The 72,089-nt window shown below is 34.2% G+C and overlaps 5 protein-coding genes across 5 annotated transcripts; 3 read left to right on the top strand and 2 right to left on the bottom strand.

Moving 5' to 3' along the window:
- The first annotated feature begins 17,916 nt into the window (after window positions 1–17,916).
- Window positions 17,917–26,868, top strand: LOC136273990 (uncharacterized). Its single transcript, XM_066079891.1, has 5 exons — window positions 17,917–18,023; window positions 23,526–23,918; window positions 24,674–24,880; window positions 25,561–25,711; window positions 26,431–26,868. The coding sequence occupies exons 1-5, from the start codon at window positions 17,937–17,939 to the stop codon at window positions 26,700–26,702; spliced, it is 1,110 nt and encodes a 369-aa protein (XP_065935963.1). The 5' UTR covers window positions 17,917–17,936; the 3' UTR covers window positions 26,703–26,868.
- An 8,782-nt stretch (window positions 26,869–35,650) lies between these two features.
- LOC136272928 (uncharacterized) lies at window positions 35,651–37,766 on the bottom strand. Its single transcript, XM_066076131.1, has 2 exons — window positions 37,578–37,766; window positions 35,651–37,457 (listed from the first exon to the last, which is right to left on the bottom strand). The coding sequence occupies exon 2, from the start codon at window positions 36,797–36,799 to the stop codon at window positions 35,651–35,653; it is 1,149 nt and encodes a 382-aa protein (XP_065932203.1). The 5' UTR covers window positions 36,800–37,457; window positions 37,578–37,766.
- Window positions 37,767–55,190: 17,424 nt separating this feature from the next.
- LOC136276090 (threonine-rich protein-like) lies at window positions 55,191–57,316 on the top strand. The gene is made up of 3 exons (XM_066086999.1): window positions 55,191–55,449; window positions 56,303–56,731; window positions 57,273–57,316. The coding sequence occupies exons 1-3, from the start codon at window positions 55,191–55,193 to the stop codon at window positions 57,314–57,316; spliced, it is 732 nt and encodes a 243-aa protein (XP_065943071.1).
- Window positions 57,317–61,943: 4,627 nt separating this feature from the next.
- LOC117688648 (uncharacterized) lies at window positions 61,944–64,137 on the top strand. Its single transcript, XM_066086997.1, has 2 exons — window positions 61,944–63,588; window positions 63,974–64,137. Exons 1-2 carry the CDS (start codon window positions 61,944–61,946, stop codon window positions 64,135–64,137), a joined length of 1,809 nt encoding a protein of 602 aa, XP_065943069.1.
- Window positions 64,138–66,779: 2,642 nt separating this feature from the next.
- On the bottom strand, window positions 66,780–68,096 carry LOC105336739 (uncharacterized protein F54H12.2-like). The gene has a single exon (XM_011441171.3). It carries the CDS (start codon window positions 68,094–68,096, stop codon window positions 66,780–66,782), a length of 1,317 nt encoding a protein of 438 aa, XP_011439473.3.
- Window positions 68,097–72,089: the final 3,993 nt, after the last annotated feature.

The following is a 72,089-nucleotide window of genomic DNA, read 5'->3' as shown; positions in this document are numbered from 1 at the left end:
CCCCCGGGGGTCATGATTTTCACAATTTTGTATCTGTACTACCTGAGGATGCTTCCATACAAGTGTCAGCTTTCCTGGCTGATCAGTTTATGTGAAGAAGATATATTTCTATGTAAAACTTCGACCACCCATTGTGGCCCCACCCTACCCCTGGGGGTTATGATTTTCACAACATTGAATCTACACTACCTGAGGAGGATTTCACACTAGTTTCAGCTTTTCTGGCCGATTTGTTTCTGAGAAGAAGATTTTTATAGAATTACTCTTTATATTCCTTTGTAAAACTTTGACCCCCCATTGTGGCCCCACCCTACCCCCGGGGGTCATGAATTTCACAATTTTGTATCTGCACTACCTGAGGATGCTTTCACACAAGTTTTAGCTTTCCTGGTCTTATGGTTCATAAGAAGATTTTTGAAAATTTCTCGAAAATTTTCATAAATTCCTAATTATCTCCCTTTGCAAAATTTTCACACTTTGAATTCCCTGAGGCTAAGGATGCTTTGGGCCAAGTTTGGTTGAAATTGGGACAGTGGTTCTTGAGAAGATGTTGAAAATGTGAAAAGTTTACAGACAGACGGGGACAGACAGACAGACGGACGACAGACAAAATGTGATCAGAATAGCTCACTTGAGCTTTCAGCTCGAATGCGCGAATGCAGAGTTCCCGAAACCAGTCCAAAATCTGTCGGACAATTGTCCTCTAAATATTCAAAATTTACAGGACATTTGTAAAATTTACTGGACATTAAAACTAATGCAAAAATATGCAATCTAAAATAAAAAGAGTTGTTTAAAAATGTTTCAGACTAATTTATTCAATTTCTTACTCAAATCATTCAAACTCCCTTTCAATTTCAAGAACAATTTCGTGTATCAAATAGTTATTTAATTCTTCTGGCTGCTCAATGTCACTTTCACTCTCTAAAGACTCATAGTCATATTGTCATCTTCTTTCCCTCTTCTTTTCTTGTTCACCATGTTGCTCTTTCTAGTCTACTTCTTCTACATTAACTTTTCTTTTCGCAGTACTCTTTGTTGCCCCCGGTGTCCATTTAATCGGCCACATTTTTTCGAGATCATGATCAAATAGGTTATTGACTACCATGTGTAAAAGAAAAAATACGTAAATCCGGATTAACAACAACGCACGTTTTAATATTTTTTATTGCATTTTATTGAAATACTCAACTTATAAATTATCTCTGAAATAAAATAATCAACAGTTTTAGACTTTCTGTCTCGTAAATTGTTTTTTATACAGTGCTGGTCTGTAAAATTTATCGGACATTATGACCGATTAAATTTAGATTTTACCGGACCCATTCAAATTTTATCGGGGATCCCCGGTGGACAGGTGCGTTTCGGGAACTCTGCGAATGCACTTTTCGCTACAGTATTCGCACCAACCTTCAGTTGAAAAATTGTAATCTCGAGAAAATTGTCAACAGGTCAAAGTCAACTTACACCTGAACAAGTCATTCAAGCTGTGGTGAATGGCAAGTTATTTGGTATTTGACCATATAGAATAATCGTTTGGATTCCAGTCATGTTTGTTATCACAAGGATACAAATATCTTCATGTATTAACAGTTAAGTAGAAATAAAATGAAAATAAAAGATTATAACTGGGTTTGTGTACTCAAAGTAGTATCAACAACTTAAAAGAATAGAACAGTTTTATTTATAGATCATGAACAGTGAAAAGGGTAAAATCCGCCCATAGGCCCCATATTTTTTGCAAATCAGGATGCGAATCTAAATATTAATTATATATGGCCTTAATTTAACACCCATATAACTGTTCTTGCAGTATATAGACACAGTTTTTGTCAGAGATCCATAAATTCCATTAAATAAACATACATGCATTTCATTCTAGTACACAGACATACTTACATCACCTTATAGCCAGAGGAGAAAAATCACATTACAGTTCGTGCAGGGTTCAAGAAAGGTTGTAAGCTCTGGGGGAAATGCGCAACTTTTGACAGGAATACAATGTACAATTTTATTAAAAGCTTACAGGAGAAGAAAACACAACATGCACTCCTCACCATCAAAAGAAAATTGTAGCAAATCTTAAAGAAGATTTAAGGATCAGGCCTTTAAAGGATATAGAACATCGTTTTTATGTTCAGTTTCCAGAGGTTAATGACCATAGAAACCACCTGAAAGGAGAGGTAAGCCAACAAATTGGTACTTTTATTTGGAATGCATATTTAAGGAGGCTGGGTTAACAAATAAACCATCAGATCTTCTTTAAGTCTTAAGATATGATTTGTTTAGCTATAAACTATCATTTGCTTAAGAAACTTTCTAAATAATTTATCTGTTAAAATCAATATCCTCTATCTTTGTATAGAGCTCTTCTATGTTAATATTAAGGAGATTAAAATATTCCAAAAATGGCAGCGTCCATGGAGCCCTCTTAAGAGCATTGAGTATCAACAATTCGTTTTTTTTTGAGTGATTGTTAAAGCTTAACTGTAAAATTTCTATCTATATACATGTACTATTGTGACTATTAAAAATAATAAAATATATCCCTGCTATGGCTTTTATTCTGCATTTAAGTTTTTCATGTGAATTAAAGATCTAATTTGTGCCCAACTTTTTTTTAATTAATGGCCCGACTTCTGAAATTTTGATTTTTAAAAAAAATAATCCTCTGCCCTAATTTTATTAACCAGGCATCCAGTATCCTCCAGCCAATGGATTAACGGCTTTCCGATTACATAAAGAAAGTTGTAACTGAACATGGGGTTACTAGTACCTTAAAAATGAAATTGCTCTTGGAGGTTTTTTTAAGACAGTACATTTTTCACAATGCTCCTATGCCACCATGATGAGGCTTACTTTACCGCCGAAACACTCTACAACTACCATTATAACTACATGTATTTCTTCAATATTATCATGAAAGTGTAAATAACAAAAGATTTATATTCAAATTTAATGTTGTAAAACCTTCAAGAAACAAGTCTTCTTTCTGTATCTGTTTACCAATGTTTACAGACTTCAGAAAATGTACATTCTATTCCTTGACGGACCTTTTAAGTTTATCCTAAGCATTCGGACTTCACATGCATAAACGCGTATGTCCTGAATGTTGGACGCTAACGTCGGTCCGATCATCTGCACACATCGATGGTCCCGACTGGCAAGTTCTCGCGGCCAGCAATACTGACACGGTAAGCTGGACATCGGCACAAGCTTCAGAATAACCATATATTAAGTTTTTTTTAGTAGCATTGTCAACATGTCCACTCTCGGCTTTCTCATTGTAACTCTTAGCACGTGACCTTATTTAGGGTGTTTTCATCAGCAACTGGACCTTTAAACTTTTTATTAACTCATACCATGTTCTTTTTGTATCTCATTAATCTTTTTTGTCTCATTTACTAATTGTTTTGAATTCATAAATTCCAAAATTAAAGGTGGAAATTCCAAGATTAAAGTTTGAAACTCCAACTATAAAGTTGGAATTTAAAATATATATATATATATATATATATATATATATATATATATATATATATATTGGCACTAATACGCTTCCGTAGCCAGTGGTTTACAGTCATAGATAAATCTGGACAGGACCCTAAGTTTTAATGGTACTAAAAAGCACATATTCTTATTACATTGTTTTAATAAATTTGTTGTACGACCATGAGAATGTTGCTCAAGGTGACTATGTTATCTTGCAACGTTTTACTATCAATGCAAGATTCATCGGTTCCAGTTTACATGCTTTGCCACTAGTATGTAGTGTATTATTTTCGCCACGTAATATTTTTGCTTGTACTTATAGTTTTGCCTTGTCTTCAATTCGCTCCAACAATGTGTGGTAAAAGAAAGATAAAATGAGACATTAGAATTTGTCAAGTGCTAACAATTCGCTAACTGACAAAAGGAGCGAAATGAGCGGAAAACAAGAGGCCCATGGGCCACATCGCTCACCTGAGGAACAATAGGTATGATAAAATCAGCTTAATGGAGTCATAATACAAACTATCTAGATAATGTACAATACATGTAGATCCTGTATAAATAAAATACATTTTCCCCTAGATATCCTTATGTTTATAAACAAGTCCCATTTCTAACAGGATGATTTTATAGTCATATCATATGTTGAGTATTGCAGTTCTCAAAAAAATCCTTCACAATAGTTTATATATGGGATATAAACCTACATCAAACTCTGAACCTTCTTGTGAGGCCAAAGAATTGTCCTGGGGCCAAAGTCTTAACAATTATAAAGAATAATCTGGCTGATTAGTTTCTGAGAAGAAGATTTTTAAAGATTTACTTTATATATTCATATCTTAAACTTCGACCCCACATTGTGGCCCCACCCTCCACCCCAGGGGCATGATTTTCACAACTTTGAATCTACATTACTTGAGGATGCTTTCACACAAATGTCACCTTTCATTGCTGAATAGTTTCTGAGAAGAAGATTTTTTAAGATTTACTCTATATTCATATGTTAAACTTCGAGCCCCCATTGTGGCCCAAACCTACCCCCGGGGTCATGATTTTCACAACATTGTATCTACACTACCTGAGGATGCTTTCACACAAGTTTCAGTTTTCCTGGCTGATTAGTTTCTGAGAAGAAGATTTTTAAAGATTTACTCTATATTCATATGTTAAACTTCGACCCCCCATTGTGGCCCAAACCTAACCCCGGGGGTTATGATTTTCACAACATTGAATCTACACTACCTGAGGAGGATTTCACACTAGTTTCAGCTTTTCTGGCCGATTTGTTTCTGAGAAGAAGATTTTTATAGAATTACTCTTTATATTCCTTTGTAAAACTTTGACCCCCCATTGTGGCCCCACCCTACCCCCGGGGGTCATGAATTTCACAATTTTGTATCTGCACTACCTGAGGATGCTTTCACACAAGTTTTAGCTTTCCTGGTCTTATGGTTCATAAGAAGATTTTTGAAAATTTCTCGAAAATTTTCATAAATTCCTAATTATCTCCCTTTGCAAAATTTTCACACTTTGAATTCCCTGAGGCTAAGGATGCTTTGGGCCAAGTTTGGTTGAAATTGGGACAGTGGTTCTTGAGAAGATGTTGAAAATGTGAAAAGTTTACAGACAGACGGGGACAGACAGACAGACGGACGACAGACAAAATGTGATCAGAATAGCTCACTTGAGCTTTCAGCTCGAATGCGCGAATGCAGAGTTCCCGAAACCAGTCCAAAATCTGTCGGACAATTGTCCTCTAAATATTCAAAATTTACAGGACATTTGTAAAATTTACTGGACATTAAAACTAATGCAAAAATATGCAATCTAAAATAAAAAGAGTTGTTTAAAAATGTTTCAGACTAATTTATTCAATTTCTTACTCAAATCATTCAAACTCCCTTTCAATTTCAAGAACAATTTCGTGTATCAAATAGTTATTTAATTCTTCTGGCTGCTCAATGTCACTTTCACTCTCTAAAGACTCATAGTCATATTGTCATCTTCTTTCCCTCTTCTTTTCTTGTTCACCATGTTGCTCTTTCTAGTCTACTTCTTCTACATTAACTTTTCTTTTCGCAGTACTCTTTGTTGCCCCCGGTGTCCATTTAATCGGCCACATTTTTTCGAGATCATGATCAAATAGGTTATTGACTACCATGTGTAAAAGAAAAAATACGTAAATCCGGATTAACAACAACGCACGTTTTAATATTTTTTATTGCATTTTATTGAAATACTCAACTTATAAATTATCTCTGAAATAAAATAATCAACAGTTTTAGACTTTCTGTCTCGTAAATTGTTTTTTATACAGTGCTGGTCTGTAAAATTTATCGGACATTATGACCGATTAAATTTAGATTTTACCGGACCCATTCAAATTTTATCGGGGATCCCCGGTGGACAGGTGCGTTTCGGGAACTCTGCGAATGCACTTTTCGCTACAGTATTCGCACCAACCTTCAGTTGAAAAATTGTAATCTCGAGAAAATTGTCAACAGGTCAAAGTCAACTTACACCTGAACAAGTCATTCAAGCTGTGGTGAATGGCAAGTTATTTGGTATTTGACCATATAGAATAATCGTTTGGATTCCAGTCATGTTTGTTATCACAAGGATACAAATATCTTCATGTATTAACAGTTAAGTAGAAATAAAATGAAAATAAAAGATTATAACTGGGTTTGTGTACTCAAAGTAGTATCAACAACTTAAAAGAATAGAACAGTTTTATTTATAGATCATGAACAGTGAAAAGGGTAAAATCCGCCCATAGGCCCCATATTTTTTGCAAATCAGGATGCGAATCTAAATATTAATTATATATGGCCTTAATTTAACACCCATATAACTGTTCTTGCAGTATATAGACACAGTTTTTGTCAGAGATCCATAAATTCCATTAAATAAACATACATGCATTTCATTCTAGTACACAGACATACTTACATCACCTTATAGCCAGAGGAGAAAAATCACATTACAGTTCGTGCAGGGTTCAAGAAAGTTTGTAAGCTCTGGGGGAAATGCGCAACTTTTGACAGGAATACAATGTACAATTTTATTAAAAGCTTACAGGAGAAGAAAACACAACATGCACTCCTCACCATCAAAAGAAAATTGTAGCAAATCTTAAAGAAGATTTAAGGATCAGGCCTTTAAAGGATATAGAACATCGTTTTTATGTTCAGTTTCCAGAGGTTAATGACCATAGAAACCACCTGAAAGGAGAGGTAAGCCAACAAATTGGTACTTTTATTTGGAATGCATATTTAAGGAGGCTGGGTTAACAAATAAACCATCAGATCTTCTTTAAGTCTTAAGATATGATTTGTTTAGCTATAAACTATCATTTGCTTAAGAAACTTTCTAAATAATTTATCTGTTAAAATCAATATCCTCTATCTTTGTATAGAGCTCTTCTATGTTAATATTAAGGAGATTAAAATATTCCAAAAATGGCAGCGTCCATGGAGCCCTCTTAAGAGCATTGAGTATCAACAATTCGTTTTTTTTTGAGTGATTGTTAAAGCTTAACTGTAAAATTTCTATCTATATACATGTACTATTGTGACTATTAAAAATAATAAAATATATCCCTGCTATGGCTTTTATTCTGCATTTAAGTTTTTCATGTGAATTAAAGATCTAATTTGTGCCCAACTTTTTTTTAATTAATGGCCCGACTTCTGAAATTTTGATTTTTAAAAAAAATAATCCTCTGCCCTAATTTTATTAACCAGGCATCCAGTATCCTCCAGCCAATGGATTAACGGCTTTCCGATTACATAAAGAAAGTTGTAACTGAACATGGGGTTACTAGTACCTTAAAAATGAAATTGCTCTTGGAGGTTTTTTTAAGACAGTACATTTTTCACAATGCTCCTATGCCACCATGATGAGGCTTACTTTACCGCCGAAACACTCTACAACTACCATTATAACTACATGTATTTCTTCAATATTATCATGATGCAACAATCAGGTGTTGTTTAGAGTGTCGGGTCCTAATAATTCAATATCAAGTCTGGTTGATTGATGTTGTTTATTTTAAACTCTTGCTTATTTGTAATTACCTCCTGCTAATTTGTAAACAAACAGGTGTCATGTGGTGACCATATATATATATATATATATATATATATATATATATATATATATATATATATATATATATATATTCCATTCTTCTTTGCAAAGGCAGTCAATAGGATATAATTGTAACATAGTTTGTAGTTGACCTAATATGGTTTATCTGTGCATTGTTACTTGTAAGTAAATTCCCTATGGGCTCGATCTAATAATTTCATTAAATTTCATCTGTCGGTCATTAAATCCTTACGAGTATTTCTGATGAACATCTTACTTTCTTAAAACTAAATGTATATGTCTACATAAAGGTAAAGATGTTAAATTACATGCAGTTCATTAGGATTAATGTGATTTTTTTTATGAATAGACTGAACAGTCCAAGAAGGTGTCAGCATTTTGTGCGAATGGCCAAGAAAGGATCTTCCCATCAGCAAGGGAACAGGAAACATACTAGGCCACAATATAGCAACCTTGGTAATTAATTAATCGCATAACCTTGGCAATGACGGTGTAATGTGCAAATATCTGGATAAACATACACAAGTGCACGCCCGCACACACACACATGCACACACACACAAAAGCTCAGCAGTCAAGACAATGTTTAAAAGAGACTGCAAGTTCTATAACTTACTTTTTCAATGCAGACAGATTTTCAGAAAAAAAAGATTTCATATATCTTTATATTATGTTATTCAATGTAATTTTTAACAGTTTTCAACACACATCAAAGCTAAGCTGAAGGAAATAATGAAATTAGAGGAAGGTGACAAGAGGTAATCAAATGATAAACAATAAAAGAAGCCAAAATAATGTCATCTCCATATCATTTTTATGGCAATGAAATAAAATATCATATGATGTTTTTTATAATGTAACCCTAACTGTTTCAATAATATGATTTCAAAATTTTAGATTAATTAGACTTCTTATATTACAGGTGTTATAAGCCACACTGGAGACATATGCGGTGGATTGACAGAAATGATCTCACAGACCACAACATTATGAATAACTCTTTTAAAGGAATGGAAGGAAGAATTAAACTTTTATCTAAAAAGGTAGCTTACACACAAACACATATAAATATATATTTATATATACAATTAAACACACAGTGTATTTTACTAAGTTTTGACTGCATTTACATAAATTCAAGTTCAATAATAGAGAATGTTTTAATGCATGACTTTCTGTCCATATGAGGCATCTGGCAAATTTAACTATGTGTGCATGCATTAATTGCACCTTAGGTTACTGAAAGTACAATTTGCATACTATGAAAAAGTTTTCCAGAATACATGTACATGTGTAGCAATTATTGCTAACATGTACATGTATTCTGGAAATCCACAAAATGTTGGGATATATCCAATAGATCATGTTTATTGCATGTACCGTAATGCTTTCGCATTACACTTAGAGAGCTTGCCAATGATATATTACATGCTAATCATTCCTTTAGAAGGAATAGTTGTTAGTTCTGTATTGAAGTTTTTTTTATATACATGCATGTACATTACAATAAAAAAAATAAATTACTTTATTTTTCCTTACCATAGAGTTTTACAGAAATGAGTGCCCTTGTTTTGGAAGATTTTGCCTTGTTTAAACCAAAAACAGTCATGTAAGTATTTGTTGCAATTTAATTTGCATTGTAAATGAGCTTACCATAAGATATTTAATCATCCCGGCCTGAACTTTACAAAATTTGAAATCTTTAAGTTCACCTTGATTTTATTCAAACTCTCTTAATTTAGTCATGTTTACTTTGATTTATATATTTTATTTCCTTAAGACATTTAAGTAATATGAAAACATTTAAATATACGACTGCTTAATAAAAGAGAGTGGTGAAGGCCTCCATTTAATAGATGTTGCCTTCATAAATGTACATAGTGGTTCTTTTCTTTTTATTTAAGTGGTCTCCCGAGTCCCCCAGGATATTACCTGAGCGTGAAAAATTGCAGGAATGAGAAGTTAATGGCAACACTTGAGGATGGGTATGATAGTTTATACTCGCCTATTATATAAAAAACAAGAGGCCCATGGGGCCACATCGCTCACCTGAGCAACAATGGGCGTTCAAAAAGTATTGTGCCTCGGTAGAATAACAAAAAATATATATTGTAAAATATTCGAATTTTACACTTATTTTTGCATACACGTAATATTTGACATTGTACCTTCATGAAATATTATTTTTTACCAGAATAAGAAAATCCTACGAAGGATAAAAAACTAACCATTTGGTAGGGGTACACTGTTAAGTTGTTAACTTCCAATTTCTACTTACTAGTTATTGTATTTAAAAAAAAATATAATAGTTATTGTTTTCTATTTTAAAAATCCTACATGTATAGATGTGAAAAAGAAAATTGCACCTCAATGTGCTCAATTCCTCAAATTAAAAACATTCAAAAATTTAATTTGTCTTCTCCATTATAATTAAATGCCTGTTATTTACCTCGCGTACAAACCAGGATAATTTTCCGTTGTGATATTTTATTAGGAATATGAGGCATGGATATTAAAGTCCCCTAAATGGTTGGAACATAACTGATAAATTCCTCTTAATGGTTTGGGCATGACTGTTAAATCTCTTAAAAGATATGAATGCAGCAGTCCCTAAATTGCGGGTTAGTTATAAAGTTATTTGTATATTATATGCGACAAACCAGGTTTGTAAATCAACTAATGTTTAGGCTGTGACATACATGTTAGAGTTCTTATAATGTGTGATCTGTAGTTTCACAGGAAAATTCCTCTATAAGCAGGAATATATGATATCAGAGTAGTTTTGATATGCATCGCCATATTAATTGCCATTAGTGATACAAGTAATCAGTTAAATGTTTGTATTTGTTTATCTATTGCAACATTAATATTTGCAGTTGCAGAAAGAAAAAAATTATACACTGAAAACAAATTCCTTTTCAGTTTTGTCATACCGTGCTTATAATGATTGCAATCGAATACATTGGTGTGTACGTACTGAATTTTAGATGAATGTCCAATCTGGTGGAAGTCGTCGGAGGGGCAGGAGATCAAAGCGTTGCAGCTGGATCAGCAGAACAGGCGGCGCAAAATCAGGCCAAGACGATTCAACCCCCGCTGGTAGCAGTAGTAACGAAGAACGTACTGCAATCATTGAGGGAAGAGAGGACAGTCGCCAAAGAGGCTGTAAGCAGAAAAGGGACAGTGTACGATCAGTCTTATCAAGTACATGTACCACTTCGTGTAAAAGTGATTTTGGCTTAGACAGCCCAGATTCCAGTGAATGTGATTCGGTAGATTCGGACGATGAGCAGCAATTGTTATCAACTCATATTGCGGCACAAAATGACGTCAAGATATGGCAAACTATGTACATAGAATTTAAAAAACTATTGCCCAATGAAGAGTTAGGTTTTGAGAACATGTCAGTGCATCTACAAAGCTCAGTGAAATCTGATTTCTAATTGGTTAAGTAAAAAAACAGGAGCATCATAAAATAAACTGATCAATGGATATTTGCTTTCCTGAAAATTTTACGATATATTCAGAGAAATTTCCAAAATTGGTTTCAGCGTGTAAACATGATGAAATTGTCAGGGCCCTATCATGTAGCATGTCATGGTATGTGTATGTCAGATAAGATAATGAGGCCATGCAGAGCCACACCATGCGGAAAGATACACTATGGAGATATACTAAGTCTCAAGGTAATGTTTCATCATTAAAAAATGTCATGGATTACTTTATTGTCCCTGTACCTCGTCATATTAATCATATATATCATTATCAAATGCTAATAACGTTTTGTGATAGAATCAATCCTTATTTACCTGATCTTGAAGAAATGTATGCACTTTGTATCTTGATTAAACACATGAGGCTAATGTCACTTGTTTTTGTTTTCTTAGTTTGAATAGATATTTAAAGAAAATCAGCAACAGCATTCATAAGTAATCCTTGATTAGTGTGACGCCGCTATGGAGGATTAAAGTTTTACATTAAAAAAAACATGACCCCAGGGTCAGGGGTTCAGATCATAGGGTGGGACCAATATCGTCACAAAGTCAAAATGTATTAAAACTTAAAAATCTTCCTTCCCATTTACTATACATTGAATGTATGTATAACTTAACATAAACACACGGCTACTAATAAGTCTGTAAATTTTGCCGTTTTCAAATGTTAGTTTTTTCATGTTTTTTTTTCTTTCATAAAATGGGGTTTGGTGAAGTTGGTAAACACCCATCGTAATATTTCTTGTTAAGACAAAGATGGAAAGTCACAGTTTATTTTAAATCTACGAGTGGAAACGTGCTTCTTTTTTTTGAGAAAGTTTCCTGGTGCCAGCAACTTGAGTAGTTGATATGGTTGTTAAGCTTCATTTAATATTTCATTTAACAATCCTTCTCGGTGAAAAAAATGGTGGTGAGAAAGTGGCAATAACGCTTGTGGAAAAAAATGTGCAGCAGATAATTGCGATATGTAAATGGAAATATATTTATTTCATCGTTTTCGGAGAAGTACAGACTTCAGAACCTGTACAGATAATGATGTACTTCCAAAGCTTACTTTTACAATGATATCACTAAGGCCTAACAAAAAAAGTTGTGTGTTTCGGGTAACCCGACCTAACCTACAAAAATGGCCCGATCCTACCATTTTTAGACTGTTTTCCCAGGCCGATTTTGCATGGCGGTACCGCCATTGAAGATCCCCCGCCATGCATCACACAGTGCCGCCATGCTTCCCGCTATGCATGTTTATTTCAAAGCAAAATTCTTTTTCCGATTATTACACATCTTACCTGTAATTAGTAGATATAAAGTTATCGTTTATCCGCTCAAACTTTAGAAAAACACTTGCACCCGCAGTGAGCGCAGTTAATTTCGACATCGATCTCAGCAATGGGGCACACGTGGTTTACGGTTTAAGGACTTAGCTTATGATTAAGATATATTTAAACTGAGTTTATTAATTGGTGATTAATGCATAAATACGGACGTGATTACTTCTTGTTTTAATATAATATGCTTTTTTCGACATCTCCGCCATTATCGAATGTTGTGGATTTTCCAAGATCTAAAAATAGCACAATGTTCACTCGATGGTGTTAGCTTGGATTCTATATGCTTGAACTCTTTATTTGCCGCAAGGATATTGGAAACTTGAAAAAATGTACACAATAAAGAAAAAAAACGACAGTTATTTGCAGAAATGCACGGAAGCGATGTCACATGACTAGAAACATATATTGTATGCCTATTAAAATGATTGACTGTGTACATACATGTAAACGGGGAAGGGGACTGGTGTCAAGATATCACAGAAACTTTCATATGAACCCCCAATTTAAGCAAGAAATATTAACTGCCCAGAATAAGTTGAATCAAGTTTGATGTAATTGTATGGACTTGTTCTGCCTATTTCTTGTTCAACACCCCCCTAAAAAATCTCTTCTATAAGGAGTGGGAGTGGAGTGGGACAGAAGCTGATGTTGAACTGCCATGTGAATCTATATTTCTTGTGTTTTGTGAAAACTTGTGAGGACCAACCTCTTAAAAAACTGATTTTGAAAAAAAAATGTTATTAGTTTTGCAAGAAAAACCCCCAGAAAAATTGTATATTAAATATACACAGATATTAAAATATAATTATGAATTGAAATGATACTTGTTGATGTAGATTTCATGAAAATGCATCGATTATAGTACATATCATGTAGTACGTTTCATCAAATGGTTATATTATTACGCACAGTGATTTTGCCGGCTTAAGCGCTTTAATGCCGCACCGCGCACTTACTCTGACAAACTTCCCCCCCATGCTTCAAAATTTTCTGGGGAAATACTGTTAGATGTCTGATTTTATCCGATTGTGAATTTTATCTTATTTCCAATAAAAATTACGTTTTTAAATATAAAACAAAGAAACATTCTTATGATTCATACAAAAAAAATATGATAAAATTAAAAAAAATCCCTACCTTCCTAACCTAATTTTTTCATCAGTGTTACCCTAAACACACAATTTATTTTTTTAGGCCTAACGATTCTATGACTCTAGATGGACACATATCTATATAGCTATAATTTCATTATCAATTCTTTAAAAAAATAGGAAAAGGAGGGATGTCATGTTAAAAGTTGAAAAACATATTTCATAAGAGTATTTTTTCTCTTTTTTCAAAGATTTCGTTGATGATGTGAGTGAACGGTTCGGTCTTTTGTCCCATTGTTAGAAAAGCAGCATTGTAGGAGTGAGTTCATAATGAGATCTCAAGTCGTGAATGAACTATAATTAAATTGTTTACTTCAAAAATGTTGTTTACTTTATAAACTGACCAAATAAGCATCTTGTAACACTACACATTTCAAAATTAAAAGTGAACAGCTTATAATTTCCTCTTTTAGAGGGTGGTCAATTAAGTTTGCTGGTAGGATAGAATTTCGTTTAAAAGTGTTATATTGTGTTCCAATTTTTTTAGCAAACATATTTAAAATAAAATAATTTTAATCAAAATGTTCAGCGACAGTTCATGTATGTATACTATAAAAAGGTGGTACATTCTTTCAATCTTTATTTACGATTTAATGCGTATGATTCATATTTAATTATCAAATGTCAGATGTGTAAACAGATAGCCATGCTATGACCTTGAATTGCTAGTATTACATAATGGTCACTATGATATTTATGTGTACCTAGATGCTGCGCACTGAATGGTGTTAATGATAATTGACAGAATGAACTCTGTGACTCTTGTAGCAATGCGTAGTATTCCTAAATGATGTTATGAAACCAGGTGCATAATACGGGCATAATAATATCCAAATTGAGAGTTTAACAACAAGTGACATATTTGGCGACTCTGTGTCTGCAACGATAGCTTTAGTACTCTATATTGACTCATGTATTGTGTATTCTATATATTAACCTTTGTAACCTTTTATGCCGTGTATGAATGAACGTATTGTGAGTAAGTGATGCCTCATACTAGGTGGGGGACTCCGAGACCCAGGACTCGGAGACTCACATCCTGCATCCAGACTCTTTGATTGGCAGTTTTGACAGTTTTCTTACTTTATTTAGAAATAAAATATTAATCTTAATTTTGAACACTAAATGTTCACTCATGATCGCCGTAAATGGGCCGAACTAGTCAGAACTGTCCATCATAAGTAAAATGTTATATATACCCATGTAAAATGATGTTGAACAGATTAAGAGAGATTGAGATTTAGAGAGATTCCGCTTATAGATAGATACTGAGACTCCTGATTTGGGCTGCTATTAGCTGATGTAATTGTAACTATACGATCACGCTTAATAAAACCGCTTGAGAAAGAAATACTGGACTTGTCATCTATAAGCTTGAGCTGACCCTCAATTGGATCCGTAAGACGGAAGGCTTACACAAACCTGATTTACATTTATCAAAATGAATATGTTTTTTCCTCTTAATTAATGAAATAGGTGTAATTTCAATCGAAACTGCTGTAAAATTAATCGGATATTATATCATAATTGCGGGTTTCATGCTTATTTCAATTACAAAACAAAGCAACAAATTAAACGAATATATATGTTTAATTATATTTATCAATTAATATGCTAATAAATACATACAATACAAATAGTTTTCATTTTTATTTCTTGGTTTAGTCTTTAATTTAATTGTCAATGATTTAACGTGTCCATATGAATAATCCACCCATTCCACTGTATAAGTTTACGACAAACGATGGTGGTTGGAGCCTAATATTGAAGGTTTCATTTTTATTTCTTGGTTTAGTCTTTAATTTAATTATCAGTGATCTTAAAGTGTCCATATGAATAACCTTCAATACCATTAGGCTTCAACTACCACCGTTTATCGTCAAAGGAAGACAGGGACATTTTGTTGATAGCTTTAAGAAACAGATTATGATTTTCACTCCGTATAGAGTTCATTGTATGTCTTTCTAATTTACAGTTTAATAGACAGTCCACGTAATTTTGATATGCTAATTCTTTGTTAACAACAGATTTGGCGATTCCCTTTGCTTTTTTCACTTGGGTTTTTTCCTCATTGTAAACAATGAATGAATACATTTTTGGTCGTAATTCAACACATTTCATTACTGGCTGAGATGCAGTTTCATCTTTCATCTTACCAACAACCTTCTTGTTTATTTCACTAAACAGAAAATGATCTCTAGGATAGTTTGATGTATCGAACAAATCAATATGTTTACTCATCTCTTTATACATATCTTTAACTTCAAACCTACAAAACAAGAAATAAAATAAGATGTATAAAACAATATTGACTCTTAATAAATAACAAAATGCACCAATAAGTCCGAGTATGACATACCTGTAAAACAGGGAATCTGTATCTGTCATCAGCAACTTTGCATTCCCACCATATTGTGTAGATGGGTTTGTTAAGCAAAAGTTTGACCTTTTTGTTTTTTACTCCAACGAGATCTTTATTGAAGATAGTAAAGCTCTCAAAACTCGCTTTACTAACCAGCTTTTGAAGGGGTTTTTTTGTATGAACTAGGTTAAAATTTAATATGTTTCTTATATTTTCCATGGTTTTTCTGAAATGACATTTAAAAAAAACATATATTACAATGGTACTCTAGTTTTATTTTATCAACCATCTATATTTTCATGATAATTTTCTCAAACACTTACCCGAAAACGATATTGTTGTATGATTTATAAAGGGAGATGTCAAAGTCATTCTGTGCCTGCTGTCTCATTTTAGTGTTATATTCGATGTATGGCTTAAGCCAATCCTCCTGCTCAAAGCTTATAACACGATGTATTTTTGTCAGAATGAGTCCTTGCTGAAGGTAGAATTGTAAGTTTCTATAGTGAACAACGTATTTTTCCTTTGTTCGAAGTGTAGGAACGAGTTTTTTCGAAATTTCCCCCTCAGTTTTCCCTTTATGAAGACTTTTATACAGTTCATGGCAGTAAGGAGAGAGATCTTCCATTTTGATAGATAACGACTCTGGTGCTAATGGGAGATCATTATGCAAATCATGCAAATGACTTGGATACTCAATTGTTACCTCTAAGATATATCCTGTTTTAGCATTTTTGTCTATATTCCTGATATCAAATTGTGATATTTCCTCTGCACTAGGCTTGCATTTTATAAAACGTTTCAATCTTTTTTAAATACACATTTAATTTATAAGAATTTTTTATAAGACATGAGGTTATCCCTGTTTTATGCAGATACAAGGTTACTATTTAGAGTTTTTGGACATTCTGGAATTATCTTGAAATTTTAAAAATACAGTTGTTACTAATAATTTTCATATTTTTTTTAACACCTTATATATATTGCAGTTCTTTACATCTTATGCCGGGCATTTATTTTTCGTCATTGTTAATATAATGAGGATGGAATTCAAAGTTTTTTTCACTTCTATATATTAATTGTTTTTCTAGGGGTTTTTTTACATTCGGACAGTTTCGTAGTTTTACATTATCATTTGGAAAACACCAGTTCGAGCTAAATTACATTTTACTTAAATCCGGTGGTTGACGTGGAATCTTCTCTAAGGTTCGAGTCAACTCACTCCCCTGGGTAGATAGGTGGGCCCCAGTCTTCGTTTCCTGTCTCGTTCATCGTTTCGTTTATAGTCTCGTTTATAGCTCGATTCTCCCTTCCGTTTCTTTTGTTCTAAATTTAACTTGGGAAACCTGTTAGGCTAGTTGTGTATTTCATTCAGTCCGTGCGGGGTGGTACTTATAATTTGTTCGGGTTTCTTGGATTTAATATTAACAATAAGGTAGGCTTAGTAATTTATTGCAGCCCGGAGGACCGGGCTGCTCTATACATATAAGTTTAAGTTTTGGTGTATGGGATTGAGGAGGGAGAAGTTATTCAGAATTGAAAGTTAACTATACATTAAATAGATTGTACATTAGAAGGTTCTTTCTCTTAAAAAATTACAAGATAAGATCTATTTTTACTTCCATAAAGTGCATCATTTAAAATATAAACCTTTTTATATGGAATATATAAAATTGCTTATTATTTACTAGGGACAAAGCCACAGGTCCCTATTTTTAGAAAAATAAATTTTAGTAATCGCATAAAAACGTACGATACACACATTTTTGTGTTTTATATACATGATGTCAAATATATTTTTGATTATAGATGATACACATATGTGATTTTAAACTTATTTTATGCAGTAAACAGTTACTTGAGGAATCAATAAAGTATAAAACGTTATCGTTTTTGTTCGATTTCCATCCAAATAGAAGTATTCCGTAAATCTTCTCGACTAGTCTCGATCATTCAGATGCATGACTTTATCACACCAAATCGAAGCTGTTTAATGACCAAGACTACTTTCCATTGTTTTCGGAAGAATTTGGCGGCAAATCGAGTTGGTGGGAACTGTCAGATCGGCGCAGACAAAATGGTAAGACACGTAATGGGTAGAATTCATCAAGGAATTGAAAAGTTTTGTCCTTTCAATGGACTTCAAAGTACAGCTATTGCATTTTTAGCTCTTGTAGTCTTAACTGGCATGTCGAGGGATCGCCCACAAACATGGGTAAATACGGGGTGTTTCGGGATATCTTACACACAATGATTTACCAAGGTCTCTACGAGATTGGATGCCGCATAGCATGCACTCTCCTGATTATGAAATTCAAACCGATATCGGTAGGGTAGGTGGCAATAATGAATTTGAATTCGGACAAAATACTCTTGAAAATTCCATGTATCAGGCGTCAATCATAAGTCCTTACTTAATGTTTACAGCTAGGGGATTGACTATTTCAGTCATATGTGATCTTGAAAATGACAGGTATGCTATTTTTGATTCACATCAAAGAAATGAAGATGGTTTGTTGGATGAATCTGGAAATGCAATTTTGCTTTACTTTGACAGTATTCACAGCATACTTGATTTTTTAAACCGTGATTATGGTGGATTTTCATATGAATTAAGCCCAGTTATTTTTAATTATGAAGTACATCAGCAACCTGAGCCTCACTTTTTCCATTCATATGCAAAACAGACAGAAACAAGTTTTAAGTTGAAAAAAAGCACCATTCGTAAAAGAAAACGCACATCTCAAGATGAAATGTTTGTAAGTACATGTGCAGAAACATTTCCAATTATTTCTGATCATGCCGATGTTGCAAATGAAAACAACACAATTAATGGGTTTAATATGACTAATGTAGGTTACACTTGTACAGTAGAAACATTAGAACCATCAGTGGAATTCTTAAATTGTGATTTTCACAATTCAGAATATGAACTTCATATTCGACAGAAGCCATCAAGTTATTGCAGGTGATGTGATAGAATTTTATTTCCTGATCAGATAGTTAACCTGAAACAAATTACAGCTACTGCAGAAATGTTAAACTTGTCATATGATGATGTTCTCTGTCGTTATTGTCATGGTAGAATAAAACAAAATAAAATGTGTCCGTTGAGTACTAAGCTTAACAACCTTGATAATGGTCGTGTACCAACAGAACTGAGAAAACTATCATTACTAGAGAAACGCATGATTTCCTTAATTCAAGTTTTTTTGTCAATTCATATTTTACCCGGTGGCCAGTATGCTGAGAAGGGATTGGTGCTAAACTTGCCAATGAATGTACAGGAAATAGCTAATCAGTTGCCCAGAAATTTTGAAGAAAATGCAACTTTATCTGTGCATTTTTTACATAGTGAACCAGCCGTCACTAATAAACACTTTATCAGTTGCAAAAATTTGAAAGATGCTCTTACGTGGCTTATAGAAAACAACCCACTGTATAAGGAAATCAAACTTGAACAAAGTATTGACATACTTTCTGATCTAAATAATGAATTGTTAAATGGGTATGAATCATCATCTCATTTAGATAGCAATTTTAACTATTCCTCTTTGACACCTTTAGATGTAAATACACCTATACTCAATGCTTCATCCTTTTTAAGAGAGGGGGTAATTAAGGTTTCAAGCTCTACTCATCAACCTGTTAACATTTTTGATCTAACATCAGGAGAAGAAATGGCATTTCCCTGGCTCTTTCCATTTGGAGTTAATGGTTTAAAACGTAACAGAGATATCCATGTTAATCCTTCCATGTATTTCAAGTATAGGTTATATAATAGACATGCAGAGTTTAGGTATAACTTAACATATTTGTTACACTCGTGTGTTTCTTACAATGTCTCATTGCTTAAAAGTGAAATAGGGGTTCATATGCGTATGTGTAAAAGTAGAGATGACAGATTTACAGCTGCTGACATAAGACATAGTAGCCAGGCCTCTGATGTGTTGGAAAATTCATACATGTTCATGAAGAACATAAAAGGGACTATTGCTTATTTCAAAAATGCACTTTATAATTAACTGTCAATGGTTCGATGTCTTGGACCCCCTACAATCTTTTTGACCTTGTCTGCTGATGACAATCATTGGACCGAACTTGGAATGTGCCTTAAAAACTTGACCTATGAGGAAGCATTCAGACGTGAAAGTTTCTCATCTTTTATGAAGGATGATCCTTTGATGACAGCTTTGTGTTTTAATCGTCGTTTTAAATATTTGTTGAATGATGTGATATTAGGCAAAGACCAGCCGTTTGGACAGATTCAAGATTATTTTGGAAGAATAGAATTCCAGAATAGAGGAAGTCCTCATATGCATATGTTTTTATGGGTGAAAGATTTTCCAACAGAAGTTACAGAAAATAATAAACAATTTTTTGTTAGATATATTGATAAAACAATACATGCAAATATTCCAATAAATGATTCTAAATTGTGTAAGTATGTGACTAAGTTTCAAACACACTCTCATACTACTTATTGCCAGAATCGACAAACAAGATGTAGATTTCACTTTCCACATCCAGTATCACCTGACACAAAAATTGTACAAAATATAGACATGTCTAAATCAAACAAAGGAAAATTTTATGTTCTTAAAAGGAATAAACAGTCAACCATGATTAATCCATACAATCCTGTTATATTACGACATTGGCGTGCTAATATAGATGTCCAACTTGTTTGTAATGCAGAGGGAGTTGCATACTATGTTTGCAGTTATCTATGCAAATCTGAGCCAGAAGATTTAAGGTCTGCATTAGGCAACCTGATTTTAAATGTATTTAAACAAAATCCAGACTTAGAAAAGCACAAAAAATTATTACAAATTGGATTATGTGTTCTCAAACACCGTCGTCTTAGCTCCCAAGAGGCAGCATATCGTCTAGGGGATTTAAACTTGCTTCACACTAGCCGCTCCTTTGTAAATTTGAATACAAGATTACCAGAAAAAAGGTTTCGACTCCTAAAAGGAGCTCAAGAAATAGCATCACTAGAAAATAATAGCACAGATATATTTCATTCCAATATGTTAGATTATTATCAAAATAGGCCTTTGAGTATTGAAGCAATGTCCTATTTTAAATTTGCATCATTATATGTCAAAGCTCAACCCTTAAAAGAGCATTCACGTTGCAATGAAAGTGAAAGAATTTACATTCAAAAGTATGATTTATATATGAGACCTAAAAAGATTCCAAACATAGTTAGATTTACTAATTTGCCAATACACAGTGAAGATTACTTTTACAGTCTACTACTGATGTTACTTCCTCATCGAGATGAAAAGGAATTGACTTGTAATTTCCCATGTGCAAAAGAAGCATTTGTTGCCAAACGCCATCTTTTAAATGTTTCAGTTCCATATGAAAAATTTTCATTTGTTGAAAAAATAGAAACTATTATGCGTCGTATTCAGATGTGTGAACAGGAACTAGAAAACAGCCAGTTTGAATTACACTTCCAAGAAACTAATGATAGAGTGCAGTCTTTTGAAAATTTGTACTCAAATGAAATAAGTGAAGTGTCGCATGTGACACAAACTGATAGCTCAGCTATATCATATTTACCATTTACTTCACAAGAACAACTGCATATGCATTCTTTACAGTGCTCAATGTCGTTTGTGGAATATGAAGCATGTGTCAGTAAGTTGTCGGAGACTCAGTTATTTTCTCTTGGTATAATTAAAAATCATTTTCAAACAAACCAGAAAAATTCATTTCATTTATTCATAACTGGTGGTGCAGGCACTGGTAAATCTTTTTTATCAAAAGTAATAATTGCATATTTAGAACTTTACACGTCTCGCATTTCTGTGGCTAAACCTGTTTTGGTCTGTGCACCCACTGGTACTGCTGCTAATGTCATTGCTGGTCAAACAATACATTCTGCATTTATGATTCCTGTGTCTAATTATGGAGAATATCAACCATTATCACCATTTTGTTTGTCAAAGCTGAGAAATATGTATGTAACTATTCATACACTAATTATAGACGAAATCAGTATGGTCAGTAGCAGTATGCTCACTTATATCAGTAGAAGATTAAGTGATATTAAGCAATGTGAATTACCCTTTGGAGGATTAAATGTAATAGCTAATGGTGATTTTTTTCAACTTCGACCTGTTAAAGCATCATTTGTATTTGAAAACACTATCTTGTGGGAATTATTTAAGCCAATTTTTCTGAAGGAGAACATGCGTCAACGAGATGATAATCTTTATGCCTCCTTGTTAAATAGAGCTAGAGTTGGTATGTTGACAAATAATGACATCTCCATATTAAAAAAAAGATTGATTAATCCTAATGCTAGTGGATATGAGACTGCTTTGAGGGTTTTTCCAACTAGGGCAAAAGTAAATTCCTACAATGAATATAGGCAAAATCTGTTGAGTAATAATCTTGAAACATTGCATGCAACCCACTACTTTGCATCAAATGATCCGAATGCAGGAAATGATGTTCCCAATTCATTCATACCACAAGATGACAATGCGGCAGGTGGTTTACCATCATGTGTTCAGCTTTCCATTAAATCAAGAGTCATGTTGATTAGAAATCTAAATACACAAAACGGTTTGGTCAATGGTGCAATGGGTTATGTAGAATCTTTCACTAGATCTCTTAGTGGTAAAATTGTATCTGTAAATGTGCTTTTTGATAATCAAATTAACGATAGAAGAAATGCTACTCAAGAACTATCACAAAGAAACAATGCAATACCAATTGAACAATTACACCATCAATTTATTATCCATGGACGACACATAGTAAGAGTGCAATTTCCACTCATTTTGTGTTATGCATGCACTATACATAAGGTTCAAGGAATGTCACTAGACAAAATCTGTGTTGATATTGGACCCGATGTTTTTGAACGAGGAATGGCGTATGTAGCTTTAAGTAGAGTGAAGTGTTTAGATGGTCTTGGAATAATTTCTTTTGATCCTAAAGTAGTCTTGCCTTATGATAAAGTTCTTGAAGAATATGATCGTTTGCGTAAATTCAGTTACAGAAAGTAACTACCAGTGCAGTACTTTATTGTGAAAAAATGCATTGAATTTCATTGATTTTCCAGTTATCCTTGAAATGATTTCTGAATCATTATAAACTGGTAAAATCTAATCTTATAAAAATCTTATTTGCATATATAAATTTATTTCCAATTGTGTAACAGTAGACTCTTGGTGTCTCTTTTTAGTGTATTCAATGTTTTTTTGTGGAATCGACAAATTAAATGCTTTATCTTGTGAACAGTAACATTATACAAATGGCCATTTTATCTTAAAACTTGAAAATTGGAAAATCAATGATACCGTAATGCAATGTATAGGGGGAAAAAAAGACTTGGTTGCATTTTAGATTTTCTTGTTGAAGTGTTTGACTCAAATATATGTTTTTTGTATTTACAGAAATCTTCATTTACTCATAGGACATGTTTCACAAAATCATTTATTCAGAGATCAGTTTTAATACTATTTGACAATCTCGTTGTATATATTTTCTCTATTTAGAAATGAAAGTTGTCATTTTAAATCTGTTGTCATTGAGCGTTAAACTTTTTATTTAACAGGAGCAAAATGAAACATTGCAGTGCAAAGTTCTCAAAAAGTCACAAGAACTTCAACAGTACACAAACAATGGCGTCCAAATGATGTTCTTCAACTTAGTCTGTGCAGATAAAACGAAGTTTTACAATTTAAGAGTTTACCAGAAACACAAGTTCAACAATATTTCTGTTGGAAGGTGCTACAAGTTCATAAACACTATCAACAGAGGTGAAAACAGATATTGGGTTGTTGCAAGCAGTCTGATAGCGTTCACTTCACGAGTTGATGTCCCTGAAGAACTGCTAAAAAATATTCCACTCTTACCAGAGGAAACGCCAATAACTGGGGTAAAGAGAAAGCTAAATGAAGCAACTGCATGTGATGAAAGATCAACAATAACAGGCAAAGTTATGCAGGTATAAAAATGTATCCACAAGTTTCAATTTTTTAGTCATAATTATCAAGATTTTTAAAAAAGAAAGGTTAATTGTTAATTGGTTGGAAAATTTGATAAGTGTAATGAATTCAATATTTAGAAAATGGTAATTTCTTTTCTACCCTGAGCCTTTTAAATTTTTCGGTTGTCATCTTTTTTTTTTCGTTTTTAGCTCACATGAGCTGAAAGCTCAAGAGAGCTTTTCTAATCACTTTTTGTCCAGTGTCATCTGTCTGTCTGTGTCTCTTTTCGCATTATCAACTTCCAGAAAAAACCAGTAGACCAAATTTAACCAAACTTAGCACAACGCATCCTTGGGTAAACGGGTTCAAATTTAAAATAGAGGATCACACCCCTCTACAAGGGAAAATGATTTAGATTAATTAAAAACTGTTGGTATTCAAATAAACTTGCTTAAAACCATTTTACCAAATAAGCTGGAACTTTGTGCAAGAATCCTCATGTAGTGTAGAGCCAGGAGTAATTAGGCGCCCCAATGGGGTTGAATTTTTACATAGTGATACATAGAGCAAGAAAAAATAAGCAGAAAAGTTTAAACTTGTAATTGAGTCATAGGTTGTATTTGATAGCATAAAGCAGTTTTGATCAATGAATATGGGTATTTTTGTTCAGGTGAATGGTGTGGCCTTGAGCCCCTTGTTAGAATTGACTTTTACAGAATTTACACAATTGTACCAATCTTACTGACCACCTTTAACATGGTATATTTTTAAGGCATCACCAGTAAAGTATAGACGGGAACATTTAGCTGTAAGATTAATCAACATTAAAGACCCATCTGGTACAGCAAAAGTATGCTTATTTGGGGACAATGCTGAGATGAACTTTGAAGTGAATGATGGTGTTGAAATAAGTGGCTTGTACCGGAAAACTTACATGGGAAAGCAGCAACTTACATCATCACGTGTAACAACATGCAGGGTAAGTTAAAAAAATTCAATCATTCACTGCACAAGAAATATTTAGAAATCTACCAAGCCAAAGTTGAAACAGGATTTATAAAAAAAAGAAAAATTACATGGTAAATGGTATAAATTGCACCACATGCAAAAATACATGGACAACAATAACATGTATGAAACAGTATTTTGACTGCCCAGCAATAGTTGCTTATAACGACAAACTTCTAAATCAATTACATATAACGAGACAGGAATTAGTAAAAACGTCTTTAAAATTGGACGCACTGAACTTTCTTATACCCAAACGCAATGAAAGTAATTACAGTTTTATTAGTCCATAACACATTTCCATCTCAGCTTTCATAGTAACTAGTTGTTGCAGATGCTAAGCAAATTTCAATTGCGCTCTTTTTTCAGGCATGCTATTCAGATTCATTTTTGTACAAATCAGATATCAAATTCTTGTTAAATGATGATTTTTACCCCTGCAAATTTTAATCATAATTTTTTCAACAAGTGCTTATTGCTAAGGCATGACACATAATGGGATTCTTTTTTTGTGGAAATCAGATGTCAACTTCCTGTTAAGTGATGACTGTTTTAGTATTCACATCTGGAAAGGGGGGGGGGTATTACTATTTACTAGTGAGGATTGGCTCACAGTTTCTTGTTTCATCATCAAAATAATTTCTTTTATAGTTCCAAGATGTTGAAGGCATTTCCATTACTTCAACAGACCTAATGGATGATGATGACTTCCTTCCAGATGACATAGATGGCAAAAGAACTGTTAAAATCACAGTAACAGACATAATGGATTTTGATGTTTACCATTGCTGTCCATCGAGAGGTACATTTACTCACATTAGAAAATAAATTAAAATACAGCAAAACTTGAATATAATGAACTCGGATATAGCGAATTTACAGCTATAACATTCTTATTTTTGTCCTGGCAAAGTCCTCATATATACTTAAAGAAAATTGCCATATATAATGAACACTGCTATAACAAATTTTCAGTTATAATAAAGTAATTTTAAGATCCATGCTGGCATAATTTTAACATATTTTATCATTTATATAATGAACATTTTGCCATTGCAAATTTTATTGAAGACAAATGCAATTTAAGATGCTTATATAAAGTACTCAAATTCAAAATATTATACAGATATTCTTAAAAATTGAAGTAAAAAGGTTATATTGACATATTTTCTACACATGTAAATGATTGTAATATTGATTTTATGAATTATGATAGTTTAAAATGCGGTACTCTAGGCTGAGTATTTTATAACCTCTTTATCATGAATTGGCTAAAATTGTATAACAAACTTTGTCTATAAATTGGCCATCAGATTCAACTTCATTTTTTAAATATAATTTCTAAACTATTATTATTAAAATTTTATCCTAATCCCATATCTTTATATGGAACTCTTCATCTCTGGGAGATGGGTATGTTCTAAAAATGGCCACAATCCCATGCACCCTTTCATGTGATAATAAAGAACTGGTGCATGTATTTAGTATATACTTAATATCCTCATTTATTCTATACTTTAGGATGCTATGACAAGAAATTAGTAAACAAAAAGTGTCCAACATGTGGAAGAGAAGAGGAGCAGGAAAAAAAATCATGCAGAGTTCAACTACTGTACAGCACTTCTGAAAAAACAAATCAGAAGATCACAATCTGGAGACCAACTTTGTCCGAAATCATAAAACAGGAAGTAAACCTTGGATCCAGTGATGAGTTTTTGGAGCAAATTTCAAGTCTTCTTCCAATTTCTTTTGAAGCCGATATCATAGACAACAAATTGCAAAACATTAAGTAATGTGCGTGCTCCTGTATTGTGTAGGTGACGTGTGATAACTGCCAAACAACGCTCTTTTAAAAATCATTGTTAAGTGTATTCCTATTTTGCTTTGAATTATTTCTTGTGCTACATGTAGTAGACTAGTTTGGCAGACATGATTGTTTATTCCAAAACCAGCGCACTTCCAAAGATTTTTTGTTCATTTGTTTTATTTATATAGATACTAGAAAATATCTATTCTTTAAACTTTCTTTAATCTAAGTTGCGTTTTTTTTCAGTAAATACTAACTACTAGTATAATGTGCTATTTATATATATATATATATATATATATATATATATATATATATATATATATATATATATTATATATATATATATAATTTTCATAGCAACAAATACTTGCATACTGTACTTGTTTATATCATGTATATTAAATAGTACAGACACATTTTATCTGTTTCACTTATTTTTTTCTTCTATATTTAGATGTGTTATTCACTCTATTCTGTTTTACTGTTTTATAGTCATATGCGCAAATCAAAAAATGTCCACACAAAACATCAGTGGTTTGAAAATTGCTTGAGCTCATAATTGATCTTGCTCATAGTAAAAAATTGTCCCCACTAAGAGTTAGCACATCTTGCATAAATATTTGGTCATCTTTTCCACACTTAACTCAGGAGTGATTTGAGGTCTTAAGGTCAAGGGTAATGTTTATACATGTATATTCATAAAGTATTGAGTTCCTAGGCATAACCACAGGACTATGGAATCTATTGCACTCAGTCTGGGAGATTAATTTGCTTGATTAAGAGTTGTTGACAGATTAAACTCGACTATATATGAAAAAAAAAACGTTAACAAAAATGATGGCATTGGTACCTTGCGAAAATAGCAATAATCCGAATTAAAGGCATGTCTTAATCAAACAAAATAATGATATTTTACTTCTTTTATTTCCCGGGCGACAATTGATGGCAACATCAATGTTTTCTTGTCTATTTGGTTAGGACGGTAAATTTAATGTTAGTATTCCTAGATATTTTTCATTGTGAATATCATTTTTGTGTGTCTCATTTCATGCTCATTATTAAATATATATGGAACTTCTGGTATAAATTAAAGTTAAAACCACTATACGATTACAGAAGGTTAAACACAAACTTATCATTACTTTGTTGAAATAAGTTTACATTCATCTATATTTTTCTTGTTTAACATAATTTGAGGAAAGAAAACGGACAATGACTTTAAATAAGTCATCCGAAGAAAGTTTATTTAAGTTTTTATTTTTTTTCGGGGCGCCAAGGGGGAACGGATCTGATATATTTAAACTATATTTTACATATAAATGTAACAAGCATGCCATATATGTATTACATATGTTGTGAGAAGAGATTCCCAAAAAATTTGCTAATGAAACTTAGGTAGCAAGGGACAGTTTCGAATAACTGTCCCCTGCCACCTTCAAGACTACATGGTATTTTCATATTTCTCCTTCAAGTGTAATTTTGAGTGGATTTTGTACCATAAGTAATACATTTTGTGAAAATGGATGATTTTCTTGGCTATAGATGTCATGACATGATTTATTAGCTAACATATTCAAGGGGAGTAACTCCCTCTTAAATGTGTAGAATGACCACCACTAGAGTAAATTGGCTTAGAGAGTAGGTATTTCCTATCCTGATGACTATTAATAGGCTTAAGTTAATTACAGAGATAAGAATAAATATTTTAAAACAGTTTTTATCAATTAAATCATTAAATTTATGAATTTGCAGCCATTTTGCTGTCTGATTTCATGAAATAACATTAATCCACCTGACTTATATCACCCAATTTTTTTAAAACAGCATATTTTTATTTCAAATGAACTTAACATGTAGACAAATGCAGTTATCAAAGTATACAAAATGTCAAAAAACTCAAGTTTTTGCTCCTTCCTATCAAAAAATGGTATTTTAGATGTATTTACAGAATTGAAAAAGCCACCCCCTCTTTCCAATGGACTCCATTACCATTACATGTAGGATATGTAAATGTACATTTGACCATGAAATAACATCAGCTATGATAATTACTCTTGAAATGAACAAAAAACAACATATTTTTACCCTTTTATTGTATATATGCATCAAAAATTTAGAAAAAACATGTAAAATTTGAACATTTTTCATGGAATTTTCATCCGTCCCCAGGTACATGGGTGTGTTTGAATTTCATTTTAATTAAACGCACACATCACACTTGTAGGTCTTACTAATTCAGCAAAGTTAAAAGGAGACTAGAAACCAGAATATATAAGATATCCACTAAATATGATTATAGGCTTAGTTTTTCATGAAAACAAGAAATCACATGTAGGGCGACATGACTTTTTGTGAATAAAAATGCTACAAATCATCCATTTACCAAAAAAGATCAGTTTTAAATATCAGTGATGGTTGCTTTCAAATATGTGTAAGAAATGACTCAAGGAAACTGCCACAAGTTTCATAATATTAGGTTTAAGTGGTCAAACTGATGCTTCTTGTGAAAATCAAAATATAGGGGGAGGGTAAAGGGATTTCTAAGTGATGTGATGCTTTTATCATGATAATATCAAGCAGATGTATGTAGTATTGAATAAGGTTTCTTATTTAAGGAGGTTGAACAACAGTTGACCTCTAAAAGATAAGGTAAAGATGCTTTATTTATGGAGAGCCCTGTGAATCTGTGTTAAATAGAGGAAAGTGGAAATGGTGGGTTCACTTAAAGGGCCATATTTTTCTTAAACCTCAATGGAATTGGCAAAATGTGGTGTACTTTTTATCAGAATAGCATAAACTTTTTAATTTTAAGACAAGATGACTTTTCAGAGAATGTAAGTGTATGTTAAAGGTAGCAAGGGACAGTTTCGAATAAAGTACCCGTCAATATTTTTGTAAAATTGAGAGTTGCTGTACTTGAAGGCTTATGAGTGTTGCTTAAATTCATGAAATGATTTTTAATGATTATCATTAGTTAGAGGGGTGTCTCTTGTTGAAATTGATATGCAACATGTAGGCCCCTTAGGTTAGGTACATGAGAATCAGAAGTAAAATGCGAAACCTGCGGCTATGACTGTTGTGCTGACTTTACACAGTGAAATTGCAAGTTACAGACGGGAGGTAAAATAACACGAAAAGTAGGTGGATGGGACATTGTAAACTATACACCGGTAAGTTTCTGACATGTGATAGTGCAACATGCAGGCGGTACGGAAGGTCAACCCTCTGCAGGGAATTAGCTGGGGGAGGTCTAAAAAGCTGAAAAATCATGAAAAATTAGCAAAATATGAAAGGGTCAAAATCTCATAAAAACCAGTATGTAGAGAATTTTACAGGTTTTGATTAGTAATTTTCTTCAGAAATTGGTGATTGGCCTTATAAAGAGTGAATTAAAGGTATTTGTGCTGAATGGGAACTGAGGAAATTCTAGTTACAGAGTTCCGAAGACATGCATCCCTTGGCTACAATGAATTGTATAAAAAAAAACTGTCCCCTGCCACCTTAATGTAATTAAATAAGTAAAATAGAGTAAGAAATTAATTTCCTCTTATCTGCGAATTAGTTTAAGAATGACCTACTTTCCACTATTTCAGGTATGATTTGATAGCTCGACCTTAAGTTATTCGTCATGAGAATTTACGACAAAGTACTTTCATAAGCTGAACGTTAAAATTTCTTCATAGCACTATATACCTACCACAAAACTGAGTACGTTACATTTCATCTAGATTAAATACGGTTTTGTTGTATGCAAACAAGTAAGCCTTTTAAAAGTCTAATGAAGTGGGCAAGCGGTATATGAACTTTGGACAAAATTGAATATTTAACACATATAATCATGACAATAATAAAATCAAGCGCACAATTTCTGTTATGCCGTCATTATATCTTACGGTCCTTTTCGTCATCTTTAGAATAAAGTGTTCCGCTACAGTCCTCGATGTCGGCGGAATTATCGAAGGATCCGGATGAACGGAGCATTCAGAGTCGTCTTCAGCGACGTTAACATTGTCGTCATTCTTCAATGGAATCATGGGCTCTGTACTCTCACACACCAGTATCTTGTCCACCATAGCGTCCATTTCCTGTTTGTTGAAGTCAAAAGTTCTCTTTACATTTCTGAGTTAATTGACAACCAATCCTCATCCTCGCTTATCGGTTCATTGTCAATGGAGTGTTGGGGAGAATCCGGGGGCATTATATTCTCATAAAGTAAATCATCAAAAACAGCTCTATTTGCATTTTCCAATTGTTCGCTTGACATTTTCTTCTTTTTGCAGTGTTTCACCTCATTGTCTGAAATATTGGGAAAAACAAATAATACAATGAACGTTTGATTAGGTGAGCAATGTGGCCGATGGGCCTCTTGTTTAATAATTCTTACATCGAATTCCTGTTTAATAACGACTTAAATAACGACTGTAAATAAGGTAATATCACATCGGATAATCACTAGTGAGTTTTGGTTTACAGATTTATTGCTTTTGATCAGCTGAAGTGGACCATGCCAGGGTGTCTAGTTTCAACACATTGAATAAGACATTGTAAAAAAAAGTATAAATCACGGTGTTTTCTAGTTGTAAACTTAGTTTTTAAAAATTGAAGCTATACTAACAATTTTGTCATTTTTAGACGCGTAGCCGCATTGAGTTTGCGTGGTACAATGTACATGTATGAAGAAGTTTTTATGATGTTCAAGGGTTTAGCCTGTTTAACACTTCCTCGTTGACGGTGCTATTTGTATCAGAGACGGTCTCTCCAACAAGGTCTGAATCTGGAGGTCTTCCACACAGATTTAACTGCAGATCCAATAAACACACATAAAGAATTGATTTAAGATATACGAGCTAAAAGTGAAGAAATGGACAATTTAAAATATTCCATTGTTACGCATTTCACCACAACAGAAACACCTTCTTGGTTAATCTTGTTAATCATGTCATCTCCCCACAATGTTAGTTCTACTTATCCTGTTTGGTCTGTTATGGTGATTACTCTTCTCCAAGAATTATTGCCGAACAGGATAACCAGCAACTGATTTGGCACGCGGTATTGCAATTTAATGTATATAATGCTCAGTTGGCCCAACTGAATCAAATGTCTGGGCTAAACTGACGCAGGTAAATAACAGTTGACAAAATGGTCATAGTTAAGACCTTCTTTTACGATCTAAAAATAACACAGTTTTATTCAACAGAAATGCTGGGAAATATTTTGTCATAAGTGCTACTGATTTGAATTTTCTCTTTTTATACAGATTAACCAGGATATCCTTGAACAGAGCATAAGTATCCATCATCATTTGCACATTTCGCTAGAATACAGGACATACATACATTTTAATATATCAGCAAATTATAAGATCTCTATATTCATAAATGAATTTCTTGGAAATGAGAAAGCAATATACACATGCATCAAGGTTTAATACAATTGGAATTATGTTAGGCTTTTAAATTTTCATTCCATTTCAATGTACAAAGAAAAATTTGGGCATGTTCAAATCAAAATGCAAACTCCATTAAAATGGAAGATGGACCCTTGAAACCATTTAAAAGATAACAAATTTGACATGTTCACAAAAAACTCCTAATTCAGACAGCAGTGTGAGCATTAAACACCAGACACATAAGAATAATTACTGGAGGAGTAGATTATCAATGTCCTCCATCACCACCTCTGCTTCATTATCAACATTGCCTTTTTCAAGTAGCTCATATTCAGCTCTGTCCTCACCAACTACTGCCACAACATCCTCAACTAGTTCAACATCCATGACATCTTCCCTAAAATTTAAAACAAAATATTTACATTCAGTGTCTATTTCCACTAATGTTTGCATGGGAATTCTACGACATTCACTATCTAGTCCTTAATTAAAAATATTTCTCTATACAAAAGTCCTGGCACTTTATTTCCTTCAGCGGAAGTGTACCATATAACATGTTAATATAGCTGTTCCATGTACGTTTCATATCCCTGATTGGGAACATATATAATGGCTTTACAGCGACGACACACGTATCGTCCTTGCAAAAAAATATTAGTAGCTAACGCGCAGTATTCAATTTATCTGCACCGCATTGGTGTGTCATAGGACAGACTACTTCCTAAAATAAGAATTCAATGCTTAAATAAATACAATTTCAATGCAATAGTTTTCACTTGATGTCATATTTTTCCATCTTAAATCCATTTAAAACTAATTTGAACAACTATCACATATATTTGTATTTTAACAATGTTGCTCTCCGTCACAAATCTGAAATAAAACTATACTCAGCCTCAAGTTTTTGCTTTTAACACGTTCTCCTTGACATTTAATAATCATAAGATACCTTTGTGCTTAAACTATGTTTATCCACTGAAATGAAAAAAGCCCAGTTCATCTGTAATGAAACATCCCCTCCGTCGCTTAAGTTTTAAATACATAAAAAGAAAAGAATATATATGTGGATTTTGCATTCCATCAGCCATTATCTAGTCGGCATGATAATGTTGGGAAATAGTACAAATGTATGAGTGAGCGAAAAATGAAAATTCGTCTAGTTCATGAAATGACTGAATAATAAATTAATTCCAATGAATATATCTTCGATGTATTCCCATTTATTGATTTAAACTGTATTTCTCTCACAGGTATGTATATTTTCATTAAAAATCATAATAAAGAGATTAAAGCAATAAGTTGGGATAAAATATGTAGGCAAAACCACAATAATCAATAAGTTGGGATAAAATATGTAGGCAAATCCACAATAATCAACTGAATATTCCCTTTTTAAAAAGTTACCATAACATATATATAAACTCCTGTAAAAATCACCCTCAAAGCTGCTTGGACTGATATTATTTCACCATCTGACAACATTGCCCAACAAAGGTGTTGTTTAGCTAGTGTATGTGAATTATGTTTAAATTGGCAGTACATTTCAGTGCAACAAAACAATGAAATCCACAAGATGTCAGTTCAGTTCAAAATTTTAAACTGCGTTTTTTCATGAAACTGGTCACAATATTCACTCCTATGAAATCAATGCATGAGCTAAGATTGAAACAAGTTTTATGTGTTAATAAAACGTTTGTTGTATTATCTGAAAATGTAACTAACTCGTCTATACATTGGTCGTTGGTTAGCCCCCCTCCTTATTCTAGTAGTAGCTAAATTATTGTCAAAAAAAATCACATCCCAACCCATTAACCCTCCCCCTATCAATTATCTCTAGCAAAATCTCTAACTTTTCCCGCCTCCACTCAGCATCCATGATGATCTGTAAAAAATCCTCTCTGAGGTCTAGACTCCCCATGTGTAGTGAAATGATGCTGAACAAGTCCGATAAAGAGAATCTCTTACCTTCCGAATTGCCTCGCTGCAGGTTGCACTACAGTATTAAATTCTCCTATATATACTTACCAAAATTACCTACCTTTACATGGTCGTCACTGATTCAAAATGAACTTCTCGGAAAATACCTGTTCACATCTTGTGGTACTAGTCTTACTTTACATTTTAGTACAGAAAAATACATACCCATCCAGCAAGGCGTGAAATTTTGTTTACATCAAAGTCAATCAGGTGCTTTGTAACCAAGTCTAAGACCATATCACCCACATATTAAAGATAAAAAATAAAAAATAGTTAACAGTCTCAATAATTTTGTTCATTTCTATTTTCTGATTAGACATACCCAAGTTTACAACTCATAAAATATGGACACGTACCTCTCCCGGAAAGTCCTGAAAACAAGGAAGAAACTCAGGAATTATTTCCCGTCGGCCATGTTTTGACGTGAACCTGGACTGAATTACTGTAATGACACCTGCAATAGGTATCACACCGGTAATCGCCCAATGAAAATCGAAGTTCCATACATTTATAAGGAATATTTTTTTCTTTCGCCCGCATTTTGCATTTTTCCATATTTGCATTTTCCCATATTCGAATTAAATAAAATGGATATTTATGATTAGGGAAATTTCTGTACTTTGTAAATTTGATTTTACTTTTAACGGGAACTATTTCTTAAAGGGCATATAGGCCGACGTCCTTGGGTGCGCGCAGTCTGTTTACAGACAGTTTGAAAACACGTGGTTTTGGGGGTAGGCATGTTCGCAGCTTCAAAACTTGAGAAAATGCAGTATCGCATGCCCATTTTCTGATGTTAGATAACAGGTAAGGTATCATAGAACACTGCTATTTATTTTTTTTCTAACGAAAAAAATATTTCGATTTTATACATTTTTTTTTCTTACATAGAATTATATAGCGAAAACAATTACCGGTTAGATACCTTGAAGATAAGTGATATTTTAAGATTTCTGGTTTTAAAGGAGTTTTCCCCTTTTCATCTTCGTAAAATAACTGCTGCAGTTGACAATACGTGGTTTGATGAACAAATGCGTTTTTATTACACCATTCTGAAACATTACATAATACACAGTGTCAAATCTTCAATCACAACAACACATTTTCTAAATAGTTTTAAACAACAGCTTTAATGCCCGGAGCCGCCCGGAAAACCCGAATATACGTTCGCAGACTTTCCTATATTGTACATACACGCAATTTTGACATTTTTAAACGACACATGCATGTTTCACACCTCTGTCACAACACACATTGCATTAATATTCAACACCTCTCATATGAACCTCAATCTGTAAACAATAATAGACAAAGATGCAAAGTTAGACAGCCTAAGACATGTTTAGGACATGGTGCATACCCTGACTGTATATTTTAATTTCTAATCACGGTGAATATATTTTGACATAATATCATTTTCTGTGATAACTGTGCTCTACCCGTGCTGCGCGTGAGTTACGTTTCTTGGGTAATTTAGGATCAGTTAATGATTTGCAAAATTTGATTTCATTTCTCTCATCATACAGCTGATATCTAACCTTTCTATAATATTTTCGTTTACTCTTTTACAACTTAGATTGTTGTCTTTGTCTAAAATAGGCCTGTCTTTTTTCTTGCTGTTTCAGTAGATGCACAACCTTCCCACCCTTAACAACAGGTGCCCCTACAGCTTCACACAGTTTTAAGGTAGAATTCCCATATCCCTCATTTAAGCTATGAACAACTCTATGGATTTTAGGTTCAAAGTTTCTACTACTTGTTATACATTTTGAATTTGACCTTAGGTATGCCCTGTTAACAGATTCACATTTTTGCGTGGAAGTATGAAATCTTATCCTGCACAAATTTTTTGGCCCTAGAGTTAAATTAACACAGTCTCTTAATAAATGTTCATCATTGTCATTCACGTTCAATTTAAAGTTTTTTGGTAACACTGAGGATTTCCAGTGGCTCTTTTTCAAACCCTTACAAGCAAATGAATGTTTCTGGCAAGGTCGGCCACATTCCCCGCGGTAGCAGGTGAGAATAGAGTCTACGACATAGGACATTGCGCGCGTCAACTTCCTGATATCACCACCATAGTGATCGTATGCATTTTCGTATTCACTTCTGCAACGCATTTTTAAATCCTGTGCAAAACGTTTTTGTACAGATTCACGGTCAGTCTTGGTTCTGTCAGGAAACATCGAGGCGCTAAACGGCGCTTTGCTAGTCTGTTTCCTTTGCGATTCAAAGAAATGTCTCAAGTCCTTCAGGTTCTCTATAGGTTGTCCTTGTATTTCAGAAGCCCCTGTTGCGGCGGCGCTGTCTCCATCCGTTGTGAGGTGTGAAACGGTAAGAGAATGGGGGTCCCGCTGGATTTCACGGATGCACTCTCCCGCCCACCTTTTTTCGTTTCCGATGTTGGTATCTGCAGCTACGTTTGCAGTACAGTCTGGGTGGTCTGGACAGGTAACATTCGCCCCTCTCCTCCGCAGGACCTCTCCTTTTTTACACAGTTTGTTTCCACAAAACACTGCAATGACTTTTATTTTACTGGTTACGTTTTCACACATAGTGTAAGTCACTTGAGTTGCTGCCTGAAAAGAGGTTTTACCGACTGCGCTGAATGTTGAATTGTTGTATCTTGCGTCCCCCTCCGCTCGTATAGTTGAGTTTGCAGGAAGCCCGCATTTTGTAGTGTTTTCTTGAATTTTTTGACGAATGCCTCTCATACTTTGTTGATTTGTTTCCAGTATTTTTTCCCCTACTTTGTTCGCCGTTTCCTACATGCTACTGGCTGACCCTGGGTGGATATTGGCTGAGAGGAGCATTCCGCGCATCCCCTCGGTCGTCAGACAGGTGCCCATACGACCCACCGACATGGCTAAGTTGAGGCGTGCCGCTTTCCTCCCTGGACCTGGGGACTTTACCTCCTCATACAGCTTACGTGGAGGACTCTGGTACCCGCAGTTGTCGCAGCGGAGAGATGTTATCCATGCCAGACCTCGTTTTTGGTCGCGAGAGTAGTTCCAATCTAGACTCCCCTCACAGGTTGGTTTCAGGGATCGATGATCCTTAAATGAATCGTTCCATAACTCGGAAGTCTTTTTATTGTGTAAAAGTCTATAAGTTTCACTTTCTGGGCTTCCTGCAGCTTCGCTGTAACCATATAAATCAATGGTCCTGGGTTCTCTCCCCCGGGGTCTTAGAATCATCATGTTGCTGTCCCTGCCCTCTGCGTCATTAACAGTCATTACCTGGCCATTGTTAGTAATTGTAACCAATTCATCATATAGCTCACTACTTAGCCTAACTGTCTGTGGTTTCTTCGATTCAGGATAATTGCTCCCTTGAGATTTCTTTCCCTTGTTGTGTGGCACACTCCCTTTTCTGAATTGAAAATTGGACAGCCATTCAAGTTTTTCTTTACCCATTTTACATGTACTGTGAACAGTTATATCGATAATTGCAGTATGATTCTATGAACATTTAACCCTGAATACTACTCACCTAGACTCAGGTCTTATTTATTTGTTTTAACCAGCATTTGACCTTTTCAAACGACCAGACCTGGCTTTGAAGACAACACAAGGAACAACACCCCTAGCCGATAAAGAAGCCATTATCTTAATCACTAATAGCAAGTGGGTCCCGTCCGTGGTCAAACTGTAAGATTTAATTGATGGGTTTTATTTTGGCACCAAATTTACCAGATGCAGATTTTATTAACACTTTCAAATTTCATTTTTTAGTTAAAAATTCATGTTTCACGATACGTTTTTTTCGAAGCAATTAGCAATATATTAATTTTTCTGATTCAATTCAGAATCAGTTTTTTATTGAAATTATCGGAACAAATATCGGTCTAACTAATGTAGGTAATTTCAAGTAAATATCTCCCACCGTTACCAAATTATGACAGTTTAACTTGTACCACTTATTGGTCATATTTTACTAAGAAATGGAGAGCAATGCAAGCTATTCCCCAAGGGAGATCAATCCTCATATTCTCCGGCTTATCTGCTCCTATTCGTAATTGCTAGTGATATGATGTTCATTATTAATTAGCAGACCTGCTGTGCTAATTTGGCATTGACTAAAGACATATTAGTTGTCTTCAAGGTATCACACCGGTAATCGGCCAATGAAAATGAACTTAGTCAATTGTAGTTCCATACATTTATCAGGAATATTTTTTTCTTTTGCCCGCATTTTGCATTTTCCCATATTCGATTTTAATAAAATGGATATCTATGATTAGGGAAATTTCTGTACTTTGTAAATTTGATTTCACTTTTAACGGGAACTATTTCTTAAAGGGCATATAGGCCGACTTCCTGGGGTGCGCGCAGTCTGTTTACAAACAGCTTGAAAACACGTGGTTTTGGGGGTAGGCATGTTCGCAGCTAGAAAACTTGAGAAAATGCAGTATCGCATGCCCATTTTCTGATGTTAGATAATGAGTAAGGTATCATAGAACATTGCTATGTATTTTATTTCTCACAAAAAAAATATTTCGATTTTTTACGATTTTTTTCTTTACATAGAATTATATAGCGAAAACAATTACCGGTGTGATACCTTAAGTCAACATGTCTCAGACCAGTCGACCGTACAACACACCATTTCAACACGCACATACTCTCAAACTGTCACAGCGACCCCATTTACCAACGTTAATTCCACACGTACAATCCATATCAGTACCCCGCATACTTTGACATCAGACATCACTACATCACATCATACACACACCGCAGACAGCAGTACACTGTCTACTCGACCCACCATTATCCGGCCACACAGTGCACATAACACGCAGACTAACATTTTTAATATATCACATTCCGTCAACATCAATACTGATAGTCACGTAGAACATACTCCGTCGACAGAGAACGTAACGGATACCACCCAGCCAGGTACAACGACCCATCGAAAAAGAGACAGCGACACATACCGTAAAAAAAGTACACAATTTGACAAACTTTACTTCTTGTGGTTGTTGACATTATTTCCTTTTGTATCAGCATGCGTGTGGTTTTATAAAATCAAGCGAAATCAAAAGAAAATTGCATCTGACGAATTTGTTTTTCTGTATTAATACCATGAAATAAATTGGTTTCAAAATTTTCGCAACGATTTCTTAGATTACACTTTTTACAACAAGTAAAAGTTATATTGTTTGATTGTATGTTTTTTTTTCGTACAGTTCATGATTTATAAACTGTTTTTTTATTTTTTTTTTGTATCCTTACTACATTTGCATTGCATGAGGTGAAGTTGCATGATCCGGTAGTTCATATCCATGTAAGTAAATGTGTGAGGTATTCTTGTAAAAATAAAAAAGGGGGGGGGGGGTGATTATTCAGAGAAATGGCAATATTATATAAATAGTGCCTGTTTGGGAGGGTAACAGTTGAAATTGACACCCCTCGAAAACCATTGTCAACCGACGCGAAGCGGAGGTTGACAATGGTTTTCGAGGGGTGTCAATTTCAACTGTTATCCTCCCAAACAGGCACTATTTATTTTGTTATACTGGATGTCTTTTTTAAAATTTTAAGAAAATTTTACTGCTTTTATATAGGAATAACGTGAATTTTACAGCGAACCGTACGCGCATAATTTTCGCGCATGTAACATTTTTTAATGTTACCCGTTGCCAAGTGCGTTGCTAGCGCTGAGGGTAATAGTAAATATTATTAACTGCGTCTTAACCAATCAGATTTCAGTATTTAACATGAAAGTATAACAATAAAAAATACAGAATATATAGCGATTTATTTGTAAAGAAATAGTCATGTCAAACAATAATAGCATTTAAATAATAAATTAACTCTTAAATTAAAAAATAAAAAGAAGGCATTTACAATATCATTTTATTAAATCACAACAAAAAAAAACCCCAACATTTTCCCCTCTCTAAACATTGTTTTATTTTGATATTATTTTAGTAACTGAAGCTTATAACATGGGTGTGGCGGCGCTCACCCTTGTAGCGGTAATGGTTTTGGGGTGCTCACTGCGCGCACTCCTCAGGCACTACAATGTTCAGTGCCGGGCGCCAGTGCGTAGGCGTCCGCGCTTCAAGGAAGAGTGTAGACTGGAGGAGGGGTCCCGGTCCCGGATCTCACCAGAACCCACCCTCAGCGGAGGTGGCCTGAAGGTGAATGATATTTTAATTAAAATTCATTAGATAGTTATATATCTTACTTGATCATACATTATGTAAATATCAGTAGAAATGGTACATGTAATATTTATGGTTATAATACACAGAATATATGATAGAATATTGTTTTAGATCGAAGAGGTGGAAATGACCACTAAAGGAAGAAGTGGGCAACCAAGCGACGTGGAGGAAACGGACAACTCCCCGTCTGGCGCAAACACGCGCTCCAGGTCCTCATAAAATAAGTACTCTAAACCATTAATATTACAACTTATTATTTAGTGTCTAAGTTAGTTTTGTTGGGTTATTTTTTTCAATTTATTTTTTTTTGGGGGGGGGGGGCATATAGGACCTTCGCTTAAAATAATTATTCTGATTTTATTTCATTTGATGCTTTTATTATACTATTATTCTGATTAAATTTTTCAATTTTCTTTTTCAGATGACCAGGGATATGTGTTGTGTTTATTACATTTGAAATAGATCACAAAATTTTGAACAAAAACTTTCTTGTTTTGTTTTCAATAAGGAATATTTAAAGGAAACCTTTAAGTGTAAAAAAAGGTCATATGTTTTAATGATAAAGCTTACTGGTGTGTAAACAGGTTTTAACATGTGTCAATGACACCATCTCTTCATACGTTAGATCAGATGGATTCGTCAATGAATACCAGAGTGGTATACAAATACGGATATGACAGATTAATGGGGATCACTGCTGCTGCGTATAGTTTTTTTTTAAAACCAAACAGAGAAATGTGCTATTAATACAGAAAGATATACAGACCCTGACCACATGTACATGGAAGAGACCAGACTCCTCTCCGAAGTCTTAGTTTGACCTGTGTATTCTAAGGTGTGTGTATACTTGTATATACATGCCAATAAATATTGACAGTATTCACTCGTCTCACGACATTATGCCACGCTAAGAGGATGACAACGTTTTAGGGAAAATTTTGAAATTAAAGGAGCCGAAAAACCACAAAACCCCGACATCACTGCTGAAAGTCCAAAATTCAAGTTTTGGATTGCAAGATGGGAGATTCTGGAAATTAAAAATGGTTTCCTTTGCATTTTATGGGAAGACAATACATGCAGATGGAGAATATGTGCCCCTAAATCAGTTGTAAAAACCACAATGTGGCACCTGCATATCTCAAAAATATCTGGTCATCTCGGTATTAAAAAAATATCGAAAATCACAATTATGTCCATTCTTCTGGTGGGGAATGATACATGATGCCAAAGAATATGTACAAAAATGCGAAATATGTGAGGAGCGCAAAAACCCCTCCTACAGAAAGCGCCATTTATTGAAGAAATGCAATGTGGGGGCCCGTTTGAAAGAATCGCAACAGATATTGCTGGACCCTTTCCCACGACAGACAGGAAGCATCGGTACATTTTAGTAATCGGCGATTACTTCACGAAGCTTACAGAAGCTTACCCGATGGAAAACATGCTTGCGGAGACCGTAGCTGATATATTATTTAGAGCTTGGGTTAAACGCTATTTTTGACCAAGTGTGATACATTCCGATCAAGGACGACAATATGAAAGCGAGCTTTTCACAGAAGTATGCAAACTTTACAGATAAACAAAACTAGGACAACACCGTTCCACCCACAATCTGATGACATGGTTGAACGAATGAATAAAACAATTTAAGACATGCTGTCTAAATGCATAAAACAAATCAGCAAGACTGGTACCTTCATTTAGACTATATCACCATGCATGCAACGCGACACCCCATTAAGTACTTGAGTGACACCGCACTAAATGGTGTTTAACAGAAAAATGAAGTTACCCTTAGATATTTTGTCTGAAAACATTACAGAAAAGTTCGAGCTTAGAACAGATTATGCTAAAAAATTGAAAAACAGGCTAATTGACACACATGGTTTTGTAAATGCCTACACAAATCTTCTGAAAGACAAAACCAACAGTATGATCTAAATGTCAAAGAGAAAAATTATCAAGTGGGAGACATGGTATGGAGAAACCAGAAAATAAATGCTTTATGAAGAAAACAGAAAAAAGTAGAAATTGGAATGGTCCGTGGATTATGACTAAAAGAATTAAGCAGTATACTTTATGAAATCCAGCACAAGACAAGTTTGACATCTATTGTCGTACATGCAGATAATCTAAAACCATATAGAGGGAAAAATAAAGTAAATTGGTTTATCCAGAAAACGAAAATGAAGAGCAGGTAGAATTGCCTCATTTAAATGATTTCCAAAACAAAGATTCAGAAGTAGCACCAAAAACAAATTTTGAAAATAGAAATAGCAAAAAGTGAAAAACAGCAGAACAATAAATAAGAGCAGAGAAACCTAAACTAGCCACCGACACTGAATTAGGATCCGGCGCAGGCGCCAAATTAGAGTCGGTCACAAACGCCGAATTTCAATCGGGCAAGGACGCAAAAATAAGATCGGGCTCAACTAGCAAAAAGTATCAGATTACGAGGACGGGAAGATCAGTTAACAAACCAAGAAGTTAAGAAGATTACTACATTGATAACGTTATGAAAAAGGGATAGTACGTTGTACCGAGTGTCCAGTGACTTTCGCTAACTTAAGGAATCTGAAAAGACACCAGAACCAGAAACACAAAGATGACGTGAATATGAGCAAATGTCCTATCGGAGGCTGCGAGGTATTTTCGTTCAGAATGGAGTATCTTGCTTCACACTTGCACATATCGCATGGGAAAACTCTAGAGGAAGCAAAAATAACAGCCAGAAAAACTCCTCTAGAGGTGAGGAAACGCTTAGAAATTAACAGCAGGAAGAATGAACAGAAACAAAAGAACATGTATCGTGTAAATGAGTCCAGTCGCTTCTTTGCTTGTCAATGCAAAATTAAAAGGCAAACAATTTTTCTCAATCACTAATTAGATTGATATTTAATATCAAATGTCCCTACTTGGGTAAATCAAGAATGAATCAAGATTAACAAATGATTGGCAATGAAGGAGGAAAACATAACTTCTGCTAATATTATAGATATACAAGTTTCAAGGACAGGTAGGCTCTATTCAGGCCTCTAACCCTGACACTTGCTATCTTCCCTGACAAACTGTCAGTAATGTGTTTTACAAACACCCCTAATATACACTACCACACAACAGAACAGCTTCGGCTCTATTCGGGCCACTGATTTCATTGTGTGGGTCCAGAAGTTTATTATAGTGTTTCTGTTACCTTCTCCTTCCACTGCTCAAACAGGAATGACACCGACTCTCAGCTTCTCTCACTTATATACACATGGGAGAGTCCACTGGAAAGGGGTGTCGGGTTATTCCATTATTAACATTGATTTATAACAGGGCAAAATTCTCTACATTCACAACAGAAATCAACAACAACTGTGAAGAAAAGTTAGAAAATCCCCTTAAAATTAGTATAAATGAAAATAAACAGAATGCCATCGACTGTGATTTCAATCTAGACTTCTTAGATGAATATCTATAAAACTTGGAAGATTTACAGACCCAAGAAGAGAAAGTGGACGAGAATCAATCATCACATATGGCAGTGTGGCCGAAATGGAGAAGTCTCAACCGCAAGAGCCTCACATTATTGAACCCATAGAGACAATTACGCTGAATCTAGTAACGACACAAAGAACTATAAACGGAGTGACGTGTAAAAAGGGAGCGTAATATATCAACATCTATGCACTACAAACCGGAAGAGATCGATTGGACAAGGTTCTTTCAGTACCTCAAGGGTTAGTTTGTGGAACACGCTCGGGCCAGGCATGAAAGAGAAGACCAGGGGCGAAATACATGTAGATGTTAATTTGTGGACTAACTGTATCCAGACTGTATATATGTGTTGTAAAATGACTTTGACTTTTGATATATGTAAATGGTTTATTTTTTTTTTTATTTTGATATAGTCCAGTTATTTTGTTTTTGTTTGTTTTTGTATTGTGTAGATTTCAGATACTTGTGACGAAACTAAAAATGACTTTGAAGAATGTTTAGACAATCCCTATTCACCTGTAAGTGAAATATCCTTATCATCTTTACAAGAAACAATGGACCGTCGTCAGTCTCGGAACGAAAACTATATGAATGAAGAAGAATATACCCTGAACCTAGAAAATGTTGAATATATCCTGAACCTAGAAGAGGATGAAGATACTCTGAACCAAGAAAAAGAAGACGTGATGATTCAAGAGTGTAATGAAGTACAATCAGATAGTTCATCAGATGTTCCTCATACTAGTGAAGTAGACACTCGTGAACTAATGCGTATCAATTTGACTTTAAAGAGATTTCAACATCCTTATGTGGACGGGCACTAATCGATAGAAAGAGAAACTGAAATAAGTTACAGTAAAGAACTTGTACCTAAAGAAGTTGGCTTCTCCGCCGTAGCAAAAAACATTCTCAATGAAGTACCGGAACATATGGAAAATGTAAGAAATCGTTTTGTATCCGCAGAAAATATTTGTTAGCGATTTGGACATTCGAGTATTTCGATTAATTGGATTATTATTTTGGACTTAAGTTCGTGAATTGACAGTTAAACTTGTTACTAGTCCTATGAACAGTTAAAGATATTATTTTACTATTGTATAATTGATGTTTTATTGTTTAATTCGTTTGTGCACTTCTTTTAGTAGATTTTTATGTTAAATAGAATCATTTATTAGTAGTACTGAGATAAAAAACATTAAGGTAGTGGGTAGAGAATTTCATCGTTAATTCGTTTATTTGTGAGGTGTATATACTTACTGTTTAAGAAGTTAAGGGGAGTTTTTATTTTATTATTTCTAATAGAGTATTCTTGGTGGTAGTTTTTGTAGTGGTAGTTTACAGTTATAATAGTCAAAAACTGAGGACAGTTTATTATTTATATTAAAAATGAGGAGACGGAATGATGAGGGGTAAATTTGAGTGCATTAGTAAATAGTGATTTATATAGAGTTACAGATTACTGTTCTTTATCAGGAAAACCTTGGATTGCTAATCAAGGATCCAAACAATCCAGGACTGTTCGACTCTGTCTTTGTGGACAAGATTAGAGAAAGACAAGCGATCATTCTAGCCGAGTCGTCTAAGAAACCTGCAATGACCTTGCTGAACTCAATTCTCGGTTGTATCTTCAAAGATGAAGAACTTGCAGGCTCATCTGGGCTGGGACTAAGGCAAAGTGGAGATGACAAAAAGCCACCACTTAATAAATTAAATGTTGATGCAGTCAGAGGTCTGTATTTAAAGCTGCTTGTTCCGATTTTTTTGTTATTACAGTATAAACAATTTTCCCATACAAATCTTTTATCTTAGAAAGTTTTGGACTTTCTCCTATTTACACCAGCAGAATCAGTCTCCTTTCAAAGTTAGAAGTATTCAAAGTAAATAAAAATAATTTCTTTTTGGGCAAACGAAAAAACAAACCAAAATGCATCACGGAAATGTTTAGAAAAAGAAACCGTTTGGTTTCGTCCCCCGAATGATTGGTGTTATTCAACCAGCATGCTATGCATCGATTGTAAAGAAAGCAAACTTCAGAAATACTAGCAAACAAAATGTACAACTGTTTTTTTGCAATTTGATAATTTCGACCTTTATTTAAAGTGATGTCAGAGTCGTAATGCAACCATACCCGTCTCTTCGTCAGGGGTGAAATTTAACATTAGGCGAAATAACGCGCTACCCTTTTATGTCGTTCGTTTTGTTAGCAAATTTTTTACGTATTTTCCTTCATTGAAATATGGCTTAATTAACTGGGAAAACTACTGCAATGTCTATTATTATACACATACTTAGCATAACCATCGTTTAAAAGCAAGCATAAAATTTGATATAAAATCGGATCACGCAGCTTTAAAGCAATAAATTAATTTTCAAATAATAATTAAGGTCTTCCATTTCCAACGGAAGACCTTATAGTTTTCGTACTGTTTCTTCTTATTATTTTTTCCACAAATTTTGTGCACGCGATATCTCGAAAACTATTCGGCCGATTTCGACCAGTTTTTCACAGATGATTGCCAGTGGTCATAATTCTAGATTTTGAAATTTTGAAATCGTCACTTCCGGTTCCAAATTACGGCCGATTTTGTAAATTTTTAGGACCAATTTTGTGCAGACATAAACTCAGAGACTATCAGAGATGTAAATATGAAATTTTCAGGATAGGTAGACCAAAGTTTGAAGTTGCACAATGCAGTTTTTTTACGCCAGTGGCGTAAAGTTTAGGAGCTAACCTAGGCTTGACAATTGGATACGAATTTTGAATCAAAATTTTTATACGTTTTGATCTGTGTCTTTTTATGAGTTGATATTTTCTTAAAACATATATAAATAAAGTGGTAGAGAATTAAAAGTTATTTCCAACAAAACCAAGAAATAGGGGGCTGCCCCCTTAAATTAGGGGCTAAGACACTCGTAAACTCTATAACAAATAACTTAAATACGATACAGATTTTGTAATGCATTATACATGTAGAAGCAAAGTTGTTGATCGTAACAATACACTGTATCTATCAGGCAAAATCATTGCCACGCCCATTTATTACGTAATTAAGGATTTTGAAGGGCCCATAAAGATCTACAGGGCAGGCCCCTAAAATAGTAAATCATTTGTATCTAAAACATGAACAACAATTCAAGATAAGTGTAAGAACAAAAAATGTTAGTATTTGTGCGACCTTTCGAATGAACTCAAGAAAAAGGAGCTGGCCCCTTTAATTAGGGGCCAAGACACTCGTTAATATTATTACACATACCTTAAAAACGATACAGATTTTGTAATGCATTATAGAAGCAAAGTTGTTGTTCGTAACATTATCTATCAGGTAAAATCATTGCCACGCCCATTTATTACGTAATTAGGGATTTTTAGGGGCCAAAGTACTTGAACTTTGGCGCAATATATTTAGAAAAGGAGACATATTTTGTTAAGCATTGTAGAAGAGAAAATGTTTCCATTGATGATTCTAATCGATTCCATTAATCAAAATATCCAAAGTCTGTCCCCATTAAGGATCTAGAGGGCTGACCCCTAAAATATTCAATCATGTGTATCTAAAAAATGAACAAGAATTCTAGATAAGTGTAAGAACAAAAAAAAATTTAGTATTTGTGAGACCTTTCAAATGAACTCAAGAAAAAGGGGCTGGCCCCTTAACGAGGCCGGGTCTAATTAGTTCTGCCCTAGATTTTTTAATGAAATTTTTAACCTGAATTTCTAATGATATAATAAATATTTTAAGATTAAAAAATAAGACATTTACCACACCGTTTGTTTAGGGGGTCATCTCAAAGTTTGTTAATCTTTAACATAGGACCCTATGGGATTTCGCTTGAAATGTATCAATTTTGCACAATTTTTTAAACTTCTGCCCTAGGGATTTCTTTTTCTGTTCTACATATTAAAGTTATTGCTAAAAGGCATCAAATGGTCAAATAAAAAAAACCTTTTACCTCCTGGTTTGTTCCAGGGGTCTTATCAAAGTTGATTTTTGTATGCCCAATTTCCCAGATTTGTCAGATAATGGCTATTTTTTATTTGAGAAAGGCAGAAAAGGTGATCTTTATAGTAATATTAAAGCATTCAGACATATTTAAGTAATAAAAAAATATATAACATCACATATTTAGGGTCATTAATATAAAATACACGGTTACTGTCTTGAAATATATGAATTAAGCTATATTTAGGCGTAAAGTAAACGTGACAGAGGGCTAGGCTTGCTGAACCCTCTTCACGTTTTCGACCCGAGCCCAAATATAGCTTATACTTCGAGACATTTATGTTTATTCCACAATATAACATTATTTTTACGCATCAAACAAGATATGTTCAACAATTTTCGCTGAATATCTGCAGTTGAAACTATCACGTCATGGCGTCAACCAAGCAAAAAGATGACGTCACAATACAATTAAAGGCTGCGCAAAAGCGTGCGTACTCGTTCTGTACTCGGCCTCGTTAAATTAGGGACCAAGACACTCATAAAATCTATTACACATACCTTAAAAAACGATCAAGATTTTGTAATACATTACAGAAACAAAGTTGTTGGTCGTAACAATATTAATTTGTAAAACTCATTTTCAAACCAATTGATGACGTAATTAGGGATTTTTGGGGACTAAAACCTTTAAACCTTTAATGTGCTATATGTGAAAAAGGAACACTCTTTGTTAAACATTACAAGGGATATTGACAATCGTATGCATTATCTGAAAGGGAGTGGTTGAGGGGGAAATTCTGCATCGATATCTTAATCGTATCGTTTAAAAATTGAACGGAAGACCTACTCGTTACTAGCAACGAGATCGTATCTAGTTTAATATACATTTGTTTGGTAGCAATTGTCAATTCGTGTATGAGGATAGTTTGTATGTAAAACAACATTAATAAGTATTTATTTTATCTTTATGAAGGATACATCACACGCTACTGCAAAATAAAATCAGTGGGAATAACTCTCAGTCACAGACTTCAATAAAGTAGTGACCAACAATGTGACTAATAAAAGAAAACAGTAAACATCACTAAAATTGAAACATTCCAGGACTTTGGCCGCATCTTTTTCCAAAAACCAGAATCGTCAATTGACCAGCTCAACTATAACTGGTGAACATTCATTCAAGCGACTATGTATGTGATAAATATTCACATATTCTGCAAATGGGAACAAGATATCCGTGAGCCAATACTCTCAAGTGATACCCCCGCTCTGATGTGAATATGCAAAATAAGCAAAGTCGACATTTAACAGTAAGCTGGTATCTGATTGGTACAGAAATATCTCCCACAATATGACATGCCTAAACAAATAGTTTGTAAAAATTTCAAGCATCTGCGATAAACAGTTGCTGAGAAATCTTTGAGGAAAATTTGTTTGAAAATTTTGGCTAAAAGTAAACAAAATCGTCATTTAACAGGAAGTTGACGTCTGATTGGTACAAAAATATATCCCACGATATGGCATGCCTATACAAATACTGTGTAACAATTTCAAGCATCTGCGATAAACAGGTTGCTGAGAATTCTCTAACAAAAATTTGTTTGAAAATTTGTGCTAAAAATAAGCAAAATCGTCATTTAACAGGAAGTTGACGTCCGATTGGTACAACAATATATCCCATGATATGGTATGCCTTAACAAACACTGTGTAAAAATTTCTAGCATCTGCGATAATTGCTGAGATAAATGCGACAGAAATTTTTGTTACGGACGGAGCGACGGACAGACACACAAGGGTAATACAGTATACTCTTTCGGAGCAGGGGTAACATTAATCATTTGTGAAAGAAGATTATTGTTATTCCCAGGGTTTTTCCTATAGGTAATCATTCAGATGGTTAACTGTTCAATTGGAATAATTTGTAATTTTGTATGTATATGTTTGCATGTGCATGCAGGATGTTTACGCATAGGGAAATTGTCAAGGAAGGCAATATATAATGAATAATAATAAACGATAGTGGCTTTAAAAAAAAATATATCCATTAAAGGAAGTGAACATGAAAAAATTATCAAGGGCTCAAATTTGTCTGTTTGATGTGTATAATGATATCTGAAAACCGTTTAGACAGAGCTTTCCTCAGTAAAAAGATATACCACTTAGAATAACTAATTCTTGCAATCCATGAGCGCTGCCATATTGTTAAAATCATTACCTCCCTGCTGGGTTATCTCTAAGAATCTCAGAGAGGGCAGCACTGATGCTGCTGTCAGTGAGACACATTGCATTTTTACACACGTTTAGTAACAGAGATAAAATGCCATCATCAAAATGTGAATGGAAACTTGGAAAGGAATGTAAAGAGCTGTCATTTTAAACAGTGTTTATGGGGGAAGATTTTGGATCTCAGAATGATGCATTCCCATCAGCAGTTAATGTGACATGTAACTAGAATGGAATGTCCGTGGATCAGTGTTATTGTGACCTAATTTTCATTGCACTCGGGAATTTCTTGTTTATGAGTTTGAACATTATGTGTGCTACATAAATGAGCACACAAGGTGCATTGCACAGCATCCTGACTTTTAAAAAGTGTCTTAGTCCTGTTATTCTTAAACAGCATAAACAGAACCGGCGTACATATCATCAAGATCTTATGTATAAAAAAAACATATCAGAAAAATTTCCAGGGCATTTAAATAAAAAGTAACGGTAAGAAACCCCACCAAGAAAATGAAATTACAATTTTATATTAATTTAAATTGAAATCTAAAAACAGCATTTAATTTATGTAAACACTGACTGCCACATCTCCGTACAAACATCTGGAATGTGATGGTCTTATATTTCACAAATTAATTTATCTATTCATTTTTTGTACAAATCATAAATAGTTATCTGAGGTTCATTTATAGAAATGTACTAAATCCTTGTCTTCTCATGACAGTACACAAAACTTTTCTTCACATCAAGGCATATTTTTTCTTCGTAACTTTTATCAACTCTGTACATAAACACTGGCCTAGTTCCAACGTTGACCCAGTCACCAGCAGCAATGTGGCTTATCTACGTCAGAGACAAGATGCATGCTGGGGAATAATGGATTACCTCCATAAACCTTTCACTGAGAGTGTTAAATTGATAAAATCTCTTGATAGAAATAAACAAAAAGGTAACAGACCTCATTTTTAAGTTTCAAAAGGCTTTTAAAATTTATTAAGCAACAATTATTTTTTTCATGTTCACTTCCTTTAACCATGCCATATGGAGAGTAATTGTTTTACAATTTTCATTTTGAAATCGAGTAAGTGGTACAGTGGTAACAATTTTTTTTACGGTTCAGTAGATTCGTGTCCTCTTAATCTATAATGAATGAACTGAATAACATATCAAAATAATTTGTCATTAGCATGAACATATTGCAAAAATATATTTATTTACAAAGTGGTCAACTTATCAAGTTCTATATTTTTTTTTCATATATTGTAGAATTTAGATTGTTGATAAATGTACCTTTGTCTGGTAAAATGCACCGTCACAGTAAATTTGCTTCGAATGTGTGCATTTTGTAATAATACAAATTGTTGATTTTACTTTTTTGCTTAATTGTGATAACTTTAGGAAATTTGCTATTGAATGTATTTAATTGATGCAGTTTTCATAGCAGTTCATAAACAGTTATTTTGATGGATGTATAAAGTAACTGCTTATGGACTGCTAGTTTTTAACAGTAAACAGAGCAGTTGTTAAACAGTTTTATTATACTTTCATGTTAAATACTGAAATCTGATTGGTTTAGATGCAGTTGGTAATCCGTTCTATTACCCTCAGCAACACTTAGAACATATGCTGCATATAGTACCTTATAGAGGTGGAGGTATAGGTGATGACGTAATTATGCATTTATAGAGGTCGTTTCTGATTGGTTGTTTTAGAGAGGTTGTATTATAGAGGTGATTTTTCATCACTATTTTTAGAAAAGGTAGCAATATAGAGGTCGTGTTCTCATTGGTGGACTGGATATAGAGGTGATGACGTAGTTACTATTGAGGCCCTATAGAGGGGGACTTTTTAGAGCAGTAAATTTATAGAGGTCGTGTTCTCATTGGTTGCTTTTAGAAAGGGAGGTTGAATATACAGATTTAGTGAGCATGTGTAAAAAAAGTAGGAGGTTTTAGGTTATGACGAAACCATAAGATGATTCTATGGTTTGAGAGCATGCGCTGTAGTATCGATAACGTAAAATAGATGATATTAAGCAATACGTGAATTTTATTTAGAAAAAATAGATCGATTTGGATGACCTATTTTGAGCAAACAGTGAAAATAAGGTGTACTTACCTGTGCACAGAGAGAGAGATATTTTAATAAAAAAAATTACATGAAAAAATGAGGTGATGTAGCATGCGCACTTGAACATTAAAAAAGGGTGTATATTAAAAAAATTTAGGGTATATTTTAAAGAGTAGTTACAATTTTTTATCATTTTTTAAAATGCCCTTAACACCAAACGATTCAACTCCTTCGGCTGCGGTAAGCGGGCTGGATACTGCTTTACCAATCCCTGAGCATGAAGACTGGGATTGGGAAATAGCAATGGATCCCTATCCTTCTGGGAGGTTAAGAGACATTGATGGTAGACTAGTGTATATGTTTGATTATAAGTACGAACAGTACTTACAAAATCTACAAGACCAAAAAGAAGAAAAAAAAGAAGAAGAAGAAGAAAAAGAAGAAGTAGCAGAAGAAGAAGAAGAAGTAGAAGAGAAAGAAGAAGTAAAGGAGAAGAAGGAAGAAGAAGAAGACAAGAGAAAAGAACAGTAGCTTCTTTGAAGCTCAAATATTTCAACGGTCGTTTTAACGGCCACCAAATTTTTCGAAAAGATGTCTCTAATACAATGAAACGTGTGCATTAGAGGAAAAGTATTATTCGAGTACAGTAGGTGAAAAGGTTTTTTTTCCCACCGAATGTACTGTATAATGAAAGATTTTTTCTTGACAACCTACAGTTAATTTTTTCATATGCTTAATCAGTTAAGTTTGTGATAAATAACTGTAGGAAGCAAGAAAATTGAAAAAAATAACGGAAATTATATGCTTTTTAAGAAGAAAACAAATTAAAATTATGTTCAATATTTGTTATATAACATTTTTTTTTAAAAAAAAAACATAATTTTTATAAGAATAGGTTTTATATATAGAACATAATTGCTATCATTTGTTATAATGTCTAAAAAAAAAATAAGTGAACGGTATTGCATAAACGTGATGAAATAATAATGTCCTTATACGTATTTTTTACAAAGAATATTTTTAGAAATGATAAATACAGACATATATATATAAGGCAAAATTCTTTTTTGAGATATAGGTATTTTTCATTTCACATCTAGACATCAGTGGAAAAGGTAAGTTTTTAAATCATGATAAATTACTTAATGATGAGAAAAGAGAGGTAACTCTACAAACTATACAAGCACTGCGAAAATTTCCCGTTAATCCATTAAATACATGATATCCTCAAGTTCTTGTTCAATGTTATCAACTCTCGATTGTAAGTCTGTTAAGCGTCTTTCAATTTCTTCTTTCTCTTCTTTTAACTCTTCTTGTCTATGAATCATCCTCTCCAATATAACACCGTCAATGTCAATTTCCATTTGTTCTGCCGTTTGCTCTTCTTCTTCTTCTTCTTCTTCTTCTTCTTCTTCTTCTTCTTCTTTTTCTTCTTCTTCTTCTGTTTCTTGATGTTGTGTTTCTTTATTTCTGAATTGCTGTAGACCTTCACAAGAAGTACCTACTTCTTTGGTTGATTTTAAGGGGAGATTGGAGTTACTGTAATTATATAAAAAAGAGGAGGGTCAATGTTACATAAGTTTATATTTTGTGCTTAAAATAAGTGAAAATTAAACAAAGAAAAACATTCGGTAGAAAAAAAATTGTTTTATATAAAGTTTTTTTTTAAATATTTTTTTCTATATTAAATTATCCTTTTTTTCATTTGCTTTAAATAAAACGCATACCCGACTGTGAAATGCATGGTATTTTCTGTAAACTGTATGGTAATGCTGTTATTAGCTGTCAAGTCATTTCTAAAAAAAAATGAAGAAATGAATATTAAAAATTTAAAAGGATAAATAAAGACAAAAATAAATAAAATAAAATCTGCATAGATGTAAAAAAAAACTACTTACATAATAATTACTTCCATTTTTTTTGGAGGGTGAATTGAATTGTTCAGATCTGGTCAGAAAAAAAATGAACTTGTCCTATTGGGTTTAAGATTGCAAGGTGATTTTCTTAAAATTTAATTTGATTTTTATAAAAAAGAGATGCATTTTCCCTCCAATTTTTTGTACTGTTTAAGTTTTTTCTGATTGGATATTGGTTTGATTTTGTTATATATTGTGAATGTTGAATTTCCCTCCAAAAACTATTTTACTCCTACTCATTGGATACAAAAAAACAAATTCTTTGCAATTAGTACAGCGTAAGATTTTCTGATTGGATATTTGTGCTGTCTTGTTATACATTGTAAATGTTAAATTTCCCTCCAAAAACTATTTTACTTTTTCTGATTGGATGCAGAAAATGAGTTCTTTGCAGCTGGTACAGTGTATTGAAACAGGTTAATGATATGTATATTATCCTACGGGTGTAGATAAAATTGATACCGTAACCCTTTCAAAGTTTGATAAGATTGTACTTATAATGATGTGTAACGTGACGAGAAAGAATTTTTTTTTGTTAAGATGACATCGATTTCAAAAATTGAAAGAGAAACGCATAGTTTTCAAAAATTGAATACAATACTTGATACATTGGTAATGGGTTTTGTAACATTAGTTTAAATTTTTTTGCGTATATTTAAGAAAATGCTGAATAAGTGAAATACTTTTTAAATAGGATGACATTATTGAATGAGAAGTGCAAATCACCCCTCACCCCCCCCCCCTTTTTTTTTGCAATTAATTGTAAGAATGAATCAACCCATGGATGTGATATGCTTTGACTCTGGTAAAAGGGCACAAAGCTGCTGACTTTGTATTTTTTCACTTCTTTTGGAAAGGTTTGACCTAATAAAAGTAATTGCATTTACAATAAAATCAGCTCGATTAGAAACTTTTTTGACCTAATGGGTCAAGTTAATTTCTACTTTTATTCAATATTTTTGTATTAGTGATTTCGGTTGACAAATAATTGTGCTAGTTCAATTTATTTTAACACAGATTTACTACACTTCACTTAATACAATGAACTGTTGCTAAAAAAAGGGCACATTTTATGTCATCATGTATAGGTCAGCTCTCTTCAAGTTTTGAAACTTTGGGGGTTCTTCAATTATAGGATCAATTACTACACCCGATTCTCCATTATCGTTTTTGACCCTCTAATGTTATGAGGGTCACAATTAAACTATATAAGTAAAGGTAAAAATTTTATCAGTACCGCACTTTGACTTCATTTCACACCGAGTATCTTTTATTACGTGTTGAATTGTAAAAATGCAATTTGCTGTTTTTCTCCTTTTCGGAATTGTTGGACTGTCGGTCCAACAATGTAATAATGTGAACCGTTGTTGTCGGGAAACCACTCGCGGGTTTGATTGCGTGAAGAGGGATCCATGTTCCTGTATTTCTCTGTGCGGGGTGGCAGACAACAAGATTGTGGACATTGGCCGCGCTACCCACAGAATATTTGCTTCAGAGAAAATAATTGTCCATCAGCAGAGCTCCACAGCCTTTACAAGGATGCCATGTCAAGGTATGTTTTTGACAATATTTATTCAAAGATATCATATTTTTTATGTAAAAAAAATATTTACAAAAAAAAGGGGGGGGGGGGTATGAATTTGTAACTGTTTAAAAATTTAAATAAAAATCTAAAATAAAAGAAATGTTAAAATTAAGTATAAAATAAAAAAAACCTATGCTATTTTATAAGTAAAAAAAATAATTATGGGGTGAGAAGACTATTTCGGAAAAATGTCGGGTTTTACGTCATCCCTCTTCAACTATTGAACTTTATTGAGCGCGCATTCTTCGAAGCAAAATGGTAGGTAGATGACATGTGGATTGTCATCCCGACACTTAGAATTTTATATTTTAATATTGGGGGCTTGATGGAATGAAAATACTTGTTAGATTGTGAAAGGTGTTTAATGTACTTAACTCACGACCCATTTATTTTCCCATTAAAAGATCGGATTGCAGACGACGGTTACCTGTCAAATTGTCATACCCCGCGATTTAATTTACGGAACACGAGGTCACATTTTTTTTTAGTTGATGCATTGCATCATTGAAGGGTGGGGAAAAGGAATAAACTGAAGAAAGTTAACAGATAAAGAAGAGAATACCTTGTGTTTTGTCATAAAAAATACCTACATATTTTTTCTCAACTCGATTTACCATTCGAATTTCATCATCGATTTTTTTGGTAACATGATTACGCACGTGGGGGCCAAATTTCGATAAAAAAACATTCACACCATGATTTTCACACACTATGTCAGAATATTTAGATTTTTTATGATTAAAAAAACAATTTCACTTAAAAGAGCAAAAATATTAAAGCAATGCATATTTAATATGTATATATTTTTTTTGTTTTGAAGAACCGTCCAATAGCAGTCGTGAGGCCGATGAGACGACAACCAGCAGCGCCACCGGAGGGGATGATCGTAGTTCATCTCCCTCCGAGGACCCCGTCCCCTCCGGTGAGCCTGTCTCCACCACCCTCCCCATTCAGGATACCAGTGAGCCCTCAGAGACTCAGAGGAGCGAGGCCCCAGCCACCAGCCAGGCCCCAGCCACCAGCGAGGCCTCAGCGACGAGCGTGGCGGCCACCGGGGGCCGCCACTTCCACACCGGCCTCCAGAGGACCCCCACACCCAGTAGTGGTACGCCCACCACCACCACCACCACCCCAGGGAGTTCCAGCCCACAGGAGGAGGCCGGTGTGGAGACCACCGGGGGCCGCCACCTCTACCCAGGCCGGGAGGAGGAGGCCACGACACCAGTAGAGGAGGGGTCGAGGTTTACAGGTAGAATAGGTAATTCTACCCACCCCTCCTCTACTGGTTCAACACCACCTGATGTTTCGCCTAGTTCTACTACACTCATATTAGGTAATTTGCAATCAAATACTTATCATATGAATTTAAATTACCTTTACTTTTTATTTTTACTTGTGTTGTTTCTTCCAATAAGTATTTATAGATTTATCATTTATTCTCAAAAAAAGCAGTTTGATACTAGACAAAAAGCCATAAATATGGCTGGTGTTTATAAAGAAACCTGTATTTTAAACTCTTATGAATCAAACAATATTGATATGGATGAATATTTTTCTGATTCATCTTTTAGTAATGATTATGCATCTATTGCATCTATTGTATCAGTATCAGAAAATGAATTATATCTGGAACCAATTACCAAGACTATAATAACCAAACTTTAATTTTTTTTTCAGTCACATCCATTTCCATTTCCATCTGCCTTATCATCACCATCATATTTATTGTCATTAGAAGAAAACGCCACACTACCGTCCATAGATTACCTTCACCAATACCATTTATCCAGGAATCCCCTATCTATACTCCACCTTCACCACCTTTAAGTATTGACATGTCAACGCCATTACATACACCCTCATTGTTTTCAACCAGTACATCAAGTTCAGAGATATCATTATTTGATGTTTCAACGGTTCCTGCAGCAGCTTCTTCTAAACCATATTATGAAGAACACTGTGAAATGTCAACATTTGGTAATATAAATAGAAGGGTAACGAGATCAATGGTACAAAAGAAAAAAGATTAAATCATTTTTTATAACTCAGTTTTTTTTTGGGAAGGGGGTGATTTTTGGAAAATTTTTTAATAGACTTATTTTTTTTCTGGGGATGGTAGGGGTATTTTTTAGGAAATTTTGTTTACAGACTCAAATTTTTTTTATTTTGGAAATTTTGGGGTAATTTTTTATCTAAAAGTAAAGATAAGCTACTGCAGGAACTGTCGAAACATCAAAATACAGAATGTTAACATTTATTCTATGAAGTATTTAAAAAGATTTGATAGTTTTGCTACATTATTTGAATTATTTTGTTAACTTAACAATAAGTATACATTGAATTATTTTTTTTGTAAGCTTTACAATAAGTATATATGTATGGCTGAGTTTAACAATAAGTATACATTTGAATTATTTTGTAAACTTAACAATGAGTAGATTTGTATGGTTGTGTTATGTAATTACACGCCACTTTTTGTTTTACTAAAATTTAAAAAATGTATATACTTATACATGGTGATGTATTTTTTTAAAAAATAAAATTAAGGATGTGACTAATTTGTAAAAACTAGGCGAAACATCAGGTGTCATTATGTTAAATTGATTTTTTTATGTTTTTTTAATTTTGTTTTACAAATTTTTACATGTGCACATTGATGTGCCAAATTGTTTTTTAATTTTTACTTTAAAAATATGATATTATACTACAGTAGGTGCCATTTCGTAATTCTAGTCTTTTTTTTTTACCAAAACTTATAAAACTATTTTTCAAAATATTTGGTGTAATTTTATATTATGTAATTAATTTCTTAAGATACCATTTTTTGCTGTTTATTGTAGTATAATATCATGTGTATATTTTATATTGTAGTTATACGATGCATGGTCATCCATTTAATAAATTTCGTAAAAAAAACTATCTTTTTTTCTGTTGTTCTATGGAGAAGGGAAAGATAATTTGAAAAGCCAGGTTGTAGAGTTATCGTTCTTTTTGCAGTGATAAAAAAGGGGAAAAAACAACAGGCAATGATGACTTTAAGAAAAAAGAAATAAATATTTGAAAAGCAAAAAAAAAAGAATCAGAATATGTTCATCTTTTTTTTATATAGATGTCAGATTTCCTATGCAAGTACTGCGGCTTGATATTTAAGAATCACCTTGAAGGTCAAATGCATGAAGATGGACATAACCGTCCAATGCTATCGAATAATGATGATGATGACCCGGTAATGATATATAATTGTTACCAGTAACTAATCTTAATTACATAATAATACATTTTTACTCAGTTTAGAATATTAATAGTAAAAATCAACGATTTCATCTTACTATGAATTACGGAAATATCACATCCCTAAACGTTTTCAATTTTAAAATTATAATTGAATTATTGTTTCCGGATTAATCAAGAAAGTAGAAGTAAGTAGTAAAATCATAAAAAAAAAGACCATTACACTATTGAGATTAAATTGCATGTTCATTTTATGAGTACACATGAATATTTTTAAACTAGATGAACACCTTCTTCTTATGCGGATACTGCGGATTATTGTTTGACGATGACAACGAAGGTCAAAGACACGAGAGTGAACACGAGCTTCATCATGACGGTGAAAAGGGGGCAACATTCCATTCAAAAACAGTTATTATTTTTTTACTTGCTTTTTTTATTGATAACCTGCAACACTGAAGAAAAATGGAATATTATTACATTGCATATTTCAAAGCAAATACACTCACCCTTGTTTATAAATGAGTCACACTATAAAAAGAATTGCAGGTGAGTTTATCAAGTAATTGGACACAAATTAGCCATGCATTGAAGAGATTTCAGTGCATGTTTTTTTCTCTTATAGTTAACAAGGTACACATTCCATGCGATATACCTCAAAATGTGTAGTACAATAATTTTTAAAAATAATTGATACAACCACTTTTTTGTTGACCCAAGCTTTATATGTTTGAAGATAGAACATTTTTTAAATCCAAAATTCCTGTAGGTGTTGGCACGATAAAAGATTCCCTCATTGACAAAATATTCATTACAAAGGCACTGGTCTAAATTCCAGACTGTAAACTTAAAACAAATCAAAAACAGTAATATAATGAATTTATTTTTCTGAACTTCTACATTTTTGCATGAAAATAAGAAATTTTTTTCAGCCTCTACTGTTTAAGTTTGTGTGATGCATGGTGAACTCACCCTATATTCTTTGTAATACAGATTAATACATTACGCATAAAGACAAGAACAATTTCACAAAAAACCATTTTATTATAAAAATTTTAAACCGTGTTTTGTAGGATCAAGAACATCAATGCCGCCATTGTGATAAAGTAATGAGCAATGAACACGACCTGATGTTTCACGAATTAGCTCATGATTTGGATCAAATGGATTACACCGGTGAAGGTCCATGGTCCCCGTTGATTCCCAATTTAACATGTGAACCTATGGAAGAGGACCATGTTGCAGATCAAGAAATGGCTCCTGATTCCATGGAAACCGATGAAGCATCAACCTCTACTAGAACCAACCCATCTCAAATTGGTTTTGGCGGTGTGAAAAAAATACCATATACCATTCAAAAAGTAGGAGAACGAACTATAATGAAAAATAATGCTATCGATATAAACTACAATATTCGATTTAATGCAGAAAACCCTGAACAAGGAATGAGGCTGACTGACCTGCTTCGTGATTTAGAAGATATGTTTGACAACATTCTCAATGAAACAGCTAGAGGACTTGACCCTTTTTTGGATCTTGGACGAGTCATCATTCATCACATGGGATTGTACAATCCTGTGTATGTACCGCTAAGGTCCTTGAAAGATCTTACTGGAAAAAGTGTGATGGAGAACTTACAAAATGTCTTAATCAGCCATGAAAATCTTTCTCTAGATAAAAGTTTTTATTTAAATGTGGGGTTTATTAAAGTTCCAAAGGGCGGTACAAAAGGCAAACATATTAACAAAGTTGGTAGCAGCAATGATTCTCTCAGAATCAAAAGATCATGTATCAAAATTCAAAACACAGATGAATTATGCCTTGCTCGAAGCATTTGCATGGGGTTTCTCAAATTACATCAAATTCCAACATCTGATTGGCAGAAATTAGCACACCAAGGTGACAAAGGAACAATAGAAGAAAAAGTAATGGAATTGCAGAAATGTCCTATTTGGTTCTACAAAGAATTAATGAAGCACAACAAAAGAAATAATGAACGTCAAAAAAAATTAGCCATTTTGTTATGCCAGAAAGCCAATGTAAGCAGTGAGAGACGTCTGTCCATTCAAGACATTCATGCTTTTGAGAACGTATTGAATGTTGATATTCTAGTTGTCAGTGCCACTACTGGTAACAAATTCATACGAACTGCTCCAAAAGATGTCAGTGAAGATGAGCAAGGGTCAGAAATTCCGAAAAAAGATCGTATTTTTTTATATCATTCTGAGCAAAATGGAAACGCACATTTTGATACTATTGTTAATGTTTGTGGGTTCTTTTCTCAATCCAAATTTTGCCATGAATGTTTGAAACCCTATCAAAAGCTGCATCAGTGTCAATCAAGTTGCATTGTGTGTAAAAGAAAAAAATCTTGTTTTGTAAAACACGAATTAAGTTGTCGACATTGTCACATGGTTTGTAGATCTCTGGATTGTTTTAATTGTCACAAGATAAAAAGTGGGAGGTCAAAATCATCTCAGTGTGATCGATGGTGGAAATGTGTGGTTTGTAAAAAAACTTTAGATAGATGCAAAAGAAAACCAGAGGATCATATTTGCGGAGAATGGCAGTGTGAAGCATGTAAACGATTTGTAACAGGATCTCATTTGTGCTACATGAGGTCAAGAGAATGTAAAGAGAAAAAACCCAGATATATTTTTTTTGACTTTGAATGTATACAAGAAGATCTTTTGCATTGTAAAGATGGATACTCAATGGAAAGAAATGATGAATGTGTTCAATGCAGTAACAGCCCCGAACCCTGCATGGAATGCTGTAAATGTGTAAACTGTCATCAGTCTTGGTGTGGTAAATCTCAGCACAAACCCAACTTGGTAGTGGCTCAAACAGTGTGTGAGGAATGCTGCAATCAAGAACTCACACCAAATTCTAAATGCGATAACTGTGGAACTAGATGCAAAAAATGTAATAAAAAAAATGAACAGACTTTTATTAACCCACCATGTAAAAATACATGCGGATTTCGAGAAATAGTATTTCGAGGAGATCAAACTGCTAATGCCTTTGGTTTGTGGTTGTTCACTGAAACTCACAAAGACTTTACAGCTATTGCTCACAACATGAAGGGCTATGATGGATATTTTTTACTAGAGTACCTATTAGCCAATTCCATCATTCCAAAAATTATCTATGCTGGATCAAAAATCATGTACTTACATGTTCAAAGAGGACTTAATATAAAAATATTAGATTCCCTCAATTTTCTTCCCATGAGATTAGCTGAACTACCCAAGGCATTCGGTTTACGAGAGCTAAAGAAAGGGTACTTCCCTCATTTCTTTAACACTAAAGGTAATGCCTACTATGTTGGATCCTACCCTGCAGCTCATTTTTACGGAAGTGACATGATGAATGCTAAAGAACGCAAAGACTTTCTAATCTGGCATCAGGATAAATTGGAGAAAAACATGATCTTTGACTTTGATCGAGAAATTTTAGATTACTGCCGTAGTGATGTGGACATACTCAGACAAGCTTGTTTGAAATTCAGAGAAATTCTTATGAAAATCACAGGAAAAGAAGAAGTGGTATTTGAGGATGAAATGCCAGAGAAAAAATTAATGGGAGGCGTGGATCCTTTTCAATGCACGACCATTGCTGGGGTTTGCATGGAAGTGTTTAAAAGCAAATTTCTTCAAGAAGAATGGCGTGTCAAAGTTAGAGGCAATGATGGAATAAGTGATTGGCTACAGGCCCGCCGACTGCAAGGGGACTTTTCCATTTTATTCAAGGAACATTGGGTTACGGGTGAAGAGTTACAGAATCAAGAATACGTAATAGAAGAATCTGAATTTGTTAGTTCACCTATTTCACAAATCCCTTCCACGGGTTATGCCCCTTTTCTCGGACAATATAGTTGCGTATCGATACAGTGGCTCTCATGGATACAAGAAGATCATTTCAAAAAGACAGGGCACCGTCTCTACATACAGCATGCCTTAAATGAGGGTGAATTTCGACTGCCGGGTACCAAATACTTATTAGATGGATACTGCCCCGAAACCAACACTGCATACGAATTTCATGGGTGTTACTGGCACGGATGTCCCACATGTTTTCCTACTCAGCGTCAGCAACTTAAACATATAAGAACCAAACACTCCATGAACGAGTTACTGACCATGACTTTAAAAAAGAGAGAATACATTCAATCGCTGGGCATGAAATATGTCTACATTTGGGAGCATGATTTTGAAAACTTCCTGAACCAGAACCAAGACGCATCTGATTATGTTCATTCCCTAAACCTGCAAGAAAGGTTAGACCCTCGAAAATCTTTCTTTGGAGGAAGAACAAATGCTGTTAAAATGTACTACCAGGTCAAGGAAGGTGAAAAAATCCACTATCTTGATTTTTGCTCTCTTTACCCCTCGGTCAACAAGTATGGTAGATATCCCGTAAAAGAACCAAAAATCATTACAAGCAATTTTACGGAAATTACAGACTATTTTGGGTTGGTCAAAGTCAAAATTTTACCTCCTAGACAATTGTATCACCCCGTGTTGCCTCAAAAAATTAACGGAAAATTAACTTTTGCTCTGTGTCGTACCTGCTGCGAGCAACAACAACAAAATCCATGTCAGTGCGGAGACGAAGACCGAGCAATTACAGGAGTATTTTGTACACCAGAAATTGAAAAAGCCATAGAATGCGGTTACCAAATTCTACAGATATACGAGGTCTATCATTGGGATGAAACTTCACAGTACAATGCAGAGACTAAAAGCAATGGTCTGTTTGGCGAATATATCAACCTATTTTTAAAGATCAAACAAGAAGCCAGTGGCTGGCCTGAGCGGGTGCATACCGAGGAAGACGCAGTGAAGTACATGGAAGAATACGCTCTTCGAGAAGGTATTCAACTCGAACGAGAGAACATTACCAAAAACCCTGCTCTGAGATCGATTGCTAAACTACTGCTGAATTCGTTTTGGGGAAAGTTTGGCCAACGACTCAACATGCAGCAGACGACATTTTTTCACGAAAGAGAGGCTGACAAATTTTTTCAGCTATTATCGGATCCTTCCAAAGAAGTCTCGAATTTTCACATTGTCAGTAAAGAAATTATTCAAGTTTCGTGGCAGCAAAAAGAAAATTTTACTAAAGAAGATTACCAAACAAACGTATTTATTGCTACTTTTACAACTTGCTGGGCCCGCCTTAAACTGTATGAAGTGTTACAGATGCTGGATAGAAGAGTCTTATATTTCGATACGGATTCAGTCATTTTCGTCAGCAGACCTGGAGATCAGGAACCAAAAGTCGGGTCATTTCTTGGTCAACTTACCAGTGAGTTACAACCTGAAGAATACATTACAGAATTTGTTTCGGGAGGACCTAAAAATTACGCCTACAGGACTTCAGAAGGAAAAGAAGTATGCAAAATCAAAGGATTTACCCTAAACTATGTTAACAGTTTAAAACTTAATTTTGCTTCCATGCTGGATTTGGTGCTCAGGCCGGATCAGGGTCAGCATTCCAATTCAACAGGTTCATGTACAACGATTGTTAACCCACACAGAATTATGCGACATAAGCAACAGCATATTATTTACAATCGAAATGAAGAAAAAAAATACAAAATTGTGTATGACAAAAGAGTGATTCAAGGTGACACTTGGGACACCTTACCATACGGATATTGATTGTAATTGTAGTAGTGAACAAAATTATGTGAACAGTACAATTATATTGTTTAAAATTAATTTTTTTTACATCATATTGAAAAAATGTAATTTGAATGAATTGATATTATTCTATTTGTTTTTTAAAGAAATCACTAAAAACGATTTTTTTTATAAACGTTTATTAAAAAACATACAGTTGTCTGTACAACAATATATTATCAAATATGTACGTTTGTAATTTTTTATTGATGCATTGTTTCATTAAAATTTTAACCACTTTATTTTTGTCTTGATCAGTCTCTTTCTTTTTGGAGGATTGTAATTAGGAGGTGCTCCGCTTGTATGTTTTTTAACCACTAAGCCACTGCCAGTCTGTTCTCCAGAGGGTTTCATCATTTCTTTATTGTGGATGAATGAAGTAGGGGTTTGAATGTCCTTTAAGGCTTCATAAAATTGTCGATATCCGGTAGGAGTTCCTCTTGAATTAGGAGTTAGTGCATGTTTGATCAATTCTGTAATATGCGAGCCTTCAATAACATTGTCTTTGTAAATCAAATTTCCGTTATCTTTCCAAGAGAGTACGTCACCGCCATACTGAGATAAGAATTTAAGCAATCCTTTGGCTTTATTATGAAATTTATTTGGAATAACATGTTCCAAGATTTCGAGAACGTGCATCTGAGTAGGAATATCTTTGTCAGTGGGTGGGTCCTTCGTCGGTTCCAAGATTGTCTCCATGCTCTTCGGGGGATGATTCTCTGTTTGCGTCAGTTTTTGGTATTTTTCTTTTGGAACGAGAACTAGTTCTTGAGCCATTTTGAAAAAGATGTAGCGCAGGTTTGATCAGACGAGGTATGATGCTCTGATGCTTTAACAAAAACTTTTTACGCTGAGACTTGTTCACTGTTCTGCTCACAAGGGTACTTATGACATTTTTGTACGGATACAGAGTTTTTATGTACTGCTTAGAGACCGGAATGGTCCCCTTGTAAACATTAAACATCACCTCACACAAAGTCTGCATTTGAGAGGGTGTCATGGTCGACAACAGTGCTCGTCGCTGTTTCATGTTCGTAGCGTTTAACAATTCTAGAAATGATAAATGCGTTTTTACTGTTCGGTTCATTGTGAAATAATGATAAAAAATCAAAAAAGACAATTTATTTATTTAGGCAGATAAACAATGGTATCTTCGTTAGGTAAGATGCGCGTGCGCAATCTGTACTTGTCCTCAGTCCTAGGACTCATGTCTACTATCAAATATCCAAAGGGTATAGATGTGGCCTTGTCGTAAGCCTCTTTAAAATATTTCAACCTTAAAGGAAAAACCTGAGATCCAAAAGTAAAGATCTGCCTAGAATCGCGTACATTACGAAAGAGAATGACATAATGACAATTTAAAGAAATAGTTCTGGCAAACTTTCCAGGCATGTATAGATTCTGAGCTAACATGAACACACTGACTCGACGATGGTGTGCCGTCACGCAAAATAAATTAAGAGATTCCTCGCTCTTGGCGACTTGCATCATCATGTCATCTAACACCAAGACAGTGTGCTGTACACCCTCGCTCCATTCATCGATCTGGTCTTTAGAGGGTAACCCTTGATGCAAAATCAATCTATCGATGTTTTTTTCCATTTCTTCGAACAAAGGTTGATATTCGGTATATGCAATTACTATTCGCTCGGGTGGCGTTTGAAACATACCATCGGCATGTTTTAATATTTCGTAAATAAGAGAAGTTTTACCACTCATGGTGGGTCCCACGATCATAGCTGTGGCGGGAGAATTAAAGGGTAAGAGTGATCTCTCTTTCCACCAAGCTTCCATGTTCATTGATTCCTCAGTTAAGACTGATTTTATTTTTACAATACATACTATTTTTATAGAATAAAAAAAATAGATTACATCATTTTTTATTCACAAAACGTATGCATATTTATGGTAAATACAAAGGTTAAATGCACTCCGTTTGTTGAGATATAGTTTGATACACAAAAACATCAGGATCATTCTGCATTTTAAGAATATGTACAATGTCATTCATTGTATAATTTTGACATTTCATCATTAAATAAAATAGTACATGATAACCACAAGTCAAGGCATTTTTTTTCTGAATTGGAATTTCATTACAATTTATTTTTTTCGAATTATGATTTAAAAAGTTTTTGATTCGTATATCGTAATGTTCAGGAAGTCGACCAAAACTGTCAAAAAATTCCGCTGTTCGGAAGCCGTCTATCCACATGACTATCCAGTGGGACCCTGGTAAATGAGAGGGATCTGTATTACAAACGTAGGCCGAAGGGTAGGCTTGGACTCTTTCTGGTAAGGTATCCGGTGAAAATACGCCTCTGAAAAATTTGCTAAGCAACTCGTGTCCTTTGGCAATGCACACAATGTCTGATGAATTCATACTTTAGTGTATTTGATGTCCCGTGATTGGTCCACTTCCAAAAGGGCCGGAAATTCTGCGTAAGCCAGACAGTTCAAGGTTTCCGTTGTATCGGCAGCAAATTTGACTTCAAGTCTAACGTTTCCTTGTCTCACCAGGTTTAAATACTCTTCACCCAGGTCACTTGGTGCCAAATTAAAGGCATATATGGCATATCCTTTGCCAAACTGGCTTCTTGTGACTTCCAAGCCGGCATCTTTGTTCCATTTCTCAGCCGCTTCAAATAAATTGACAAAAAGTGTCACGTAATTTTGATTGGTCCCTACGTCAATTTTCATGGGTCGGGCTGGCATGCTTTCCCCGTTTACGTAAAGTGCAATTTCTTCTGCCAAGTTCTGAAAGTTGAATGGGTTCTTCTCATAATTTCCATTAACGGCTTTCTGAGAAATGAAACAGAATGCAGCTTTGGCTGGTAAGGTGTTGGACCAAACGTTCTGCCAAATAAACGATCCAGAACCTTTAGGACAGGTGCTCATTTTTACTTCGGTTCTAGTCAGGGGGTATTTGGCCGTCTTCTCTTTCAAGATTTCAGCATGGTTGATCAAAATTCCACTGTCCACCTTAATCATGCATGCTTTAAAGGACACGTCTAGTAACTGCAACTTGTAGCTAGGGGAGGCTTCTTTGCTCATCAAGACAAAGGCAGCGGGGTTTCTAAACAGTTTCAAGTGTAAATCTACCCCATTGATCAAGTATTTATCAGTTCTGAATATATCCTCATACAGTGGACCTTCCATGTCAAATATTTGGCTGTTTTGAGTAAATGCATAGCGATTGTTAAGGCCCCCGTTGTTGCCTCCGTATGCGTCCGGATTGTCCATGTCGTCGTCGTCTGGATAGTACAGTTGGGATTGTAACTGGGATTGAGAGACATCACTGCCACTCGAAAGGAGAAGTTTTAGGTAGGCTTTCCAAGCATAGTAGCTAGTATTGAGGGACACAAGCTTTCCGTTCATATAAGTGTCTATCTGAGACCACATGGTTTGCAGTGGCAGATTAATGATCCCCGTTTTTTCCTGTGATGCCAAGGCTGCACCGTCGGTTTTAACAATCTTACATTTTACGTACAGGCGGCTTCTTCTTAAGTCTATGTACTCGTTACCCTGGCCAGGCACCGATATCTCGATCGGAGCGTCCTCCGTATCGAAGGAACTTACAGGTCTGCATTCACTGAAATAAATTTTATCCACCGCTACTTGATTGGGTGGAACGGTAAATAAAGCCAATTCTGCCGGAAGTCCAATGTCTGTAATTTTGTCGCTTAAAAAGGCCATTCTTATTGATGCTTGACTTTTTTCTTGGCTCCGCTAAAAATACTGTCTCCTGTGTCTCGTTTTCTCTTCAGTCCTTTCTGAGGTGTTTTCTTTTTGAGTGTTGGCTTAGGTTTGATAACAGGTAGCCTTTTTTGTGCTTTTATAGTCTTCTCCGACACGTGAGGAATCTTCTCTTTGATGGCTTCTTTCATTTCTTCTTTGGCTCTCTCTTCTACGGCTGCCATAGGCGTCACGTGTTTTCCCACAACTTGATCTGCCGGTTCCTTCCGGGATAGATGTGGGTTGACTGGAATCATGTACGGTTTCTTGGAAAACATACCCCCTATTCCACCACCTGTCTGCCGACCTCTGTATTTACTAGGTTTAAATCCTCCTTCGAACATATTTTGATAAAATGTTTTCCACACCCTAGGGTCTGACACATACGTAGAACCCATTACTGTATTTCAAATAAACGTTTTTTCAGCAGTAGTGTAATAGTGGTCGTACCTTTCAAATATGAAGCGGGTTGATTATTTGAGTCCCTTATATACACCCTCACGTCTTGAAATTCCCCCAATCGCAAAGGTATTTCGTAAGGAAAATTATAAATGATATTTTCCGCTTTTTTATAATTTACCAGTCGCAAGAGAGGTAATTCTCGCTCCCCCACTACAGTATCTTGGCATAAATTGCTACAGACGTATAATTCTGGTTGAGTGGATGCCGTAGACAAATTAAACTCCAACAGAGAAACGGTCCAATGTCCTTGTAGATACAATGGCTTGGGTAGATGAACTACAAAGTCGTAAGACGTATTACCACTATAAATCTGTTGACTATCAGTAGATCTTAGAACCAATCTGATGCTCATGTTTGAAAATAATGAATATCATAAAAGTGATCAGTCCTATTTATACGTTTTGCATGTCGGATTTTTTTATCCAAGAGTTAAATTTAGCAGGCCATTGGTGCCAGGACACCAGGATCTCTATTGTTCCTTTTCTTTTTCGTTCTTTTAGAATTTTATCGATCTTCCAGATAAAATTGTCACTTGTGCTTACTTTCTGAAGTTCCTGTGAATAAAAAGTTCCAGTTATAGATTCCTCAGCAAAGTCTTTTAATTTGTAGACAGGCAAACCTTGACTACGGTATCTTCGACAAACCTTAAAAATTTCTCCCGTCCATTTTTGGTCGTATTCTCTCTGAAATGTCCGCCGCAAATGAGATATTCTAACTTTATCACCTACTTTGAATTTATAAGGTTTCTTTTTTTCTGCTATTTTAGAGTTTTTACTTTTTCTGGATACAACACCTGGTCTTTTGTTCCTTTGTAAATAAGCTCTATAACGAACCTCCTCTTCGTTCTCTTTAGTCACAGATGCAGGAGTTATTCCCCCTAAAGGACGGGAAGGAGTGTTATTAATGTTATCAGTAACTGCTTGTAGCTTACTCAAAAATTCGTAAGACTGATTTTGAGTAAACATGCGTTGCAATCTGTTTTCTAAGTTTTGAATACTCCTTTCTGCAAAATTACTTTTTGTTTCATTTTCCGTAAAAGTTTGGTGTACGCCTTCTTTTTCCAAAAAAGAGGACACCCAACGATTTTTAAATTCACTTCCTTTATCGGTTCTGAATACTTTGGGTTTTCTTCCATTAGCAAAAATCCCTTTTAAAGCTTCTATTACATACGACGCCGTTTTTTGTTTCAAAGGAGCTGTAAATACATATCTTGAAAATATGTCTTGCAAAACCATAATATACTGTATGCCTTCATTTTCCTTGGATATGTTTCGCACGTCTTGTAAATCACCATCCCATATGGTGTCTATAGAATCGGTTAAAATGTGACGTCTGGGAAACTTTCTCTGAACTCTCTTTTGAAGTGAATACGGTTCTAAATTTGACAAAAAGTCTCTTATACCCTTTAAACCAATTTTTTGTTTCCCTTCTTTTTTTACAATTTGATACAATTTGTAAGGGCCTGCAAAAGAGGCAGCATGTTTCACATCAGTCCATATGTTTTCCAAGTACCGTCGTTGTTCATCAGTCAACACCATTTTGATTTATGAACCAAACACTGTTTAACATCTCTTTTTAAATTTAGACAAGATTTTAAAAAATTATAAGAATAATGCATAGTAAAACATTTTTTATTATAGTACAACATAAATGATTAAAATAGCAATACTATCATGATAATACAAAAAAAAGGTTTTGTACATGATCTAATAAAATATTTCTTTCATTATCTTTACATGTATTTAAAAAACTTTTAAGCATATTACATACATAAGTAACAAATATAATTACATAAATATATCACTGAACACAAATGGTACTTTGAACACACTGAAATGGGTTTTTTTCACAATCTAATAGTTATTACAGTCATTTGGATTGCAACGTGGACATTGCAAAAAGCCCATCTGATTCTGGTGACTTTCGGAATTCTCGCAAAACTCGATCTCCTTTAACTGGTCACCAATTTTCTTTTCGACTTCAGGCATCAGTTCCTTAAGAGTTTCCCACTGATCAAATGTAATGGCAGCTCCTTTCTTCGTCGGAACTATTTCATCATTCCCAGGCGGCATCCACCACTTCCTGATATTTACTACAGGGTAGTCGTTGTCAATCGTCATGTAGTAATTCTCCCCCAAGTGCTGATTATAAGCTACCTGCATCTCAGCATCATGCTGATCAATAGCGCTATCTACATCATCCTTGTAATAGGTAATCTTTTTCCATTTTTCTAAATCGAGTGCAATCCCTTTCCTAGTTGGGTAGTTGGATCCGTCTTCTTTTTCTTCATACACTCTTAAGTGTACTTTAGTGTCACTATGAAACTTTGACACCACGAGGAACATGTTTCGTCCTATGTCCTCCTTCAGAATTGGGGCCTTCTCTGTCTGTTCTTTGTCCATCTTGGGATGTTTAGCCATAGGAGCCTGGTCTTCAGTTCGGTCTAAGTCGATGAATAATCTTTTCCTAATCCGATTCGGTTCCCCAGAAGTCTCCACGTCTTGGCATTTCCAGTAGGTTGTCGGTTTAGTAGCCATATCTTCTAAATTGTGCCTGCTGCAGGGAAATGTAGATGCAATAGTAATGTAGCTCTTAATTCATCCTCAGTATTTATACTATGTACTTTACATCATCATCTATTTTTACTTTTTTATTTACCGTAAAACATTTCATAACGCACTGTAATATAACATTTTTTTCTTTTGTTAAAAATTATATCATAAACTAAATTTAGTCCCCCCTTACATACTGTTTTTCTGCAAAATCATTTTTTTTTAATATATTCTTTCACCATCGTTGTGAAATATCTACTTTCTCCATGGTTTTCAACATGTTGTGCAATATCAGCACTTTAAACTTTTTACTTAAAAAAAAACCTCATTATATCATATACTAAATTTAGCCCTCCTTACATACTGTTTTTCTGCAAAATCATTTTTTTAATATATTCTTTCACCATCGTTGTGCAATATCTACTTTCTCCATGGTTTTCAACATGTTGTGCAATATCAGCACTTTAAACTTTTTACTTAAAAAATCCTCTACCTTTGCAATTTTTTTCACCCGGGTTATGCTTGGTTACACTCCAATAATTTTATTTTCTTATTCAATATAGGCAACAAAATTATCTCTGTCTGTTGAATTCTTCTCCTAAAATGGGCTCTATCAATGGCATAATTCATCCATTCACCTTTCCTATCTTCGTATGGAACTAACAGAGTGTGAACGTTATCGTTAAACTGAACTTTTTTCATTGATAACTTTGTCTGTCTTGCATTCATCGTGTTTCATATCAGGCGCTCACTGGGGCATAACTCTACGTTTTAATAAAATTTCTTTAGTTCCCCAGCTGTCTGCAAAATCGTAACCGTTTCGGGTCACTTCTCTAAAATCTTTTATACAAGCTGTCTTATTGTCAAACCAACGACTCTCATTCAATGTCCACGTTTTGGGATTTTTCTCATCTTTTTTCAATGCACTCCAAGCTATAAT

This window comes from Magallana gigas, chromosome 1 (assembly GCF_963853765.1).
Source record: "Magallana gigas chromosome 1, xbMagGiga1.1, whole genome shotgun sequence".
NCBI classification, from domain to species: domain Eukaryota; kingdom Metazoa; phylum Mollusca; class Bivalvia; order Ostreida; family Ostreidae; genus Magallana; species Magallana gigas.
The sequence above is the reverse complement of the archived record's forward strand: the minus strand, read 5'-3'. Positions and strand labels throughout refer to the sequence as shown.

Excerpts from the sequence above, each read along its gene's own strand:
- LOC136273990 (XM_066079891.1), top strand. The coding sequence starts at position 17,937 with ATGACCAAGACTACTTTCCATTGTTTTCGGAAGAATTTGGCGGCAAAT. Across the intron at positions 18,024-23,525 it reads AGATCGGCGCAGACAAAATG|GAGCAAAATGAAACATTGCA; the intron begins GTAAGACACGTA and ends TTTATTTAACAG. Across the intron at positions 25,712-26,430 it reads CCATTGCTGTCCATCGAGAG|GATGCTATGACAAGAAATTA; the intron begins GTACATTTACTC and ends TCTATACTTTAG.
- LOC136272928 (XM_066076131.1), bottom strand. The coding sequence starts at position 36,799 with ATGAGAGGCATTCGTCAAAAAATTCAAGAAAACACTACAAAATGCGGG.
- LOC136276090 (XM_066086999.1), top strand. The coding sequence starts at position 55,191 with ATGCAATTTGCTGTTTTTCTCCTTTTCGGAATTGTTGGACTGTCGGTC. Across the intron at positions 55,450-56,302 it reads TACAAGGATGCCATGTCAAG|AACCGTCCAATAGCAGTCGT; the intron begins GTATGTTTTTGA and ends TTTGTTTTGAAG. Across the intron at positions 56,732-57,272 it reads GGAGGGGTCGAGGTTTACAG|GAATCCCCTATCTATACTCC; the intron begins GTAGAATAGGTA and ends CCATTTATCCAG.
- LOC117688648 (XM_066086997.1), top strand. The coding sequence starts at position 61,944 with ATGAGATTAGCTGAACTACCCAAGGCATTCGGTTTACGAGAGCTAAAG. Across the intron at positions 63,589-63,973 it reads AGAATACGCTCTTCGAGAAG|ACCTGGAGATCAGGAACCAA; the intron begins GTATTCAACTCG and ends TTTCGTCAGCAG.
- LOC105336739 (XM_011441171.3), bottom strand. The coding sequence starts at position 68,096 with ATGGCCTTTTTAAGCGACAAAATTACAGACATTGGACTTCCGGCAGAA.